A 53,776-nucleotide genomic window follows, 5' to 3' on the forward strand; every position below is an offset into this window, starting at 1 on the left:
CATTTCCTCCTCTCCTCAGCCAGTTTTCAACACAAAGAGAGGAAAGGGTGTGATCAAGGGGGGCTGGGGAGGAGGAGCGCAGGAGGGTGGGGTGTGGCACAGGTTGAAGGCCCTTGCCCCAGCTGTTGGGGAGGCCTGGTCTGCTCTGCGGTGGCACCCCACAACACCTGACCATTGCATTTCTGGGGGTGCAGGCCAGTGCCCAGTGGCTCGGCCCAGAGGAGGATGTGGGGTCCGTGCCAGCCAGGCCCACATTCCAGGGGCAGAAAAGCTTCAGTCTCCTGCTCTCCTGGGCCTCATCTGCAGGCTGCCCAGGGTGAGATTTTCTGTTTCTCCAAAGATGGCAGGGCAGATGGTGGGCACCATCTCATCCTCTGAGCAGAGCGTGTGCTGACGGGGGACTTTCCAGATCCGAAGCGGTAGCATGTCCCATCTCTTGCCTCCAAGCTTGTCTTCGGGCACCCAGAACCCAGTGTGGATGGGTGGGAGAACGAGGTGGCCTGGCCCGGCGTTCCCACCCCTCCTGGCCACACACTGTGCGTGGGAAGCAGGGACGCCCTCCCTCACCACAAAGGAACGTCAGGTCAAGTCTGCACTCTGCCTGCCCCACTCAGGCAGGGCCAAGTCCTTCCCACCCCACTTTCCCCTGGTCTCCGGAGGGCAGCACCCCTCACTCTTCCTCCGAGCCCCGCCCCTCCCAGGCCCCCTGGGAAGACCGCCTCCTTGAGAACTGGGACCCTGGGACCGAGGTCTCTTCAGCATGGAGGGCCGGCCCCTGGTCCCAGCCTGGACCCCTCCTGTCACCCGCAGCCCCTCCAGCCGTGAGCACCAGCCTCAAGCCTCTTACAAAGGAGGCCACGCTTGCCGGCTGTACAATTTAATCAGTGCAGAGTATTTACAGAAAGAAATGCCTGGGGGTGGACGCTGCCCCCCACCCCCATCCCTTGGCTGGCCCTCCGGTTCCGAGGACGGAGAGGGGAGCAAGCTCTGTGTTCCTGCCAGACCTGTGTTCCGGGCCAGCCCGTGAGACGCCTCTCCCTCTAGGGGCCCTCGGGGGTCCGGGTGGCAGGCCCGCTTGCTCAGGGCTACGGGGAAGCACAGGGGACAGAGCCGGCTGTACAGTACCATTTCCACGGCAGCCTTGCCTCCTGCTTACTTTGGGAAGGAAAAGAAGGAGGAAGTGTCCCTGCCTTTAGGGCTGAGCCAGGGAGAAGGGGAGTCTCCAGGCCACAGTGAGCTCCTTGGGGATCTACAGCCATGTCCCACAAGTCTGCATGAGGGGATGAGCTCCTGGCCTCTCTCTGCCAGTGTCCCTCCTCCCAGCGCCCTGGAGGACAGGGAGCTAGAGGGAGGAGCCGTCAAGTCTGGTACATGGGGGGCTGTGGGTCTCCATCAGCCCCCTGTCTCCTCAGGGCAGCTGGGACCTGGCAGTGGGTGCCTGAGGCTGATGGGGTTCTGAGACCCCTGAGGACTGTGGTATGGGTGAGGGAGAGAGGGAGGAGGCCCAGGGCAGGAACCCAGGTGGATCATAGCTCAGAGAGGAGCGGACAGGGGCTGGGAGCCGGCTGGAGGGAGGCCCCTGGGTGGAGGGGTCTTGGCAAACCCCCTTTGGTCCTTGGTAAGGCAGGCCCAGGGCTTCTTCTGCAGAGAGGGTAGGAGGTGGAGGCTCAAGTGGTAATGTGGGAACTGGGGACTGTGGGGCCCTTGGCGGGCCAGGGGAGGCGTCTTAGGCAAGAGAAGCCTGGGTCACGGGTTGAGAGGGGTGGGTGGGGAAGGAATCAAAACTCCACGTGACTCATGGCCAGTAGGCCCCTTGACCCTTCTGTCCTCTGTGGCCTGAGGCCGCCCCGGGTGAATGCTCTTCCTAAGGCAGAGATTCAGTTGGGTGGACACCAGTCGGGCCCCATCAGTCTCCAAAGCCAGCTCAGGCTGAGCAGGGCCCAGGGCTGGAAGGAGCCGCAGGAACCCTTTGGCCACCTTCCAGCGGGGCCTTTGGACCCCCTGCTCCTCTGGCCGTGGCTAAGGCAGGGCTAACTCCCTGTCCAGAGCAGAACTACATCTAGAAAGCTCTGACCCCTGTCCTAAGGGACCACTGCTTCTGGTCAGGAAAGTAGAAATGAAATACTCAATTAGTGTGAAAAAAAAAAGAAAGAAAGAAAGAAAGAAAGAAAGAAAGAAAGAAAGAAAGAAAGAAAGAAAGAAAGAAAAACAAAACCCGGGCATAAATAATCAATGGGGCAGGGCTGGCAGGGATGTCAGCGGGCCTGGAGGGGTCCCCACCCAGGGGCTGAGGGAGCCACAGGAGGCTCTGGCTGGGTGCCCCCAGGCACCGTCTGCCTCTGAGAAGCACAGGTGTCTGAGAAGCACAGGCCCCGCCAGCCCCAGCCCTTAGCACCGTGAGGCGCAGGAGCAGGAGGGCAGGAGGGGGGTGGTGTCAGACCCATTCCTGCAGAGAGCGCTTGCAGTAGAGGAGCATGCGGGGCGCACCCTTGCGCTGCATCTGCACCAGGGCATAGGTGAGACCCAGGATGCACAGGAGCAGTAGCAGAGGCGGCACCAGCACCATCACCATGTTCACCGTCCGCGTGACCTCTTCCAGCTGCACCACCACACGGCTGCCCCCATCCTTGTCGGTGTCCTCCCCGGAGTCCTGGTCTCGGCCCCCCGTGCCAGGCTCATGGCCCTCCTCGCCCTCCTCGCCGTCCCCGCCTGCCCCAGGCTCTGCACCCCCATCGGGGTTGAAGGGCGGACGGGCCACGTCGGGCCATCGGGGGCCTGGCTCCACCTGCTCTTGGCAGCCCATGAAGTCCCGCAGGATGGATTTGGGGTAGCCTGGCTCCATCCGCAGGCGCTCATTGTCAAATTTCCAGTACTTGGTGCCCTTGTAGAAGTACGTGTAGGCTGCAGGGGTGGCAGGGGGCAGGCAGGGAAGAGAGGTGTCAGGTCAGGCCCCACTCACCAGCCAGAGACCCTCAAGACAACCAGGGCACGTTGAAGGTGCCCCGGCTTTAAAATACCCACCTTCTCAGTCACTTGCCTGAGCCTTTTCAAACCTGCCCCCACCCCGCCCCCCGCTGTCCAACATACAGGAGCCATACCTGGCTCAGAGAGGGGCAGGGTTTGGGTCAAGGGCCTGACTATGCTTCTAGTGCTTCCTGGCTGGGTTGACACTGACTGGGGCGGGACACACAAGGGTCCTGGGCCCTGCTACCTTGTCCCAGGACTGGCTCCACCCCACACCAGAGAGGCTAGTGTCTTGCTCAAGGCCATGCAGCCAGCCTGTGGAGGACCTGGAGCAGAGCCCCGCACTGCCTTGGACGGCTCTGGGGCCTTGGGCACTCTGCCCACGGCCCATCAGCCCCAGGAAGGGCCAAGTCTGAACTAATGGGTGAGTCTAGACTCGGCTGAACGCAATGAGATCAGCGTGACTGGGGAGTGATGCCATCGTACAAGACACCATGTGATGTGCCTAGGCACTGGCAAAGCCAGCAGGGTCTCCCCTGAGCCCGAGACCCCAGAACCTGAGAACAGAGACTAATGGTTTCTCTTATGTTTGCCAGAGACCCCACCAGAGAAATAAAAGCCACAGCTCCCTTTTGTCAGTTATGGTGACAGAGGTCAAGCTTCCTTTTGAGGCGGGTAAACGGGGACCCTGGGAAGACCCTTGCCTTCCAGTGCTCTGAGCCAAGCTCACCCTGCTCAGGCTTCAGGGTCCCTGGGGGCTTCCCAGGGTGGGCTGGACTCTGTAGGGAGCAGGGCAGTTCCAGGGCCAGCTCTGGACACAGGCAGACATGGGTTGGACACTTGCTGGGGGACTTGGGCCCTTTACTCAAACTCTCTGATTTATTTGTCTGTGAAAAGGGGATGGAGACAGTGCAGCAAGGACCAGGAGAGTCATGCTCTGGCAGCCTCCAGCCCAGGGCTCTAACACAGCTGTGTCCCCCTTCCTGCCATCGCGATGCTGGGTGAATCCTGGGTGTGGAGGAGGGGGGATGTGGGTGCTGGGCAGCACGCAGGGGGTTGGCCTTGGTACCTGCATCGTTGCTCAGGAAGGCCCCTTTGGGGGAGGTAGGGATTCCTTGCCAGACACTGATGGGTTTGGGGTAGCCAGGGTCTCCACGCTGTGTCTCCTCATTGAAGCGCCAGTACCTGTGGCCAAAAGCACTGGGATGTGGTCCTCTCTGGGTAAGGGGCGCTCAACTGGGGCCTTCTCCCTTTGGGGAAGGGGGTGCTCACCTGTCCTCTTGGAAGAAGAAGGTGTGACCTGTGGGTTCCCACCAGATGGCCGTGTCGATGTGGTCATAGGGAATGCCCAGGCCATAGCTGGTCAGTGGCTGTGGGTAGCCAGGCTCCAGGTTTGCTTCTCGGAAGAGCCAATAGCGGTCTCCTGCAGGAGTGGGAGGTGGGTGAGGACACGAGGAATACTATCCTGGATCCACAGATCCATTCACATCCACGGCTGCAATCACCACACACACACACACACACACACACACACACACACACACACACACACACGCTCATACTTACACCCTTACACGCAGGACAGGCACTGACCCCCCCCCCCCCAAACACACCCAAGACAATACACAATGCAACTCACTTGCATGTCACACACACTCGCCACTCAGGGGCACCCACAACATACTTATTTACACGCGTACAAGTCACTCACTCACAGCTGTACACACACCACACATTCCCGCTATAAATGGCCTGTATTCCCATGTGAACGTCCGCCCCGCACCACACACAGTCCTTGTGCACAAACAGGAAAGGGGGCACCCTGCCTGGCCTCGGGGCCCAGGGGCTTTGCTTTGAGCGGGGGCTCAGGCCACAGGTCTGGGGACATGGCAGGTCTGCCAGGGCATCCTGCCCTTGAGACCCTCCCCAGGGAGGTGGGCCCCAAAGGGAGGGCTGGTAGGAAGGAGCCCCTCTGTCCTTGCAGACAGACCCCAGAAGGCTTGCCCGAGTGGGCTCAAGGGATCTGTTTGTATGAGGGGGCGCTGCCAGAGGCATGGAGGGAAAGGATGCAGAGCCCCATGCTGCAGAAGACAGACACTCACCTCCCCACTAGGGGGGTCTCCCCATCTCCCGGTTGCCGTCTACCTCCCCAACCCCTGCCCTGACTCATCTGCCCCCATGGGGGACAACAGGATGACACATGCAATGTAACCCTTTCCTCTTCCCTCAGGCCTGCTGGGTCAGAGGCCAGGGCAGGAAGGCTGCCCCGCCCTCCCACCTACCCCAGCTAACCTTTAAAAAAGACAAAACGTCCGTCTTGGCGCTCGTAGGCAGCACTGATGTCACTGGGCAGGCCACGCCAGAAGTGCCCGATGGGCATGGGATAGTTGTCCAGGACGCGGTTGTGCCGAACCCGCCAGAACCAGCGGCCCTGGGGAGGGCGTGTATGTCAGTGAGCAGACCAGGCCTCCTCCTCAGCCCACCCCTGCCCAGATCAGGGAGATCAGAGGGTCGCTTGGAAAGCCAGCGGGGCACCAGCGAGCCAGCCCTGGGCGGGATACAGGCCTGCACTTGCTAGTCACCCCGGCCCGAGCCCCGAGCTCTCCAGGCTGGTTTCTTCTTGGCCTAAGGTCTGATGGCACCCCAGAGGCTGCTCAGCGAGGCAGCAGGGGATGCTGGGGCAGGCAGAGGGGGATGTGGGGGTGCTCTCCTGCTCTGAGGCTGGGCCAAGGGACTTGGGGAGGCAGGGACAGGGGCCAGACCTTGAACACGAACATCTCCCCGCGCAGCATGGCTACTGTGTCAAAGTCCCCGTCGCAGATGTTGGGGCCATACTGGTCAGGTCGTTCCGTGGCTCGGGGCTGGGCTGGGGGGCCTGGCTTCGGGGGTCGCTCTGGCTTCCCACCTGGGGGTGGTGGCTGGGGGGGCCTGGGGGGCCGATGGTCTGGCCGGCTTGGCCGCCGGGGAGTTACGGTGGGGAGAGGCCGGGTGGGCTGTGGCTGGCCATCCGGGGTGCCTGTAGAGCGGGGTAGGGAGAGTGGGAAGTCAGCCCAGAACCAGGGGACCCTGGGGCCCCCAGTCCAGGAAGACATGTACCAAGTTGCTATCCATCCACAGTAGACCCCTGCCCAATACCGGCCATCACCCTCAGGACCTCCATCCTCCATACAGCTCCCACCTTGACCTCCCCACTCTGGACATGGGTCACTGTGCCCCTGAGGCTGCCCCTGTCTCCACTTCTCCTTGGGGACATTCCCCTCAGGGCACAAGCCTGCTTCAGGGGACCAGGAAGTCATGGACATGTGCAGAGGAAAGAACGTGGCTCTGTGACCTCTGCTGAGGGCCCACCTCATTGCCCAGTTGCAGGGATACAGAGGGGAGTATCTATCATGTACGCAGCAGGGCAGGTACCGTGTGCAGCAGTGCCAGCCCTAACAAGGGGCCCAGTGTGGCACCGAGCGCAGGCCCTGACCCACAGAACTGGAGACCTTACCACTGGAGGCCCTCTTGGGTGGGGCGTGGGTGGAGGGGGTGCCACCTGCCTCTGTGAAGTGATAAGGCAACAACGCTCACTGGAGAGCCTGGGACAGCCTTGGGTTGGGAGTAGGAGTGAGAAGGATGGGGTCTGGAACCCCAGGGGCATCCCTGTCTAATAAGAATATCACTGACCCTGAGGAGGAAAGGAGGTGTCAGTGAGGGGCCTCGGGGACCCCAGCCTGGAGCCACCATGAGGGCCCTGGGTGAGGGCCAGGCCCTGGAGTTGGCCCTGGGTGTGATTTCTAGCACCATCAGTTACTCGCTGAGTGATGCGGAGCCATCATTAATCCTCTCTGGGCCGGTTTCCTCATCTACAGAACAGGGTTAGTGGTGGTGCCTATGCCTGGTCGGGCTGGGAGTTGAGAGCCGGAGTGCAGAGCCCCCTGGCCGTGCCCACGCTGCCCCCTCACCGTAGAGCTGCTGGATGCCCCGGAGGTCGTCCTCGGGCAGCTGGAAGGTGTCGGTGTCCATCCACTGGTAGAAGGGCGCCATGATGGCACTGGGGTTGCTAGAGTGCTCCAGCCCTAGAGCGTGGCCCAGCTCGTGCACTGCCACCAGGAAGAGGCTGTTCCCTGCAGCGGGGGTGGGCAGCATGGTCAGCTCTGGCCCAGCCTGGGGCCTGTGGGCTGAGGCTATCAGAGAGCTGGCCCTTCTGCCCTTTTAGAAGAGGCTGAGCTGCTCTGACTCCAGGGCCTCGTGCTTCCCCACCTGGGGTATGGGTACGATAATTTCTCTTCTCTATAGCCCCTTGAAGATCATGGGACAACGGACTGGGATGGAGGGGCAGTGCTCAGAGAAATGCACAGGGGAAGCTCTCCCCAACCAACCCAGTACCTGCTCAACCAGCTCAGAGGGCAGTGCCCGGATCTGCCTCCCCTGCCCTGCCTTGCCCTGGCCAGGTGCTCTCACCATGCAGGTCCGTGCTGGAGAAGGTCCAGGGCTCATCTGCATCGAAGTGGGTATCCCCGCCCAGACCAGGGCCAGGGAAATAGGCGTGGGCCAGAAAGCCCCCCGTGCCGTCAAACGGTGAGCTGTCGCCGTGGAACCCAGAGGCAAAGAGTACCATGATGTCAGCTTCCTTCTGCCGCCGTAGCCGGATGTCCTCATAGGGCACCTCCTGGAAGACCAGGGGTGTGGCCTGCTCCCACACGCGGAAGGCCCTTCGCACTGCCTCTAGCGAGTGGTACCATCCCAGCTTCTCTGTGTAGTTCTGGATGCTGTGGGTGGGCAGGGAGACAAGGGATTGAACCCAGGGCCTACTGTGTTCCACTGTCCCCTGCTAGCACCCGCTGCAGGGGTGGGGGTGGGGTGAAGACACATGGTCATGAGAAACATATAGAAGATCTGAGCTGGCTCACGGACAGCGCCCATCAGTACAAACTGTTAGTTTACTCCGATGTCAATTTGAAAAACAGAACGTGTCAAACCCGGGAGTTCATTAGGATATCACCAAATAAGGCTGCACTGTCCCCAATTATCTTAAATAGGAAAATCATTAAGCAAACGAAACTATAGGTACTATGTAGCTGAGAGAAAGAACTAGATGGTTTGGATACAAATGGCTGAGGCTTGGGAAACATGGGCCAAGTGGTTCTAATTATTGGACTGTAGGGTCAGGCTGCCCTGAGTTTAAGACTGGGCTCTGGCATGATCTAGGTGACCTGGGGCAAGCGACTTAGTCTTTTCTGTATTTCAGTTTCTTGATCTGTAAAATGGGAAAAGGAGAGCAGTGCTCTCATCTTGGGGAGCTGTGGGGATGAAACGAATTAGCTCATGTAGGACATGTGCCCCGAGTCTGCACATGATAAAAGCAGGATGCGGCCTGTTATTACCCACATAAATCAGATTAAGCTTCTGTGTGCTGGACAGATCTCCTCCATTAAAAGCTGGTTGGGCCACGAATTCGCTCTTGGGGCCTGGGGTCTAAGTGGCCACAGGAGCTGCTCTTCCTCGGGAGACAGAGCTGTGGGTGGGGTGGTGGCTGGAGTGAAACAGGAAGGGGAGCCCTTGGGGACTGCCACAGGGCTCTGGGCTCAGGGGGTTTCTTGCCAAAGGAGGCGGATGCCTGACCCAGGGTTCTTGCAGGGACCTGTTGCCTGCCCATCTGCCAGAGGCCTGGATTCCAGCACCATGCCACCCTTAGGTGCGTGCCTCCCCTTAGGTGCCTGAAGTCCCCCTGCCAGGCAGTGCGGCGACCCCCAGCTGGGAAGCCAGCCCCAGGACTGCTGGTGGGTAGGGAGTGAGGAGGGAACGAACACTGAGCGGAAGCAGCTCCAAGGGTCCTGACCTTTGCCGGCGGAAGACTGCCTGGGGTGTGCGGCTGAACTTGTGTGCGTGGGAGTGGGCCGGACTGTCTGTGCTGGGCACCCTGGGGTGGGCTTCTGGGAAAGGAAGCCTTCCAGACAAGCCCACTGGGAAGCCTGAGGCCTCAGCCCGGGTGGGGAGAGGAGTGGGCAGTCTCCAAGTGATGCGACGGGAGGGCTGCTGCCCTGGACCGCTGCAGTCCCTACCTGAAAGTCAGGTGGTGGTTGTTCCACTTCCTCCCCGTGAGGGCATAGCGTTTCCGCCGCCGTCGCAGGTTGGCTTTCACGCGCACCCCGAACTGGTCCGGCACCCCGCAGCGGGGTCGCTTCATCCACCTGGGTCATGGGCACAGAGGGGTAAGTCCAGAGCCTCTCCTTCCTATGCCTGCCTGCTTTGGCTCTGCCTCTTCCAGGCAGCCCACCTTCTTCCACCCCTTTGCCTGTGGCCTCCAGCCACCCTTTCTATGGGTATGGTGGAGGTGGGAGGCTCTCCGTGCTTCAGTATCCTCAACAGAAACACGGGCCCATTGACCTCAGACTGGAAGACTGAGTGCCCAGTAGGGCTCCACCAAGCTAAGCCCCCTTTCACCAGTATCACCCGGGAATGGGAGTGTTACTCCTTGATATGTAATGCTCAGTGCACACTCAACGACGTGTCCCATCACCTCTGTCAGATTCAGCACAGAGCCCGGGCCAAGCAAGGATGAGGATGTCCCAGCTAAGGCATGCATGCTGCTCCTCCCCATTCCCCTGTCTGTGGCAGACATCACAAGCCCGCCCCCTGCTCCTTGCTGCTTGACCAGAGTCACCTCCCGGGGCTCAACATGAAGCTTCAGGCAGCCACTCCCAGCGTGGAATCAGAACTAGCATGGAAGACCTAACCCTTTGCCATTTCTTATCTAGGCCCCTCTAATCTGGAAACTCCACCTGCCAAACCCTTGTCAGAGCAGGTCAGAAGGAGGGCAGGTGCCATTGGGGTCGGGGGAGGGCCTGGTGGAGGGACTCACGCCTTGGTTTCTTCGTCAAGCACGCCCGTGACAGGAATCCCATAGAAGCGCTGCATCTCTGCAAGGGCTGAGGCCAGGATCTGAGCGGAGCGCATGGTGGACATGTGGCGGCTGGGCTGGGGCAGGTAGCCGTACAGCCTTAGCCAGTTCTGCAAAGGAGAAGCCACCACCCGGTCAGCATGTCTAGCACTGCTACTTCTAAACACACAGCCTGCACTGACCACTGCCCACCACCGCCACCACCGCCCGGTTGGGGCCGCTGCCACCTCCTACTGCAGTGACCATGTGAGCCTCTGTACTGTTCTCTTTGCTGCCACCTCCTACGGCCTGTTCTCACACAAGAGCAAGAATAAAAGGCCTTTACAAGTCAGGTCTGCTGAGTCTTCTGCTTAGAATCCTCCAAAGACTTCCCAGCTCAGAGGAAAAGCCAGGCCCTCAGTACCTGGCCGGGCCTTCGCTCTCAGACCTCACTGCTTCCGCCTGACCCTAGCTGGTCACATCTCTGCCTCAGGACCTTTGCACTTGCTGCTCCTGCTGCCCAGACACCTGTATGGTTCCCACCCCCATTTTCTTCAGGCTCTGCTTTCACCTCCCCTTAGTGGAGGGGCATTCTCTGACAACACAATGTTAAAAGAAGACCCCCATCTGTGTACCCTGCATCCCCTCTTCTCCTTCCCTGTACTTGTCACCATCTAACACATTACATGTTTCACTTAGGTATTTATTATTTGTCTTCCCCCATTAGGATGGGAACTGTCCATGAGGACAGTCCACAGTAGCTGTCCTTGTCATTGTACTGGCTGCTCCAGGGAGGGCCCCCTACTACTCCTGGCAGACTGCTGGGGACCCTGAGGGGCTCAGAACCTCTTGAGGCCTCACCAAGTAGGAAAGCCAACCCCTGGCAGTGCTCTCTGACAGATCCGACCCTCCCGAAAGAAGAGAAGATGGATTTGGGCAGCACACCCAGGTCCAAGAGGATGGGCCAGGAGGCCTAAAGTCCAGTCCCTGCTTTGCCACAGATGCTTTGTTCTCACCAGGCCTGAGTTTTCTCAAGGAAATCAATGGGGTTGTGGAGGTCATGAGATCTGAGGAAGACAGCCCTAGGAAAAGCAGCAGGCACACAATGGGGGTGCCGGTCCCCTTCCAGAGCTTGCTGGGCAAGTCTTCTCCATCTATTCATCTGTCCATTCATCCACCCACCCCTACTCCTGCCGAGAGTTTCTGTGGCACCCTGTGCCGGACACCATGCCAGCTGGAGGCTATGGAGGACCACGGGGGAGCTGTGCTGACCTCCAGGGGCTTACGGGCTCCCTGGAAAGACCAGGTGTTCCCACAGGGGGAGGGATTCACGCCTGCAAGTCTGTGAGCAGACATGACTGTCACAGCCGCAGCTGGAGGATGGATCCCTGATGAGCCAAACTGAATCGCAGTAAGAATTCATCCTGGCCATGAGCGCATGGTGACTGCCATGGGACGGACCATAGCAGTCCCTGGACACATGGAAGTGTCCTTTGTACCTCTCCTGGCCCACTCTGGGTCTCTGGGGGGCCCCAGAATGAGGACACCTGAGGCCTGCTCTCTTGGAGGCTCTGGGAGGTTAAGGCTGCACATCAAAGTCCCATAAGGCAGGATGATGGCCAGATATGGTGGCTGCTGTGGACCAACAGCCCTATGTCAGCTGGCCACGCCCATGTCTCCTGCCACCAGCAGCAGAGCCAACTCAAATACTTGCTCCCTCCCTGCCACCTGCCAGCCTACCCCCCGCCCCGCCCTGGCATGGCTGGGCTCAGCAGTGCCCACTGCCTCTGCTGGAGGCAATGGCTGTGGATCCAAAGAGGGGGGCACAAATGCCCAGCCACAGCCACCAGGCCTCCCAGGCCCTGAGAAACAGCCACAGAACAAGGAGGCAGAGACACAGAGTTGGGGACCAACTCTGGCCCAGGCACTTCAGGTGTGGCTGCATGCCGCCTGTGCGTTAGGCTGTTGGCAGACTACATTTTTTTTTATTTCCAGAAGACAAGACAGCCAAGTTTATATTTATTCAAAGGGACAGTGTTAAAAAAAAAAAATCAAACATCCTCTAATCAAGTGCTGCATTTAATGAAATCCATGTCAGACATAAAAGGAGACAGAAGACAACCACAGAGATGTGGCCACTTAGGGGGGAATCTGTGCCTTGGAGCACCTCCCCTCCCCTGGGACGCTGGGCACCCCCAGAAAGCAAGGGACGAGTGACGGCAGGTGAAGCAGCGGGGGAGCTGTGAGGGGTCCACAGGCCAGCTGGCCCAGCTCCGACTTCCAGGAGGCACTGGGGATGAGGCACCTGCAGACGTCAGAGCCCACCTACATGGGGCAGCTGGACCAGGACCTGCCTCCTCACGCGGGCTTCCTGGAGGAGGAGTGGGGGGGCCATACCGCGGCTTGGCCATGTGCTGGGCAGGGAAAGGTGCTCAATCAATGTATTATTAATGACAGAGGCCTGTCTGGTTGTCCCTGGAACGGCAGCCTTTTGCCTCTCCGGAGAGTGGAAGGGTCCAGGCTCCAGGCTCAGGCCAGAGCAGGGCAGGGCAGAGGGGGAGGCAGGAGTGCTCTGCCCCCCACCTCCCCGACCCTCCCACCCAGGAGTCCTACCCTCCCACACTGGCAGGGCCACAGGCCCCCTCCTTGTCCTCCCCCAGCGCGGGCAAGCTCTCCTGAAGCTCCATGCGCACGGAAGGGCAGGGTGGGAGTCCACCGGCCGAGCCCGCGGGTCCCCGAAGCGGCTTGGAGACACAGAACCATGATGCCAGGCCAGCTGACAGTGGGGGGAGCCTGCAGACGGACGAGGGCGCCTCTACAGCACCTATTTGCATAAGGTAAAAATATCTCAGGGAGAGCAATCACAGGCCACCAAGGGGCTGATTAGCAGCGTCTGCAGTGACAGGGGGAGGGCAGGGGCAGGCTCCGAGGCAGGCAGGCAGGCTCGGCAGGCCCTGGGGAGGGAGGGGAGCTGGGGCCATCCCGGTGAAGACCTCCAGACCCTGCAGAGCCGAGGGGCAGCTCAGGGGCAGCTCAGGGCCGACGGGAAGGTCTCGTGGGTGCCTGAGGACCCTCCTCCATGTAGACAAGCACCCCTGGGGGCTCAGGGAAGCCAAGAGCTTCCGTGTCAGCATCGGCCAGGCCTTGACCTGTCAGTCTCCTGGGGACCAGTGGCCCTGGGCACCGCCAGTGCGAGAAGGCGGCCAGGAAGCAAGGGCATGTGAGGGAGGGGGGCAGACACGTGGCCGGGGCGCAGGGCGGCAGAGCCCCAGACGCCAGGGTGAAGCTGCTGCTGGAGCCCGCCTGACTCTGGCAAGCCTGTGCTCAGGGCTGACTGCCAAGCGCCGATGGTCTACACCCGCCTTGGGGCTGTGTGGGCTTTCACGTTCCCCGTGTCTAGGGGGTCTCTCGCCGCCCTGCTGCCGGGCTGTGTTCAGGAGGGGAGAGCATGGCATACGGCTGCACAGGTGTGTGACAGCGGCTGCTCGCACCCCTCGGGTCCCAGCTTGCAGGCATGCTCTGCCGTTATGGGCCAAAAGGGGGTAGTGATTCCAAGGTCATGACCGACCTTGCTGGCTCAAAGTCGGGGAGGGGCTGTGTTCAAGGCCCTGCTGCTCCCACTGGTGACTGTAAAGTCTGTCCGTTACAGAAGTAGCCCCCTTTTCTTTCTTGTTACCTAGAGTCTCATAAGTGGGGTAAGCCAAGCAGGTGGGGAAACTGAGGGGCGGACAGGTCAGGAAGCAGCAAAGCAGGGGGACCTCCTCTGCGAGGGCCAATGTGCAGTTGAAGGCAGAGAAGGATCTAAAAAGAGAATTCTAGGGACCATGCAGAGAGACCCCACCACCCAAGTTCTTCCAGCCATTTCTTTCCCTAGCTCCAGACCTCACCCTCTTAAGTATGTATAGACGCTTCAGGTGAGTGGTAACCCCAGGTAAGGAAATGTGGGACCATCAGGAGTCTGAGGGGAGATTCCTGGCCCCCTGGCCCCTCGGTGAGGCCATAAAGGCTGCGAACCTGCTGTGGGCCAGGCAGTTTACTCTCACCATCCCACTCAATTCTCACAAGTAACCCCATCCCCATTATACAGAGAGTGAGGTTCAGAGAGGGTGAGTGGCCCACCCAGGGTCACACAACTGTCTGGCTAGAATTGGAGCCCATAAGCGGTGCTATTGGCCCAGGCTACTGTGAAGTAGCATCAGCTCCTCTTGGCCGGATGAGCAATACCCAGCACAGCACTGGGGGAGGGCATCTAATCATCCCCACACCCCACCTCCCTGGCTGGGTCTGGGCGCTGGGCCATGTCAGCAGGGCTGCCCCCTAGAATTGCTGAGACAATGCCAAGCCAGGCCCATAGGGAGGGTATGTCTGAGAAGGAGCCTCGGATCAATATTGTGCATTAAGCGGCTGTGGGGGGCCGGGGGTGGGGGAGCGCTCCTGCTGCCACCACAGCCAGCTCCTCCAGACTGATTGCTGGGGCCCCTCCCACCCGGCCTTATCGGACCCTGTGCGATAAGGACGCTCTCTGCAGGGCTCTGCCCTGCTTCTGTCACCCAAAGCTCTCTCTGCAGTCCAAGCAGACCCTGGCAGGGTTGCCAGTCAGGCATAAAAGGCATCTTGTCAGAGCTCCCAGTGACGGACCTGGACCTTCCATGGTGTGAGGTCCTCATGGTGTTCACCTCCCTTACTCTGTATCCTGGTCTGTGGGCTCTTGGGAACAGGCCAAGGTCTTGCTTGGCTCTGGATTCAGCCAGCACAGAGCCAGCGCTGAGATTTGTAGTCCTGGGAAGCCACAAACCCTGCAGATGCAAAGCATGCACCCTGGGGCCATTGGGGGTACCCTCTCCAGGGGATCAGAGCCAGGAGCCCATTCAGCAGCTAGATGACCCCACCCAGCCCTAGACTAATCCAGCCTTAGTCTAGAGAGGACCTCAGGGCCATCAAATCTAGCTACCTCACTGAAGATTCTACGGATCATGGCTGGGCCCAGGACTCTTCCAGCCTGTACCCCTGCAAAGATGGGGTGCCCACTGCCACCAAGGGAGCCCATTCTGTCTTTGGGCATCCATGACTGTTGGGAAGCTCCTCCTCAGGTGGAGCAGAAATCTGCCTCCCAGTGACACGTGCCCCTTGGTCTTGACTGTCCATCTAACAGGACTTTGAGTGATGCAGGCACGCTAATTAAGCTTCTCTGAGCCCCCTGTTCTTTCCTTGCAAAACAGAGTCAATATTAATTACCCCCTACCTGCCACAACGGGATGATAGCACAGATGACACAGACCCAAGGCCAGTGAAGAGAGGGGGCACCACGCCAAGCCCCTGTCCTTGGTGGATGCTTTTGCCTTTTGAGACAGCACGGTCCATATTTTAGCAGTTCCAGAACACACTTGCTTATTTGGGACTCAAGCTGCTCTCCCGCCCCACTACTTTAAGGCTGCAGTTGGGGAAGTTGCTCTGGGTGGTAGGCAGAGTAGAAGGGGTGGGGAGGTCCAGCCAGGGAAGCAGGAAGGAGGTAGTTGCCAGAGTTTCCTGGGTTTCTTCCCCCACCCCGCTCGCCCGCCCTCTTCCAGCCTGGGCCTGTAATCCTTAACCTGGAGGGAAAAACAGACCGGTCCTGGGGCCAGAGGGCGGGGTGAATGTGCCCCATTTGCTAGTAGTTTCAGGGCAGGATGGGAGCCAGGCCTTGGGCCTCACCTGGAAACTCTCCTGTAGTAGATACTAGTATCTATCAAGTGTAGATAGTGTGCTCAGGGTACAAAGCCTGGGTGGCTGGATAGGCTGTGGGGGAGGGCTAGGTGCCATTCTGGCCTCACCTCCACAACCTCCTTCCCACCTGGCTTCAGCTCAGGGGGCACCACACAGGATGACACCTTGCAGCCTGTAGCCCAGCACTCGTGCTCCAGGCCAGACCAGCTGGGTTCATTCCAGCTCTGCTACCCCTCTGGCTGTGGAGTTTGGGGCAACTTCTCTTACCCCTCCCCTAGTCTCAGTTTCCTCTCCTGTACAGCAGGGTAAGGACAGCCCCTACACTTGCAGAGTTAACACCGGGACTGAATGGGAAAATGCATACAAAACACCCACGGGCCGTGCCTAGGACATAACTACGGATGTTGAAGATGCTCAACAATGACACCTGATCCTCACTGGGCCCCACGTGAGGACCACTGGGCACACTGTTCAGCATTTTACACATAAATGTACTGGATCTCCCCAGTAACTCCATCTGGTAGATGCTATTACAATTCTCATTCTGTAGACAGGGAAACCGCGGCACACAGAGGTTTCATGACTTGCCCAACAGCAAATGCTATTTGCTACTCATTGTCACTGTGTTTGGCCACCATTTTGCAAGTGCTTCTTATGTACCCAGGGCCGTGCTCCTAAATGCTCCACATGAAGCTGGGCTCTCACCCCGCCAGGGTGGCAGTCGCTCCCGGAAAGACAAGGTAGTTCTCAGGGCTAATGGCCAGCCCTGGAAAGCTGATCCACACCCTGGCCTCCAGGCTCTGGCAGCTTGACCATCAGATGGCAGTGGGACGAGAAACATCTCTAAAGGCTGGATAACAACAGGCACCTCGGTCCTCATCTGTCTGTCCAGACATCAGAAATGAGTTGGGTCTTCTTGCTCATTTCCTGCTGTTCCCACAAGGGCAATGGGACGTGGTAAGAGGCATCCTTCTCTGTCTCTCTGATCCAAGCCCAGCATGCATATCTATGCCGTTCTTGTCTGGGGATGCAAAATCTGTGCCACCTCCCCCAAAGGGCCCGGTCCACAGCCTTTGGTTTCCAGGCTTCTCCAGAACTGGGGAGCACCCTCATGTGAGCCCTGATTTGGGGGGAGCTCATTCAGCTAGAAGGCACCTATGGTGTGCTGCAGGCTTACAGCGTTCTACCTGCAGGGCCCCTGGTCCTCACATTCATCGGTCCGGTCCTTCTAGGACCCTGTGTGGTAGAGGGGGTCCCAGCAGACAGTCCCTGACCCCTCTCCGCTTCTGCCGACTCAGGGACCGCACCTCCAGGTCCAAAAGCAAGCTGGCCATGGGGCTTGGCCCCTGTCTGAGTGGCCAGTGGTGTGGGCCATGTAAACCTTGTGATGATACGGAAGATGCCAGATGTCTCAGTCTGTTTAGACCGCAATAACAAAAATACCATAAGCTGGGTGACTTATAACATTCATTGCTCACAGTTCTAGAGGCCAGCAGTCCAAGATGAGGGCAGTGGCAGGGTTATGTCCCAGGGAGGTCTTTCTTCTGGTTGTGGACTGCCAACTGCCGACTGCTTGCTGTGCCCTCACATGGTAGGTGTGGCAAGGGAGCTTTCTCAGAGTTTCCTTCAAGAGGGCTCCATCCTCAAGACCTAGTCACCTCTCAAAGGCCTCCCTCCTAATACCATCACCTCAGGAGGCAGATTTCAACATATGAATTTGAAGGAGGACACACACATTCAGTGTAGAGCACCAACTACAACCCGAGGTGGGAGCAGTGGTGACCCCCAGCTGGCCTCAGGCAGAAGTCAAAATCCCAGCTGGGCAGCTGGGTGATGATGGCAGGGAGCATCTGGTCAAGGAACAGAAGGGGCCCTTCCATGGCCATTCTGAGTTGGCCTCAGAAAACATGGGCAGTGAGTGCTGGGAGTTTGCACAAAGTCTCCCATAGGGGATCCAGGAGTGTTCTGCTCCTTGGGGTGGGACAAAGGAAGGTAGCTGTGTTCAGGGGTCAGAATGGGCAGGTCGGGTGTTGAGACAAGCACCCGCTGGGCTATTCTCCACATGGAGGTGGCTGGCTGACTGGACGGCGGGGCAGCCCAGATGCGGGGACCTGGCAGGGGATGGACTGTGATGAGCATGGCCCAATCGGATGCCAGGTCCCTGGCTGAGCTCATCAGCCCAGTTCTCTCTGGGTTTTGAAACAGAGTATGGCGAGGAGTGGTTTGTTTAGTTGGAGAAGACACTGAAAAGCCAAGATGGGAGGGAAGAGAGAAGACTAAGTTTCTTCTGAAGGTTCCCGATGACAAGGCCCTCACGTTAACCCCTTTTCCCTGAGGGTGGGCACAGGGGACCTCTGAACTCTCTGCTCCGCATTTAAGAAACGATCCTAAAAGGACCAGCAAGAAAATAAAATAAAATAAAATAAAAAGTAAAAGGACCAGGAAGGTAGCGCAAGCAGAGATGGGAACACAAGCTGCCTGGGGGTTCGGCCTAACGGTCAGATCTGAAGGTCAAAATCACAATTCGAGGTGGCTTGCACCCCTCTTTTTGCTCATTCTGCTCAGCCACCCCCTAGAGGCAAGGAAGCTGTGCGGAAGTCTACCTCCGCGGACCCGGGTATGAGCACATTTTAGTGGTGGTGGCACCAGTGGCACCACACCTGTGAACCCTGCAGCTGAGTCACCTCCGTGGGGCGGGGCTGAGAACCTGAAGTCGTGTCTCACAGGAGGGTGCAGGTCTCACAGGAGGGTGCAGGTCGGCGAGAAGACCAGAGATTCTCTGGTGAAAACTGAGACACCTGAGCAGACGAGGTGTGGCAGCCGGAAACAGTGGGACAGAGACCCGAAGGCAGGGGCTAGACGCTCAGGGCAGGGAGTCCAGGAGCTGCCACTGGCAAGGCAGTCCGGCAGGGCGCGGGTCTGTGCAGGGGAGAGGGACTCCAGCCCAGAATGGCTGGAACCTGGGACTTGATATCGCAGGCAGCCAATGGGACAGGGCAGAGCAGCTCAGTGGTGACTCCCTCAAGGACGACTGCCTTCTCCAGGCTGGGCGTGCCAGGTGGCAGGTGGCAGCCGGCTCCTAGCATATGCCAGGTTTCCTGATTCTTTACTCTGGTGAAACTCCTGTGGTTTCTGTCCTGGGAGGGGGAGAGGGAAGAGAGAGGGGCTGGCCTTGACTCAGTTGCCAGGCTGCTCAGGGGAGGTCCCAGCCATGGCCTGACCTGAAAGTCTGGAGCTACAGAGGTTGTCTCGGGTGAGGGCCAGAGCCCTTCCTCTAAGGGAGGGAGGCTCTGGACACAGGGAATGGGCCAGGCCCAGGAGTCTCAGATGCTGGTCTCCAGATAGCATGGGCCTAGGGACAGTTCTCCCATGGGCCTCCTGGCAAATGGGCTGGTTACTGAAGCCATTTGACTTCTGGGGCCCAGATCTGGATAGACTTGACAGACTTCAAAGAACGGGCTGTACCCCAAAGCCAACTCTAGTTGCTGGGGCAGCCCACTTGTCTCTGGCCCCCTGTCTACCTTGGCTTCCAACATCAAGGCTTCCAACATCCTTCTACCTTCCAGAGTCTCTTCCAGCAATGAGTTAACCCAAGTTTTCCCCCAGGAGATGGACTGCAGGCCAGTCACAAATCTCTAGCCAGAGCCACCACAGGCTCAGATTTGACAGTGCAGGCCTGGGCTGTGGGTACTCCCTCAGCTAGGAGAGGAGGGGGGCGATGGAGGACCAGAAGCAAAGGAAAGAGAGGAAAGCCCCTCAAACCACGGTTCCCAGCGCCCCAACTCCTGGCCATCCAGGATGCCAATTCACAGGCAGGGCCACCCAATCCAGCTTGGTCTGTAGTTGCTTCCTTTACAGAGATGCCATTCTTAAACAGATTGTAATATTGTAATATGACTTGCAATCCTTTGGTCCTCCACTCCAGAGGGTAGCAGGTGGACTGGATAAGCACTCTCTACCCATTGCCTGGATGGGAGTCCCCACCGGCAGGAGCTCCCTATAAGCAAGCCCCTGCCTGACTGCTTGTGTGAAATGGGGGGCGGCTGGACTGGGCATGGGTTGGGCTCCCACTCCACCTCCTGCCAAGGCTCCCCACAGCTTTCCCTGGCCCGGCCAGGGAGGGAGGGCAGAGCAGGTGGGGAACTGGCTGGGAGGTGTAACTTGAGCCGGGAGGAATTCCCTGCCCTTCCTCCAAGCTTTTATTAAAGCAGGGCGGGGAAGGGCAGGCTTCCATCGGAAAAATCTCCCAGGCTGCCGGGGAGGTGGGGAAGCGCGGGGGTGGGGTGGGGGGTGGGGGGGATGGCTGGGAGGCAGCACCGGCCCGGCGGCCAGTAGAAGGCACTCAGGCCCACAGCCCGGGCTGCGGGAGGCTCCAGGCCGGCCCGAGGGTCCCGAGGCCCGGGCCCTCCACCCATCCCCTCGCTCCTGCCCAATCCACCCCTCTGCTGGTCCGGGGCAGGGAGTCGGGGCTTAGAAGTGTGGACTGAACGATCCCCTCTTGCTGGGGCGGAGCTGGCGCCCTCACTGTCGGTGCTGGGGGGAGGGCGCTGGGCGACCCCGAGGGGCCGGCGTGTGGTGCGGGGGATGCCCGCTGGAGCCCGCTGCACCAGGAGGCCGTGCCTGGTCACCGCGGGACCAAACGGAGGTCGGGCTCCGCGGGGACGTCAGTGGGCTCCTGATGAAAACACGATGGGAGTCCGCCCTCTCCCACGCAGGCGGCGGCGCAGGGGCGCTAGTGGCAGGAAGCGCCCGCGGACACGGGGTCTCTCTCGACCCCACCTGGCCCCGGGGCGGCTTCCGCTCAGGAGCCCAAGAAAGTCGCCGAGGCGCCCCCGCGACCCGAGACCGGTCTCGGAGGCTCGCGGCCCTGCCCCCCGGCGCGCGGCTCGCGGCTCTTGGCTCGCGGCTCGCTGTCACCCGGCCAGGGGCTGCGGGGCGGGCGCGCTGCGCCTCGGCTCGTGGCCCAGGGCAGCCCCCTCCCCATTCGCGGAGACCGTCACGGCGCGCCCCGGGGCTCTCGAGGAATCGGCCGCGCGGGGAGGGGCACGGAGGGGGCGAGGGCTGGGGGCGGCAGAAGCGGCTCAGCGCCGCGGAGGGCCCTGGGGTCCGCGGGCGCGAGTCCTCCGCCCTCCAGGGTCCGGGAGCCCACGTCGCCGGGCCCACGGATCGTCGCCGTCTTCCCCGCCCCCCGTCTCCGGGGCCCCGGCTCGTCTCCGCGCCTCCGCCCCCTCCGGGCCGCGGGCGTGGCCCCCCCACCCCGGGGGCTCCGGGCCGGGTCCTTACCTCGGCGTTGACTTCTGCGTCCTCCGCCGCCGCGCCGCGGCCCAGGCAGCCCAGAAGCGCCAGGAGCAGCGGCAGCAGCCGCGGCCGCGCCGCCGCCTCCCGGCCGCCGAGGACACTGCCCGCCCGGCCCGGCCGTCCGAGCGCGCTCCGGTCGCTGCCCATGCTCCCGGCGCCCGGTCCGGCCCGGCGCGCTCCACGCCCGGCTCCTCGCTGGCCGGCGCCGGGGCCCCGCACGCGGCTCGGAAACTTGCGACGCTGCCTGGCTCCGCGCCCGGCGGACCTCGGCAGACCTCGGGGTCCGGGCCCCGGAGCCGCTGGGGTCCCCTCGGCAGATTCCCACGCCCGGGGAGCAGCGGGCGGGGCAGGTCCGCGGGGGGGGGGGGCGGAGCCGCCCGCCGCGGGGTCCCGCAGCCTCCGCGCCGGGGCCCGGCTCCCCGGAGCGAGCGCGACTCCGGAGCCTTTGTCTGGCTCAGCGCTCCGGCCGCCCGGCCCCGCGGCGCCCCCTGCGCGCCCAGCTCCCTCCGTCCATGCCCGGGGCCGGGTGCTGCCCGGAGCGCGCGCCCCCCGCCCGGGGACTCTGCTCGCCCCGCGCCCGCCGGCCCGGGCCCCCGCGCAGTCCCGGGAGGAGGCGCAGGCGGCCGGCCGGAGCGAGTGGACGAGCCCGGGAGCCGGCGCCCGACGTCCCCGGCGAGTTGGGCGCAGCTCGGGGCGCTCCCAGCCCTCCTCCCCGCGCGCCGGGGCCGCCGCTCTTAAAGGGCCCGCGCTCTCTCCGCGCGCCCGCCCGGCGGGGGCGGGGCCGGGGCCGCAGCCGGAGGGCTTCTCCGCGGCAGGTGCGGGCGGCGGAGTCCAACTGGCGGCCCTTCGACTCTTCCCGGAAGGAGGCAGCCCTTCCCTGCCCGCTCCCGTCGCTCCCACCTTGCTTTTGGACAGCGGGTTTGACGTTGCCACCCCCTCCCCAGCGACCCCCTGGAGAGGAAGGGAGCCAGGAGGGAGGAAGGCTCTTCTTTCCCCACCTGGCGGGTGTGTAGGGAGGGATACTAAGGCAGCGGAGGGCAGGGAGGGGGGCCGAGGAACAGGGACCCCAGGGTCTGTCTTAGGGGGAAAAAAGGATAAACAGAAACCTCATGGTGTGTCTTTTCAAAAGCCTCAGGACGTCATGAGTCCTTGAGTGACCCTCCTCAGTTGCCCAGTGAGGTTGGGCACCTTGCAAGGGCGAGGGGACAGGTTTCAGAGGGAGACAGGTGCACTTTTAGCCGCTTACCTGCCGCCTCCATGTCCTTACCTGGAATGCGGGGCAAAGGGCAGCCCAGGGTTAGGTATGCTTCTGTTGTCTCTACACTTTTTGTTTTTTAAGATTTTATTTATTTATTCATGAGAGGCAGGGGCAGAGGGAGAAGCAGACTCGAGCCAGATGCCACACTCCATCCAAGGACCCTGGGATCAAGACTTGGCCCTAGGGGCAGCCACTTAACCGCTTAACCGACTGAGCCGTCCAGGAGCCCTGCTGTCTCCACGCTTCCGCTGTCGAAGCGGAGGACCCTGTTTTGTGTAAGTGAAATGTAACGGTGCGGTTCCACAAGGTGATGGGCCAGTGGGCAAAACTTCCACAGAGTGGAGCTGAAAGTGCTAGATGCTAGATTTAGTTCTGAGATCCAGCTTGAGCAGCTTGAGATCCGTCTGCATGGATGCCTCCGCACGGATGCCGAAGGCCCCGGTCTAAAGTCCACAGATACTGCGAATCCAGAGCAAGTGCAGTCCTGGCCCCACAGACTGGCCCCAAGGTCAGGAGGCGGAGGGTGGAGACAGACCTTCCCTCTCCTCTGCCACTTCCCAGCACTGGTGATGGGAACTTCCCTTACCTGAGGGCAGGTTTCTCTAGAGTGAGCCCTGGGGTGGCCCAGGCTGCCTCACCTCCCGGAAATGGGAGAGGTCAGGCTGAGCTTGCAAATGGCCTGTTGAGAGACCTGGCAGGTGCAGAAAAAGACCACCGAGAAAGAAAACAAAAGTTAAACTTGGCAATGATACATTTTGTTAAAAAAAAAAAAAAAAAAACTTGCAGTAGGGGAAGAGAGATTTCAGTATAAAATCGGACCCAATTCCAAATACAACCTAAAGAGGGGCAAAAGCCAAAAAGCAAGTGGAATGGGAGGTGAGGGGTGGTGAAGATGGGGGTGGAGGTTGGCTGCAGGAGGCCCAGGACGATTAGATATCACCTGGGGGGCAGAAGGGATGCTGAGCATGATAAGATCTCAGGGTGGGAAATTCTGGACAAACTGACTTAGCAGGATTCTTGCTAAACTGGATTCTAGAAGGAAGTACACAGAAGGGCCTCCTTGGGGAGAAGGTTCAGGGGATCCCAACTAAAGATTCAATCAAAGAATCTTTGTCAGTCTCCCCTCTTGCTCAAGGGAAGAAAAGAAATTCTTCTTTCCTCCGTTCAACATAAGTCCATTCCTTATGCGGTCACCATTTATTTGTTTAGAACCTTGGTGACGGTAGATAATTGCTTGTTGTGACCTTTAATGAAAGGAGTGCCTTGAAGATAAATAGAGGAACATTAGAGTTCAATAAAGAATCAATGTGCGTACCCAACTTGATAGACCTTCAGAGATCTATGAGACATCCCAGGACCTGTTGTCCTTCCATGGCAGCATGAGCTGGGATGGCAATGAAAAATTTCTTCATTCACCTCTCCAATGTTCCTGGTTATGGCAAAGATGTCTGGTGGACTGTTGGGGTTGAAAATGTAATGATTACCTCTGACTACTGTGCAAGTGCCCCCTTCTGTAACCAGGGTCGTATGGAGGGCACTGAAGTTACAGAGAATGGCTCGCTGGTTTTCTTGACTTTGGCCAGTCACTGATCAGGGATATTATCCAGAGACAAGGTGAATGGCTTCCTCAGTGAATTGATGATCCTGTTGTTGAATCTAACTTCTTGAACCAGGTGATAGATTCCTGGGGATGGTACTTAAATAGTGGCAAACAGGGATCCCTGGGTGGCGCAGCGGTTTGGCGCCTGCCTTTGGCCCAGGGCGTGATCCTGGAGACCCGGGATCGAATCCCACGTCGGGCTCCCGGTGCATGGAGCCTGCTTCTCCCTCTGCCTGTGTCTCTGCCTCCCTCTCTCTCTCTCTGTATGACTATCATAAATAAAAAAAAAAAAAAAAAAAAAAAATAGTGGCAAACATTTCCCAAAAAAGTAGCAAGGGCCTGGATGGAACACGGGCCTGGTTCTGTGGCTCTTTTTTTTTTCTACCCCACCTTCCAAGGAACTGAGATGTCCGTAGGGAGGATCCATGTTGTCCTGGATCCCTCTTGTTCTTATAGTGAGAGTGAAGTGACCCTGAGTGGGAGATGGTTGTTTTAGAAATAATTTAAGAACGCAGGAAGATGGCAGGAAATAGAGTAAGATGAAGAGATTGGGAAGATTGGTGAGGTAGCTAGAGCTGGCCCAGTTGGGAGGGAATAGCCAGGAAGCTTGGGTTACCCCAGACAAAGTCAGAATCCTCAGGAATTAGCCAGGAGTCATAGAAATAATCATCTGGTGGTTGAGGATAACCAAAGAATGCTAATTTTGAGGATGGGAAAAAGATGTGTCTGGAAGTGGTTTCTGTGTAGGACGCGCTAGGTCTGAGAAGCAAGGTAGGAATTTCCATTCACAGGAGGGATCTCCAGGGACCCCTGTAGTAGTGGCTGGGAGCTTTTATGTTGGATTTAGTGATGGCTACGTAGGTGTAACCATAAATGCTCATTCTCAGAAAAAGGCCTATGGTAATATCACAGTGGGAAAGACGTTACCCTTGTGAGGATAGATGGGAATAGGTGCAGGGTTTTCTGGTTCTGGGTAATCCCATGGCTTAAAACGGTGGAGAGGGAGCTACTTCCCTTCCTTGTTGCACCTTACCTGGTTTTCCCAGATTTATGTTTCTGGCAGTTGAGGCAAGGGGCAACCCCTTGGTCCAAATGAGAACCACAGTCCAGACCATTGTTTGTCTACTATATCCTGCATTTTGTGCTTTTCCATGAGTCGTATTGTATAAACCACACACAATAACTCAAGAGATTAACTTAAAGACTGTGGAGCAGCCGTCTTGGTGTTTCGAAGTCCATCTGAGTGGCTTAAATATCCAGCTTTCCCCATCCAGTTCTCTCTGAGTCTGAAGCTACCATTTGGGCCACATGGATTTCTTTTATCATTTCCTAAGGACTCGTCCTAAAATAGTGCACTATCTCTCAAGGGAAGGTGAATGATCCCACCAGAGATCTAGGCTCTCAAAGCAGGATGCAAGGGCACAGTCCCAAGGCTTGGAAGCTGCTTGGGTTTCTTGGGTTGTCAGGCAGGAGGCTGCTGATTTAGCGGACTGATCAGTCAAATCTATTTCCTTAGATCTCAGCTGAATCTTTTCGTGCTGCATTCCTCTGTTTTTACCATAATAATCTACTGGGATAATAACAGTGCCTCTAGAAGTTCTGCTGTTTGGGGTCCATTTTCGACTGGGGTACTGGCTGCTGTCAAGAGTCCTCTCTGTTTTATGAACCCAACTCACGTTCTGTATATATGTTAACCTTTATTCCTTCTGCTCTTATGCAAGCCCAAGTAAGAGCAATTAACTCAGCAACCAGGGCTGATTTGACATTTGGCAGGGCTGAATATTCTAGAGGTTTATGTTGATCAGTGATGGCATATCCAGCCAGAAAGGCTCCATCTTCCTTCCAGAGGTAGGAGCCATTGAAATGAAGAGTGAGGGATGCCTGGGTGGCTCAGCGGTTGAGCACGTACCTTCGGCCCAGAGTGAGATCCCAGAGTCCTGCATGGAGCCTGCTTCTCCCTCTGCCTGTGTCTCTGCCTCTCTCTCTCTCTCTCCCCCCCCCCCCTCTCTCTCTCTCTGTGTGTGTGTGTGTGTGTCTCATGAATAAATAAATAAAATAATAAAAAAAAGAAATGAAGAGTGAGGTCACTATGTATATGCAGGGTGGGGGATGGGGCTAGGGGTGGGGGTGGGGTTCTGATTAATCTGGCTGAGGACAGGATCATAGTCTAGTGTTAAGGACACAAGTGGGGCATCCCATTGGTGGGTGAGGGAAGCAAGGTGGCAGGGTTTTGAGAGTGACATATAGTGATGTGAGAGGGAGAGAGTAGTAAGATTTCATGAGAGGTAAGTCAAGATGCAGAAAAGTACTATGTTTTTTTTTTTAAGATTTTAGTTATTTATTCATGAGAGACAGAGAGGCAGAGACGCAGGCAGAGGGAGAAGCAGGCTCTCTTGTGGGGAGCCCAATGTGGCACTTGATCCCAGGACTCTGGGATCTTGCCCTGAGCCAAAGGCAGATGCTCAACCCCTGAGCCACCCAGGCACCCCCACCTCCACCACCATTAGTTCTTTTTAATGGCCAAAGTGGGAGTATTGCAGGGATTAGAAGTGGGGATTACAAGTTTTTTGTCTAATAAACCTTGGATTATTGAGTGGGGCCCTTCAAGTCCTTCTGGCTTTAAATGACACTGAGGGATCCTGGGAGGGGCATGGAAAGATCTATCTTTACCTTAGGGGGTTCTCTGTCTCTATGTGTCCATATTAGTGGAGGTTTCTTTGTCCATAAAGAAGAGGGAATCCTGTTAATAATTGATTTCTATATTCAGTGAGGAGGTGTCAGTTGAAGGGGACAGAGGACCCCCAGGGAAGTCAGACAGAGCCGGAAGGAGACTTACATGAAAGGAAGGAATCAGGGACTTGTAGAAGGAATCCTTCTAGGGCACGATGACCTTGTATCTCCCAACTCATGAGAAGCTTCCTTCCTACCAGGCTTCCAGGGTGGCAGAACTGACGAGGAAGTTGCGCTGAGCTTCAGGAGGTCCCCTGGAAATATTAAGGGGTTGGAGACAGAGGCAGATCAGGAGGTAAATTATCAAAACTCACCACTGGTAAGGTGACCTCAGGAAGGGGGCAGGAAACAAGGTGGTGCTAAGGGTAGAACGAGTTGCCCTGGTGTCAGTGAGAAGTGTGGTGGGATGCCCTCAAGGATGTGGGGTTATTTCCCCTTGTGAGTTTGGTGGTGCTTGAGGGCACTGGAAGCTTACTTCCCTGGAAAGAGAGTTTCTTTCTCCGGAAAGAGAGAGTCCTGGTGAGGAGGGGACTCAGGCTTTTCCCTTCCTCTTGAGGCCTGGCACTCCCAGACCCAACACCCTTCTTTCTTACAATTTCAGCAAGTGTCCCAATTGGTGGAAGATGGTGATTTTGGAATTTGCCATAGATTAAAACTTTCAGGACCTCCTAGATCTTTTAATCCCAAAGCCATAAGCTTGCCTTCTGTATTTCCAATGGTTTTGAAATACTATCCTTGTAATGCTGGGCTATTGTCTGGCGCTTAGACATGTCTGCGTTTTTGCCAGTTAATATTATTTAATATTATTTCTCTGGAATGGGTCATGAAGCTTTGGTCTGCAACTATTTCTAAAGCTTGTGGCCAGAGCTGAGGCTAATTTGGAAGGTCAGCTTCAGCCCCAAGTGCTCCTTCCTGCTGTCTCTATTTAATGGTGATCGTTAGGCACATTTCATCTTTGTTTGTAATTTTGAATACCTGACCAATGCATTTGGGCAAGAGAGACCTGAGGGATGGCTTCTAGTCATTTTTCTCTTACTTTCTTCATTTTCTAATGGGAGTTAGAGGTATCCTTGAAAGTCGTCAGATATGGTGGTCCTTTGGCCTTTCCAAATCGAAGGGAGGCATCCCCAAACCACAGGTAGAGAAGTTGATCTAAATCAGGGAATCTGGAGAGCATACTCCCAGAACCACCCTATAATATTCAACAAATCTTTTCCTTTTTTCTCAGGAGTCAGGAGAGTCCTTGATGGTGACATGTTGATTCTGAGACCAAGTTTTAAATGGCGTCTCTTCTGTCAACCTGGCTTGAGAATGGGTATGGGTCACATCATGGGCCTCATCTGCAAGAAGAGATGGGGGTCTGGTGTGTCTTACAGTTGCAGCCAGTTGAGGGGTTGGGGGTGGTGATGGTGAAGGATATTTTGGGAGAGAGGGATGATATGAAGAACTGCGAGGGGAACGTGAGGGGGTGCTATGAAGGGTTCTAGGGGTTTACTGAGAACAGATTCTCTGAAGACATTGTTCAAGAACTTCTATGTTTTTTTTTTTTTTAAGGTTTTATTTATTTATTCATGAGAGAGACAGAGAGACAGAGGCAGAGACACAGGCAGAGGGAGAAGCATCCGGGACTCCATCCGGATCTCCAAGATCACACCCTGGGCCAAAGGCGGGCGCCAAACCGCTGAGCCACCCAGGGATCCCAACTTCTATGGTTTGAATGAGGTTTGAATCATTTAGTTGCTTTTTGGTTTCTTCATATCAACTGAACAAAGCAGACCACAGTGCATCAGAAAATTTTGTTCTTGATTGCCCTAGGGCTCCCCTTAGGTAATGCACTAATTTGGGCAAATCCCAAGAGCCCCCAGAGGGCCCACTGTAAAGAGAGTTTTCAGTAAAGTTTTGCTAATGAGAAAGAAAGTGGACAGCATTTGGCCACAGAAGGATATAGCCAGCAGGAGTTTGAGGAGAGCTTTCGTTCAGTTGAAGAGCTTCCCTGTTCTAGACTACTGGTACCTTTACACTTACGAACTGAAATGCCTGGGATTCTAACCCAGCTTCTGTTCCTTACAGAGACTGGCATCTTCTAATCAGAAAAGCCTAGGACTCACCTGGCCTCTGTTTATCCAGGACTCTAACAGTTAAACAGCTGCTTGCTTGGGACTCTGACCCAGCATCTAGGGAATACTCAGAATCCTAAGAATCAAAATCTGTCCTCACTGTGTTTCAGGGGACATTTATCCGGAGCAGTGGATTCTGGAGTCGGATTATCATCAGATAACCCAAACCAGCAAACAGGCTGGTGGCAAAAGGTCTAGATGCATAGCACCAACCCTGGTTGTTATGTCTGTGAGTCTGAAGCTGGTTCCAGTTCAGATCTGGGTCACATTACCAACAACCATAAAGAGAAACAGGGTCGGACAGAAGTTAAAGCAGTGAAGATAGATTTTTACCAAAAAAAGCTATTGCAGTAGGAGAAGAGACTCCACTATAGACTTGGGCTCAATTCCCAAGACAACCAGAACAAGGGGGGATTTATAGTGAAGAAGCAAGTTGGGTGGGGGGGCATTGGCGGATGGAAAATCACTAAGAGCAGACATTAAGTCTGGGGTGGGCTCTGGCTAAGGCAGGCAGGAGCCTAGGGGGTATTGCCTAGGGGGTAGTGGGGATGGGGAGTTTGTTCAGATTATTAGGGGAGGGGATTTTTCGCTAAACTGATTTAGCAGGTTTCTTGCTAAAACTAGATTCTAGCAGAAAGTATGCAGAAGGGCCTTAGTTCTTCAGGGAAAAGGTTGGGACAATTTTATCCATTTCCACTACCTTTTCAGTGGGACCCCCTCATTTGAGAAATGGATTTCTATTTTTTTTTTTTAAATTGAAGTATCATTGACAACAGTGTTATATTAGCTTCAGGTGTATTACACTGATTCAACAATTCTATACATATACTGTGCTCGCTACGATAAGTGTGGTAAATTTCTAAATTTTTTACTCTGAAATGTATTGTGGTTGTCAGAAATGGACCACAGACTTTTCTTCGTTTAACTGAACACATTGCAATCTTTCCCAATATTTATCACCAATTTAAAAAGAAGGGTTTGAGGGGTACGTGGCTGACTCAGCCAGTAGATCATGGGACTCAGATTGTAAATTCAAGCCCCACATTGGGTGTAGAGATTACTTTCTAAAAAATCTTTTAAAAATAAAAATAAAAAGCAGAGTTTGAGTTTTAGTGATGTTTAGTAAAGAGAGGGACCCAGGAACTGTGAATAACTGAGTAATGCTCTTAGAGACCTGTGTTCAGTTTGGTCATTGTTTTCTCTCTGTTGGAGGTTCCTCTCCTGGGGTAAATCTCAGGATGCCTGACTGGCTCAATGGTTGGGTGCCTGCCTTCGGTTCAGGCGGTGATCCTGGAAACCTGGGATCGAGTCCCACATTGGGCTCCCTGCATGGAGCCTGCTCCTCTCTCTGCCTGTGTCTCTGCCTCTCTGTGTGTGTCTCTCATGAATAAATCAATAAAATCTTAAAAAAAAAAAAAAAAAAAGAGGCAGCATCCCTTGTGACCAGACCCTGAGGCTCCCAGTAGTTGGGTTCTGGGACCTGCAGTCACCTCTGGGCTCCCAGGTGGTTTGGTACACCCATCCATCACAGGGGTCTGTGGTCCTACAGGGTCTGGCCAGCACCTAAGACCTGAGGGGACTGGCAGGACAGACACCATGGGCCCTAGCCTTGGGTCACCCAGTGTTAAATGTCATCTGTGATTTGCTAATATCACTGCATCTAGAACCTCCCACCTGGCACTTTTTGTTTTTTTGGAGCCTTTCTGAATTAAAGTGCAGACACCTGGTTTCATGGCAGCTTCACTGAGACTCCGAGGTGTTGTGAGGTGGTGTACAAACGCCTAGAGATTAGAAACCAGACCTGGGAGGGGTGGGGAGGGATTATTGGGGGTGGGGCACTGCCCCAGCACTAATTTACTGGGCAATCCTGAGCAAGTTCTTTCCCCTCTTTTGGGCTGCCTCTTCATTTGTAAGAGGGTTCTGGCTCAGATAGTGGCTGAAGTCCCTCATAAAGGCAAGGCACTGTGGGTTGGAACCGGGCCCAGGGCCCCACCCCCATCCTTGGCTGCCACCCCCCTACCCCCACCCCCATGGGCCCCTCAGGCTCCGGGTACTAAGATAAGGAATAAACAAACAAGCCAAACATGTGAGATGAGCAGAGGGTGTTAGAGTATGTTGGCAAATTGAATTTAAATAAAATTTTGAAAAACAAACAAAACCCAAGGCAAAGTGATTTCCCTTTTCCTTGGAAACGAAGCTGGGGTGGTCTGGAGAGGCGTGTGGAGAGAGCCAAGAGTGCCAGGTGGAAATGGGCCAAGGAGGCCTCGGAAGATCACTTCCCTGCCCTGTAGGGAACATCTGAGGACACCCAGGCCAGATGTGTTGATTTTGCACTCTCTCCGGTGTGATAAAATCCCCATCAGGAGCATCTCTCTGTTCTGAGCCAGCCTGCCAAGGGGTGGACCCCAGCCTGTGCTGGTCTCGTCTTCTGTCTTCGGATCACATCTCCTCTTATGGAAGAGCCCCAGCTGCTCCTGCACTGTCAGCAGAGCGCTGGGAGCCGGCGGCTCGGGCTCCAGCTCCAGCTCCAGCGGCACACTCAGAGTCTGGGCTTCCGCCAAGGCACCCCCCCCCCCCCCCCCCCCTCCCCGCCTCCCTGCTGACCCTCCCCCACCAGCGACTCTCCCGCTTCCTTCCTCTGTCACCACCTGCCATTCCGCCTGAAGAGCCCCTTATTGATCTTGGCCCATCTCTTAAAGTTCTGTAATTCCACCCGGAGCCACAGCGTCCCCTGGGGCTGGCCCAGCCGGTCCTCCCGGGTTTGTTAATGGGGGTGCCCTCTCCTGTGGAGAGCCAGCGCCCAAGATGGGGGATTGGTGTCGGTGAGGAGGAAAATCAGCTGGTCTGAGGCTACAGAGCCTGCGTTGCTGGAGCCTGGCTTCCACGCCAAGCTGGAGCCTGCAGGAAATCGGGTGGCTTTCTTGTGCCTCCCAATCTGAGAAGCGCAAAGCTGGAGATGGGGAGTCTTCTCTGCACACCCTGCCTGTCCCCTCCTTGTAGGCATCCAGACACAGAGCCAGTGTCGGTAAGTGCTGGCTGCACAGCAAGTGTGCGGTGTTCCTAGCATGCCAGGAAGGAGGCCAGCCTTCGCCCTTTACACTGTGACCTCAAAACCCAGAACTGACTGCTCAGTGGGAGTTGAATCAGCACATCAGTGCGGTGGAGTTGGGGAAAGAGGCACAGAATGTGACTTCCTGCATCTTTGGGCAGCGATTGGGAGCTTACCTCAGAAGGGTGCAAGAGGCGGAGTGGGAGCCAGAGTGACAGGTCCCCTTTCCTCAGGTGAGGCTGGGGAGAGCAGGCCTGACTGGGAGCCCCAGTGCAGGATGGAGGTCAAGGTGGACAAGAGATAAGGCATTTAAGCTGTTCTTCTGTGTAAGTGGAATACTCATTCCTCCCTGGTTGACTTTTCAGGGGGTTGTTGGGAGAACAGAGGACATCGTCCTAGGAAGGGCTCCGACTGTGTGGTAGCAGGTCAGGTCTGAATGTCTTTGCTTACAATGATGAGGGGCGTGCACCGTTCCCCACCTCCCACCTGCACACCAGCCACAGTCCCCGCCCTGGGCTAGATGTGGTCTATGCCACTTCTCTGGTGTGCACCCTGGCAGGCCGGGTGACTGTCATTTTACTGAGGCACCACCGATGCCTCCTCTCACGGCCACCTTAGAAGCCATAATGGGGACTCCCAAGAGTGCCCCATGCTGTGAGGCACGCTGGAGATGGTGGGGACAGAGCAAATTCATCTTTTCACCTAGCTGGACAGAAGCAGTCCCAAGCAAAATGCAAAATTAAAACAAATTTTTATTTGAACATAACTGAAAACTGGCACATAAAAATCTTTCTCGATCACCAGAGATGCAAATGACAACTGAGAGGACTGGTCTGGCTCTGGTGAAGGCCTGGTGGAAAATAAAAGCCCTGGGCAGCTCCCCTTCCTCTAAGCCCCCCCTCAGAATGCCCGCAGCCCACGGCAGGAGGCAGTGGAAAGAGAACTGGGGGAAGGCGCCTCTCTGCCTCTTTGGGAAAGCCGATGAGAAGTGAGAAGCTGGAGGTCACAGAGCGTTGGAGGCCTGGCTTAGAGCCACCAGCCAGGCCAAAACGAAACATCTGCTCCCAGCTCCCCAGGCACCTGGCTGGGGGCGAGTGGAAGGCAGGGGTGGGGAAAACTGATGCAGAAGCACAAATGAGGACTCTGCACCTTGGCTCTGAGATGGCCTCTGTTGGCCATGGAGGTGGGCGTGGTACCAAAAATAAATAAAGCGACCCGCTTCAGGAAGGGAGGGTGACAGACCCATTAAAGCACACGGTGTCCAGCGTGAGTGAGCAAAGAGCCAGGGCAGGATGGTTTTAAGAACCCCGTGGAGGCCAATGGCATCCAAATGCAAACAGCTGATGGGGGAGGGGGTAGGGTGTGAGAGAGGGGCTGTTTGTTGGAGGGCTACCTTGGGGATTCTGGCTGAGTCTGGGTGGGCTCACCGGGTGACCCTCACTTTATTCCGTGCCAGGCAGGACCACAGACCTGGAACTAGGAAGCCCAGGCTGCCCTCTACTGGTGATTCCTGACAATGACCACACAGCCAGGTGGGACCTGCAGCCCCAAACCACCGCCTGGTGAGAACCGGCACCCAGAGACCTCCGTCGGGGCTGTGCTCCAGATCAGGCCTCCAATGGGAGGCTGGGCGCCTCCCCAGGGACTAGAGCTGGCTCCTCCATCTCTGCCTGGCTTGGGACGAGGGTCTTTGCTGCTCACATCAAAGGCATCGAGAAGAACTTGTTTCCAGACTTGCAGCGGACCTGCTCGGCATGGGCGCGCAGCACCATCTCGGAGTCTTCAAACTCATCCACGATATTCTTCCACCGGGAACCAAGAAAGGAGAGTCATATTAAGGCAAATCAGGGACCCAGAGGGCACTGCAAATAAGACCAGCCTACTAAAATCCTTCAGGGGTTCGGCACTTGTGGAGGGAGGCTGAGGGCTTGGCAGGCCCCAGGCTCTTGCTTGGGCATCTCTTGTCTCATCAGCTCTGCAATCTTGTGAGGTTGGTCCTATCATCCCAACTTTGCAGAGGCGGAAATGGACGCTCAGACCCAATAAAACTGGAATGGGGACCGGGTCCACGGGAGCCCCAAACCAGGGCTCTTTGCCCCCACTGCATGATTAGGCCAAGAGCAGAAGCAGCTGCTTGCTGATGGCCCAGGGGCTCTATCCTGTCTGGACACACTGTTTGGCTTGCAACATGTTTAAGAAAATACACATTAAAAGAAAAAAAAGAAAAAAAAAAGAAAAATACACATTAGTGCCAACATTTGAAAATAGATTGCACATAAAAATCTGGACTTTTGGCCTCCTTTGAAAAAACAGAAGTGCTAGCGACACTAGGTCCACATTCCCCACTCCCTCCTCTCCCAGAGGTGGAGGATCAGCTCCTCTGAAGGAACTGATGGGAAAGGAAATGTATCGCTCACTTATCAAAATAGGAAGGCTACCTGGGGCGGATGCCTGGCCCGTTTTACTCATTTCTAACACCTGCCAGGCCCCTGTGGGCACCAGCGCCTTTGACCCTTGCACGAAGGACTAGGGCTTCAGGAGGGGCCTACAGCACTCTCCCAGATCAGTGTCATAGAGCAGCGCTTCTCAAAATTTAGCATGCACACAAATCCCTAGAGATCTTGTTTAAATGCAGTTCTGATTTCTTAGGTCCAGGTTGGGGCCAAAGAGGTCTGGATTGTTAACAGGCTCCCCCCGGGGGCCGTGGCCATGGGGCTGCCCTTTCAGTAGCAAGGTGAGGTGAGGGGGTCTCCTCCCATAGGTTCTGGATTGCACACGTAATCATCAGGGCCTGCCAGCAACCCTCCGCTCCCCAGCATGCAGCCCGTCACTCCTGGTGTGCCATGTGGCACTCTCTGTGCTCCTGCACTGGGAATCCACCTGTAGTTCCTGCAGGCACTGCCCTTCGAGCTGGAGACGCGCATCATCCACACACCAGGCCAGACTGATGTGGAATGAAGGGGCCTGTGGAGAAACAGCAGGGAGGCAGCCAGTCACTTGGATACCTTGGCAGGTTCAGCCAGGATGGTAGGTCCTGACAGTTGTCACAGTATCCCTGCTGGAGGCCTGGTCCTCAGTGTTGATCAGTGTTGATTCCCAAGCACTTTCTACAGATAGATAAACTAGCTCTGGGTTGGCCCCGGCTCTGGACTGAATTGTGTCTGTAACCTGCTCCCCCCGCTGCCAGATGTGCTTGCTGAAGCCTCAATCCCCAGTGCAATGGTATTTGGAGATGGGGTCTCTGGGAGATAATTAGGTTTAGATGAGCTTATCCAAGGGGGGGCCCTTGTAATGGGATTCATGCCTTTATGAGAGACCACAGAAAGCTGGTTTCCTTCTTCCACCGTGTGAGGACACAGTGAGAAGACAGCTGCCCATGAGTCAGGAAACGAGTCTGCACCAGAAACTGACCATGATGGCACCTTGCTCTTGGGCTTCTAGGATCCAGAATTGTGAGCAAATAAACCCCTGTTGTCTAAACCACTCCATCTATGGTGTTTTGTTACAATGGATTCAGCTAAGACTGTCTGGCTTCCAGAAGCCTTCCTGTACACAGTCATTAAATCTGGGACCTGGATGAGAATGCAGGCTCCAGCTCTATTTTCTGATCTAGAACAATTCAATAGATGACATACTTTCTAAGATGAAACGAACAAAACCTAAAATGTCTAAAATTATGAGCAGTAATCTCCACTGAAATTCATATTCATATGCCTCAGCTTGTTTTTTTTTTTTTAAGATTTTATTTATTCATTTATGAGACAGAGAGAGAGAGAGAGAGAGAGAGAAGCAGAGACATAGACAGAGGGAGAAGCAGGCTCCATGCAGGAAGCCCCATGTGGGACTTGATCCCAGGACTTGGGGATCACGCCCTGAGCCAAAGGCAGATGCTCAACCACTGAGCAACCCAGGTGTACCTCAGCTTGTTTTTTGTTTTTTTTTTTAAGATTCTATTTATTTATTCATGAGAGACACAGAGAGAGAGAGAGAGAGAGAGAGAGAGGCAGAGACACGGGCAGAGGGAGAAGCAGGCTCCATGCAGGGAGCCCGATGCGGGACTCGATCTCGGGACTCCAGGATCATGCCCTGGGCCAAAGGCAGGCACCAAACCGTTGAGCCACCCAGGGATCCCCCCTCAGCTTGCTTTTAAAAAGAATGTATCAAGCAAAACCAGGAGCCTTTCAAGGACCCAATATTCAGTCTGGAGTTTCAAATACCGCCAGAGGGCATGGCGTGAGGTGCAGGAAGGTATGTGGAGTTTTTACTAAAAAAAGATTGGGAGAACCACTACTTCTTAAAAAGTATGTGAACACGGATCCACATGGAGCAGAACGGGTAAATCTTATGTATACTGAAGATATAACAAAAGATTCCTATGAAGTGTCGGATTTTTCAATGGGCAGCACCTGACTACATCTTGGACTCCTCTCCTCCCCTCTCTCATGGAGGTGGGTGTCCTCAGAAGGCTGGCATTAGGGACACTTTGTGTGAGCAAGTTCTGGAGGGCTCTTAGGTTTGCTCTAAAAAGGCCTCCTTCGAGGATGCTTTTATTCCACTTTGAGATAGGCCAGTGGAGAGCAAGAGGCTGTTACCTGGTAGAAAGTGGTGAGGTCAAATTCCTCCATGACTCTGTCTACCTCCGAAACGAGGTCCAGGAACTGGGTGTGCCCTGAGGTGACCTCGAGCCCAATAAAGGTCCTGTGGAAGGCAGAAGTGGAGACAACATGGCATGAGATGCAGCCCCTGAGGATGTAAATCATCCAGGCTAGGGGTGGAGGAAGTGACCGGGAGCAGTCAGGTTGGGGCCTTGGGTTCTCGCCCTCTCTCCTGGTTGCCTGGCCTGTCCGCCCTCTGAGCCAGCTCTTTCCTCTGTCCATAAACCTTCCTTCCTCGGTTCTAACCACACATCTCTTCTCCTCCCAGGGGCTCAGACCTTCGACGAACTCCTTTACCTGCCCCTGCCACGTGTCTACAACACTCAAGCTTTTGTGGCCCCGCTCTCCAGCATGGCATTGCTCCAGAGTCTGGACCCTTTCTTGGGGACATGGCTCTCGGGTGCCAGCTACCCTCCCCTCAGCTGTCACACATACTCTCTCATCTTTATTTTTAAAGATTTTATTTATTTATTCATGAGAGACACACAGAGAGAGGCAGAGACATAGGCAGAGGGAGAAGCAGGCTCCATGCAGGAAGCCTGATATGGGGCTCAATCCCAGGATCCTGGAATCACAGCCCTGAGCCGAAGGTAGACACTCAACTACTGAGCCACCCAGGTGCCCCTCTACTTATTTTTCTTAATGAAAGGTTCCAATTTGGGAACAGCTGCTTTTATAGTCAGAGCACAAACAGAAAAGCACAAACAGAAAAAACTGGGGCAGACAAGGCTGGAAGCAAAACACCCTTTCAGTCTTTACTTCAAAGAATCTTCTGGAAGCAACTAGGGGCAGACAAGGAGACCCACCTGGTTTTCTCTTGATTGGTATAAATCTTTACCCGGTTGGCAGTAAAGAAGAATCTGGAATTTAGAAAAGTAGAGACCATGTTTCAGGAATAATAATAATAATTTTAATTCCAAAAAACATTTATATTAAAAAGGAGTACTTGTAAACAGTTAACTTATTTCACACTTCATTTTTTTACCCTGTTATATAGGTGATATAACTGAATCCTAAATATTAGGGCTGAACAAGGCCTTACCATAATCACCCAGTTGAAGTAACACAGAGCTTCACTGAGAGCCAGCAAAAGTTTTATTAATGGCAGTTCATCCCAATGAACATTTTGAGACTATTTCAATTTTACTGATGGGAACTGAGAAACTTACCAAGTAGATGATAGCAGATGAACATTTCCCACGTACCAGGCGCTGAGCTGAGGGCTTTGTGGGGATGAGCTAAGGGAATCCTCACACAACTCTGTGATGCAGGCACTCTAACTGTGCCCATTTTACAGACACAGAAGCTGAGGTTAGGTGAAGTAGGATTTGGTGATCTACAATCTTAACTTCAGTCTGATTCCAAAGCCCTTGCTGTCACCTGTGATGCTATAATGAAGGTGGGGTGTGAAGATGGGGCAGAAATACCTGCCCACCCTCATACCCACCCATCTCTCAGATCAGTTACACAGGGCACGAGTTCAGCCAGGGAAGTGCCTTCATTCTGCCCAGTTCCGGCTATGTTCTCTGAGACACTAGGAGATCTCAGAGGGACTCACTGGCTTCATGCCCTTAGTGGATCAACTTGGCAAATACCATTGCAGGGAATGATCATTTACGGCCTCTGGGCCAGGTTTCCATGTGATGGGACACAACACCCTAGCACGCTGGGTAAAATCTCACAACTTGTCCAGGGCTTAGAGTCCGCCAGCTTTTGGCTTCCCCATCAGCCCTCAGCCTCCAAATGTATTCCTTTTGGGGAAAATATAAGGGACGACAGAACCAGCAGGAGCGTGGTTAAGTGCAGCATTTCCAAAGAGTTCTGCAGGGACCTGACAAACGTCCTGAAGTGGACATTAGAGGTTTGTCCCCAACCATGAGGGTTCATTTTATGGGTCAATTTGATTGGGCTAAAGGATGCCCCAAGGGCTGGTAAAACATTATCTCTGGGTGTCTGTGAGGACGGTTCTGGAAAAGATTAGCATTTGAATTGGTGAATAGAATAAAGCAAATGGCCCTCCCCAGTGTGGAAGGGCATCATTCCATTCACTGAGGGCCTGGACAGAATAAAAATGGCAGAGGGAGGACAAAGTGGCGCTCCCACTCTCTGCTTGAGCAGAGACACTCACTTTCTCCTGCCCTTGGACACTAGACATCGCCTTTCTCAGGCTTTTAGGCTCTATGACTTATACCATAGAGTCATCTCCCTCTCCCCCAGCACCTCCCACCCCCCACCAGAATCTCAGGCTTTTGGACTCAGACTGAATGATACCATGGGCTTTCCTGGTTCCCCAGCTTGCAGATGGCAGATTGCGGGATTTCTTGACTTTTGTAACTGCGTGAGCCAATTCCTATAATAAATCTCTGTGTATTTCTAGCGCTGTCTCCATCTCTACCCTATTGGTTCTGTTTCTCTGGAGAACCCTCCACAGATTTTCATACCAAAAGTGGTTCTAAACCAGGATTTTAAGGTTGAATTTTCTGAATTGGTTCTGAGGCTTCTGGTATTGGCTAACTTGATTGGATTCAAAGACACGGCTGACTTCTTTCTAGAAGTAAAGAGAGTGCTGGTAGTCTACATGGGAACTGATTATAGAGACGTGTAAAAAATCCGCACTGCATAATCCCAGTCAACCATTTATTATAGAAGGAGCCAAATGACCCTCTGTATGAAACTTTCAAACAATTTGGGGGAGACTGTGGGATATAATGACATTGACTGGTTGCTCCTCCTGTCTCACTGGACAAAGTGGGAAAAGAAAAAGGTGAGCTGGGGACTTGAAATCCCAACTGAAGCAGCATAAAAGGACCTAGGAGCCTCTAGGTGTGCTCTGAGGGGAGGGCCTCCGTCCCCGTAGCCTCAGGGCTGGAACTGCTGAGAGCAAAGGTGGAACCACATCCTGTGATTGGCTGAACTATGACACAAGTTGGACTCCTAGCCCTGTAGGGTGTTACAGTTCCAATAAAGACACTGCCTGGGAAAGACTGGGATCCTGCAAGTTGGAATGCAGAGACATGGGAAACCCTGCGGAAGCTGAAACACCAAGCCCCTAAATTCTTCCAAACTTTCTTCCTCCCCCCCAACAGTGGCCTCCCACCTCAGTGGCCTCCCCCAATAGTGGCCCCCCCTAGAGTTGCCCCCCAAACAGTGCTGTGGGCCTTTCGGCCTCCATCAGAGTGTATTCATCTGGCACCACCAGAGGACCAGGTAACTACCCCCCTGAGGCAGTTACCCTACAGGAGGCTGGCCAGTCTCCTCAGGATCCACCGCCATCACCCCTCCTTGCTTCTAGGCCTGTAACGAAAGTCCTGGCAGACCCCTAAAGGGCAACAAAGCATGACTCGTGAGGAGATGTGCCATGCCCCAAATACTTGAGTTTTCGAAGCTACGGGAGCAGAAATCCAGGGGCTGTGTGTGGTAATGGATATTAAAGGTGTGGGTTAGTGGTTCAAGTGTCGTAAAGACAGATCAGGCTGGATTTCATGATGCGGGCTCACGAAGCAGAGACCAGGCATGAAGGCTGCACTCAGGGAGTGAGAAAGGGGATCTAACAGTTTGCTGGGACAGTTACCTGAAACGTGGACCGAGAGGCAGCTCCAGAGACGAACAACCCCCCCAACCCTGAACTGAGAAGCTAGTGTAGTTACCATGGTAGGCAGCGCACCAGAGCAGCGATTGGGAGAGTCTGACTCAGCAGACCTAGGCACTGGCTAATTGTCGTGGTGTCCCTAGAAGTGAAATAAATGGGAAGCCTACTAAATTCTTACTTCATCTGTACAAGCAGAAAAGTTCTACACAGGTGATCAACGTCTAACTCGAATAAAAAAAAAAAAATTACGGACCCTCAATTTCCAGACTTGAGCCAGTTTATGGACCTAAAACTCCTCGAATGAAGGGGAAGTTGGGTCCCTTTGAAGAAGGACCCTGGTACACTGTTAAAAATTTATACTATTCATCTTTTTCCTAGCCTTCTCGAAAGGGACCTATGGCCTTGTGGAGTAATTATGCATGAGAGAAAAGGAAATAATTAGACCTTTTGGGAACAACTGGCCCCTGGCTCTGAACTAATTCTGGGAGACCAAAACATCACTGTTGCCCTCCAGTCGGAGTAGGGTCTCATGGAAGCCAGATGGCCAATGGAGTTTCAGCTCAGCTCTGTCTTGGTGGGTCCCAAACCCCCCTGTGGTTACTCCTCCAGTTCTGAATGCATAATTAAAAGACACACTCAGTAGCTGGCAGAGTCCCCACCTGACCTGTGGGCCAGGGTGATTATGGTTAGGAGAGCCAAGTGGAAGCCACCAGAACTGCCTCTACCTAGGAAAGTAGTAATTCAAAAGCAATACTCCATCCCTGGACGAACTGCAGAGATCGCTGTCACCACTAAGGACTTGAAAGATGAAGGGGGCAGGGGCAGGATTCCCACATCCCCATTCGATTCTATCTGGCCTGAGCAGAAGACAGACGATCTTGGAGAATGACAGTGAGTTAGAACAAGCTTAACCAAGTGGTGACTCCACTTGCAGCTGGTGTTCCAGATGTGGTTTTATTGCTCAAGCATATCAACACACTCCCCGGTTCCTGGTATGTGGCTATCAGCCTAGCAAATGCATTTTTCTCCAGCCCTGTCCATGAGGCCCAGGGTCAGTGTGCTTTCAGCAGCTGATGCCAGCATACACCCCTTCACTGTCCTGCCTCTTGGGTATATCATCTCCAGCCCTATGCCATAATTGATCTTGCAGGTTCCATAACCCTGTGCTTACTTACACAAGACACTACATGGGACCATTAGATAATCTGTTGATAGAACCTGAATGAGTGAGAAGTAGCAACTACTCCAGACTTCAGAGAATCCAAAAACACCAAACAATACTCCATCTCCCAGGAATCCTGTATTGGACGGTTGCTCTCCTATTTTGTGCTGGTGGAGCGCTATCTAATGGGCTTGGCCAATCAGAACACAGCATTCCTTCAGGTGCAGCAACAGAATCACGTGCGCTGTCCACTCTTGGTCACAGGCTCAGACAGACAAATCTGAAGAGGCCACCTAGTCCGGCTTTATCCAGGCCACGGGGCAGGAAACACCATGCACTAGCAGGGGAGCATCGGGGGAGCCTACTCTGATCTAGATGCTATTCTCTGGTCCCAAATGGAGCAAGAAGATAAGCTTCATCTGTGCTCCCCAGGGACCATTATCTCTAGGAACGGCCCTGGGACACAGTGTCCAGAGGTTCCAGCGAGAGACTTGTCTGGTCAAAGAACCACTGCATGCAGAGAAGCCCAGAGCCATGGCCTCCTGCCAGAGGTTTCACTCACTCACAGTCTTTGCAGCCCAGATGCCTGCAGTGTATGACAAATCATTTGGGCCTAAAAAATGTGGCCCCAGACAGAGCTAACATTCCACATTTATCCAGAGAACAGAGCTGGAAGGAGGGTAACTGAAGCATTCTCACATAGAAGGGGAGAGGGTTTTGTTAACTCAACTGACAAAAGCAGAGCATGTTAGCCAAGGTAAACCAATCAAAGTTGTCCCCACAACTTTTGCTGAAGCTGTTAGAAGATGATTGTCTCCCCAGGCTGGCAGCCTCGAGTTGCTGGTGGCCTTCTTTGCCATTGTGAGAATGAAGCTCGCACCAAGAAGGGCAGGGGTAAGAGATGGTGAGAGTGTCAGGTACCATCTGACATCTGGTCACCCCAATCCACTCACTCATGAAGCTAGTGTTACTTCTGAACTTTTTAGTTATACCTATCAATTCCCCCTCAGTTTAAGCCACTCTGGTTTGGATTTCTGGTGTCTGTGACTAAGAGAGTCCTGATTAATATATATATTGCTCAGTAAATTTGGTAGTGGAGATTCAAAACAAAACAAAACAAAACAAAACAATACACAGGAGGGGAGAGGGAGGGGCTGAATGAGGTGGAGAGATAAGCATTAGCCCTGATTCTCTGGTTGACTAAATTGGAGCAAATCCCTTCCTCCCCTGGCCCTTAGAAAGGGCTGAACCAAATGGGCAGGCAGTTCCCTACCTGGGCAGAGTGAGTCTATAGAATTCCTGGGCCTGAGGCTTCCTGGGCTGTGGGGGTAGGGCTTGCACCAGAAGACTTCTGTTCTTTTACACATCCACACTTCTAGGCTTTTGGGTAACACCTCATTTCAAGAAGGAGCTCTGCAAATAAAACCACCCCCTGGATGGCTTTTTAGGTTCCTTCTTCTGAAACCAACACTCTGGATCCCTCTCTCCTCCTGATCAATCATTCAAAAAATACCCATGTGATGCCTACAGTCAGCAAAGTAACTGGAGAAGACGTGTAGGGTATTCGGAGAGAAGGTGCATGCCTGGGCCTGCAGGCCCTTGGCTCCCAAGGGGGAAATGGACATGGGAAGGACTGGATATGAATGAAGTGAGCACAGGGGTATAGACAGCACAGCATAGGATGATTCCTGGGACTAAGGAATTCTGGGGGAGATGCCAAATCAGAGAGCTACAATGAAGGAGAAGGGCTTTGACCTGGCCAAGTACAGGAGAAAGGTACTCTGGTAGGAAGAAGAGATGTTAAAAGTTGAGGAAGGAAGTCTTAGGCTGGCAAACAAAATCAGAGGCTGGGTCCAATTCTGATCCTCCAAGTGCCACGCCAAGGCCTGCACGACCTCATTTCACTCTTGGAGTAAAGCTACCACTCCCCCCCCCCCCCCCCGAAAACACACGTTTACCGGTACACTGCAGAGATGGCCCTGGAAGTCACAGTTCAAAGGCCCCTTTGCCCAACGAACCCCAAGCTCCAAGCTGTCCTGACCAAGGCAACCGGCCTGGGAAGTGTGGCACCAAAGGCAAGTAGAAGGCGGAGTGTGAGGGAGGACCAGGGCTGTTGCAAGATCAAAGATTGTGATGTTGGTGAGCGGGGGGCCATTGGCTCCAGGGCAAAGGCCACTGGACAGACCCAGAGAAGGGATGAAGATTTGGATGACTCAGGGAGTGGGGTGTGGAGGAGGGCGCCAAAGCAGCTCCCTGATCTGCCCATAGGTAAGGACGCAAGGCTTCCAGAGCTTATGTTGCATGTCCAAAGTTGCACAAAACGAGGTAAAGAGCAGGCGGCTCCAAGAGATGTTCACTGTTCTAAGCTTTAGGTCTGGTCTGCTGGCTGGGGTGGTACACCCACACCTACACCCCCACAGTAGCTTAGGACAGGAAGAGGAGCCATGCAGAGGAGATGAGAGGCAGAGGAAGCACTGGGCACTCACCGCTGGAAGGAGGCCATGCGGTCTTTCAGAGCCTGCACGAAGGGGAGGATCCAGTGATGCCGAAGAACCACACTCTGGGACAAGCTGAGGTGGAATGCTTCCATCTGGACCAGCCGGGGTACGTATGTCTGTGCGTGGGGCAGCAACACATCAAGCAGGTCCAGGAACTCCTCCCTGGTGTCATCTGGAGAGAAGAGTGGATAGTGGGCCATGCTCTTAGCCAAGGTGGTGTGGCTGAATGAAGTATCCCAGAAGGCAGAGAAAGGATTTGTTACTCTGGGTTTTTTGGGGAAAATTACTTTGACAGCAGCCTAGCTGTATGTATCTTAGTACAATTTTATGATTATAGAAGTAATACACATATGCTCATTGTAGACAATTTAAAAAAAAAGGAAATAATAAAAGGAGAAAGCAGGGCCCCCGAGATCCTGTCACCTACAGCAGCAGTCTCCAAACTGTTGTGATCACCTGGGCCATTAGTCAAACAAACCTGCACGCACACCTCCATTAAACCAGTATTTATTTATAAATTACAAACATTCACGTTACAAAATTATACCCATTGCAAAATGCACACTCCTGAGAATGAAACTTTTATTTGTTTACTTATTTAAAGTTTATTTATTTTATTTAAAGTTTATTTATGTTTGTAAAAGTTTATTTATTTTTTAATAATCTCCATACCCAATGTGGGACTCGAACTCATAACCCCGAGATCGAGTTGCACGCTCTTATGACTGAGCCAGCCAGGTGTCCCAAGAACAGAAACTTTAAAAAGATTCAGATAAAGAAGTTCTAATACTTTTCTTCCAGATGGATCATCTTAACCTCTTCCCCCGGGGGCATACACCCCACTTTCAGGATCACTGCTCTAGAGATCAAAACTGTCAGAAGTGGACACCTGTCTCGCCAACCCCATCTCAGTGCAGGTACTAGTATATACATTTTATTTACTGAAAATATGAGACTGTACCATTCGAACTGTTCTTCCACCAGCTTTCTTCATGTAACACTACATTCTGGATAATCTTCCTCTCAGGGCAGAGGGCAAGCTCATGATCACAGCTCCACAGTAATCCGTAACTTACAGTCTCCTCTTAGACATTTAGAATCTCCTGATAAACGTTTAGAATGCTCCCGACTTTTCAGAGAAAAAGAACTACAATGGCCACCACTGTATGCTCATATATGCTGCTGCTGCTTCTTTTTTTTTTTAACCAGACGTAGGACTGGAGCTGCGTGGTTAACAGTCTGCTCACACGCACCGTGAGTCACTTTTTCCAAATGCCCTGATGAACAGGCAGTAGAGAGAATCACTCTCCTTCTGTGGATGGGGAAATGGGGGTTCTAAGAGTTGACCAGATCTAACATAAAGTACTAAGAGCCATCACCTGCTCTGTGCATTGTGCTTAGAGCTTGACATAAATGATCTGATTTAATCTTCACAAAAGTTCTAAGACATACAGATTTCTATAATCTCCATCTTAGAGGTAAGCAAAGTGAGGCTCTGGGAAGTCCAGTAACTTAATAAAGGGTGCTCAGAGTAGTGGGTGGCGAGGTCTGACCCTTAAGCTTCGACATTTTTTTGCCTGCCACTCACTCATGAGGGCTGGGGGCAGGGGGCGGGGGGCGGGAGGGGGACCTGGCCTCAGCATATCTAGCACATCTTAGAAAAAAACCTATTAGCCATTCTCGCACTCCAGGATGGCCTTGACATTCTACTCTAGATCCTTCCCTAGTCACCCTCCTCATGAGTTGGAAAACACTATACCAAGGGTTAATAAAAAATATTTCAGGCAACGAATTTGAAACTGAAAACAAGTTTACAGAAAAATTCCCTAATTCCCTCTCTCTGTTAAGTCCATCTCTCTCCTACCCTCAACATCAGGGGTTTCTGGCTTCTTCCTCCTGATTGAGGCATCTATCAAGAGGCATCCCATCAGTCTCAGGCACTCGCCTTTTACATAGTACTCACAGGGCACATAGACGTGGGTGGCCCAGTTGCCCCGCTCATGGGGGAAGGTGCGGACCCGGCCTCCATGCTTTTCAGGGTCATCCACAGGCTCCTCCTCTGTGTCCAGGAACATGTGCAGCACGCTGTCCGGGACTGGCAACCTCTGGCTGGGAAGTGGGCTCTGGGCACTGCAAGAGAGAAAAAGAGAACGTGCAAATTTATCCTCCTAGCATCCTCTACCTTTGCACCTACAACAAAAGTCATAACCCTTTATCCAGGTGCCATAGGTACCTTCTAGATAACCACAAATCTCTTTCAGTGGTACTGTCTCACTGGGGTCTCCCAACAATCCCCCAGGAGGCCGACTTTAGCTGGGGGCGTGGTTCCCACAGGAAACAACTGGGCAGGCAGCAGTGTGTGGTTCAGAGGTCACATTCCCTAAGTGGACAAGCCTGAACTGGAGTAGAAGTGCTTTGGGGTCTTGAGCAAGTCACGTATACTCCGTGGGCCTCAGGGTCCTCGTCTGTAAAGTGTACTTGACAGAGCTATTGTGAGATGGCCCGGGTACTGCTGCTTGAAGGCACTCCTCAAAGCACCAGGCGTGGCACCGGACAACTGAAGCTCCACGCAGTCCGACTTCCACGGCTTGGTTCACTGCCAGGTGTGCCAGCCCCAAGCCTGGCGCGGGGCGGGCGCTCCATGAGTATTTACTGGATGAATGAAAACACTCTCCAAGGGAGGAAACAGACCCAGAGCGGTGCCGTGGTGCTCGCCAGGAGATCCAGGCGGCCAGCGCTGGGGGCTGGACCCAAACCCACGTTTCCCGCCTCCTAGCCTTGGCCTAGCCAGGTGGGAGCACCTGGGGCCGTGTCCGGGGCTGTCCTCCGGATCCTCCTTCCCTGGCGGGCCGCCCCGCACCATCATCGCCCCTTTCCCCCCAGACCCTCGGGTCCCGTCGGGGCGTCGCGCAAACCAGCAAGCTCCCCAGGAAGACCTCCTCGCTCCTTACCGCCCGCAGCCTCCAGCACCCGGCTGCGCCTGGGCCCCGGCCCCCGCCCCGGCCCCGGCCTCATCCTCCGAGCCGCTGCTGCTGTAGCCCACCAGGGGCGCCGCGCTCATGGGGCCTCCTCCAGGACGACGCGCAGCGACCGCGAGCGCCCGCACCCGGAATTCCGCCGCGCCGGAAGTGCCCTCCGGGGGCGGGGCCCGGGCTAGCCCCGCCCCTGGGCGGGGCCTGGAGGGCGGGGCCCGCGGGACCCCGGCGGGACTCCCGCCCAGGCCGCGTCGTCTGCCGGCTCGCGGCGCCTCGACGGCTCCCTGCAGCCTCCCCGAAGCCCCCCGCCTTCCCCCAGCCTCTGTGCGCCCATTTCACAGATCGCCCCGGGCCCTGACCTCTGTGCGCTGCTCTGTCAGCCATCGGCGACCAGACCCCCCTGGGTCAGCGGCCGGCGCCCTAGGCCCCGCGGAGACCCCTGCCCTCGAGGCCCGGGCGGGATCGGCGGCCCGGGAGTCCCCTCCTCAAGCCGGCCCAGGTCCGAGCTCCAGGGCCCGCGCTCCTAAGAGCAAGCCGAGCAATCAGAGGCGAGTCCGTTCCGGGCGCTCCGGGGCTCTGGGAGGCCCGCCTCGCAAGCTCGGGCGTCGGCCGCGGGTCGGGCCGCGGGACCCCTCCCTAAGGCCGAGCAGGTGGGTCGGAGCCGGGCGCCCTCCCGGGTCCGCCGGCGCGTGCGGGCAGGGCCCCTGGAGAGCCACTCCGCGCGCCCGGCTGTCCGACCCGGCCCGGCCGCGGGGTCCCCGGCAGGGGGCGGCCTCGCTCCGCGCCGCCCGCTCCTCCCGCAGCCGCCGCCGCCCCGGCCGCCGCTCCTCCCCCGGCCCCGCCTCCCCGGCCCCCGCGCCGCCCGCCCGTCCGCCGGTCTCCGCAAGGCCGTCGGTCCGTCCGCCCGCCCTCCCGGCGCTCCTCCGCCCTGGCCCCGCTAGCCCGGCCGCGCACGTCGCCTCCTCGGTTCCGGCCGCCGCTCGCCCGTGCCCCGCCCCCGGGCCGGCCGCCGCCGCTACTCGAGGCCGGGGATTGGCAGTGCGCGTAGGCCGCGCCGCCGCCGCCGGAGCCGGAATAAAGGGGCGGCCGAGAACGCAGCCGGTCGCACTCGCCCCGCGCCTGACCCCGCGGGCGGCCTGGAGCAGGTGAGCGGCGGGGCGCCCCGGGCTGCGGCGGGGGCCACTCCCGCGCCCGCCGCACCCCTTCCCCAGCCGGCCCGCCAGCCTCCACCACCACCTCCCCCGCTCCGGCCCGACCCGGCGGCCTCCTGAGCTCTGGGCGGCCCAGGCCAGCCCGGGCGGGTAGCGACTAACCGGGCCCAGCCTGCGGCCCTGGGGCCTTCGTCGGGCCCAGTCGCCCGCGGGGCCGGCCCGAGCGCCGGAGAGGCCTGGCCATCACCGGGGAGGGCTGACAGCAGGCAGCCCCGCTGGGCCGCTGGCAGTGCCGGCGGGCGGTGATCGCCTTTCATTCGGTTTCCCCGGGGAGGAGGCAGGGCTGGAGGCAGGGCTGGCGTGCGGCGCAGGTGGGGGCCTCCCTTCGCCTCCCTTACCCTAGTCTCTCATTGCGGAATGGTCAGAGAGGTCTCCAGGCCGCACCTTCCTGGAGAGGGCAGGGGTGGGCGGCTGAGCTGGGCACCAGGATCTAGGACCCTGGTTCTGGTCTGGCAGCCATTCATGCCGCGGGGAGGGGAAAAATCACCTGGGTTGGCGCACCGGGACCTAGACTGTGCTCAAAGGAGCCCCTCTTCCTTCTTTCCTGGGGAGGCTTCCTACCTGCTTGCTCAAGCAACCTGCTGCATCTGCCCGGGGCAGCGGCGCCTTTCCTCCTTTCCTTCCTGGAGGATGCTGTGGACGACAGTTTTTTACCCGAGTCTTCGGTTTCTTTGGCAGAACAGTTAGAGGCAGGGCTGGCCTGTGAAGGCATCCCCTTTCCCCCCCCCCTCTTTCCCTCAGGAGAAAACTTAGAAACTTTTCAGTGTTTGAGGCAGAGGAGCTGGAAACCTGAAAGTGGGTTGCATGTAATTCTAAAAGTTCCTCCCTCTCGCTGTCATTACCTTATGCTGCCACAAAGTGGTGAGTTAGAGATCTGCCTGGGCTGGGTGTTCTTTACCTTCCATCGATTACCCAAAATGTTGTAGAGTTTTGGAGCAAGGGAACAAGGGCATCTCTGGAAAGGTTGTCTTTTCCAGGTTGTCCTGGGAGCAGGAGGAATGCTCTGTGGTTAGCATGCTACTTGCCACATTGCCAAGGCAAACTCCTAATTGCCTACTTTTCCCTGCAGGGAATCTTCCTTGGCACGGTCAGATTCAGAAGATTTAGGAGTTTTGGCTGCTCTGGGAGTTAACGAGAGTGGGGATATTCTGCTGTGGAGACCTCCAGCCTGGGTGGGTCTCTGGACCTATCATCCAACCCCCATCATACATTGGCTTGGGTCTCTGCAAGGCCATCCTAACTATTGTGTGGAGTGAGAAACAGGCACATAATCAGGATAGAGGGCCTGGGGATAGTTGAGAGGGATGTTGGTCACCCTTGACAAAGTAAGTTTTTTGAGATGGTCCTCATTTCCTGTAGTTGTTTTAAATATTGGCTGCCTGAGGCCTTTTGCTGTTTGGGCCCTCAGGTCTGGGAGGCCTGATTCTCTGGCCCAGCAGGCTCTTACCCTGAGCAGCGATGTGCTGGGTTGAGATTCAGGCAGCCAGGGGAGAGGAGCTGGAAGGCCTTGGGGAATCCTCCACCAATGCCTCTCTGCTTTTATCTAATAACGTATTGGGCTTCCAAGTAAGAATTTATTTGCAAAAAAAGTCATGGTGCTGAAATTGGTTTGGACGCCACGGCCTTCTTTCTTCCTTTGGAGCATGAGCAGAATTTATGACTTCTTTGTATTATGGGCAGACCATCGCAGACCCTTATCTGTGAGATAGTTAACTAAAGAGAGCTGGCGGTAGGCTGGGAAGCTGGGAGGCTCCCTTTGCTGGAGGGGCTGAGCCACCAGCAGACTTCTTTGCTCGGGTATGAGGAGAGCTGGTCTTCCAGAGGAGAGCTGGTCTTCCAGCCCTAAACCCCCCTCTCTTCCCTGATGTGGCAGTGGTGTGGGCCAAATGGAGAGGCCCAGGGACCAGCTGCATATCCCTGCCTCAAGCTCATGATTTTTCTCTTCTTTCCAGAACCAATCATCCCGGAAGGCAGAGCCCGTCTGGCATTGCTGGCACCTTGCCTCGGAGAGCTCTCCCATCCTGTAGGCAGAGCCTCGTAGTCTGTGTTGGTTAATGATTTGGGCCGTCTGACCCGTCACTCTTCTGTGCCTTGTCTGAGGTTCTGGTCCATACCTGATCCTGGGCAGCTTCTCTGTGGGTTGGATCACCTTAAGTGGGAAACTGAAGCCATTACTCTCCAAACACTGTTTCATCTTCCCAAGCATGTCCGAAAGCTGGCAGCAGCCGCCACAGACACAGCCACAGCAGCCACAGCCACCACAGCCTCAGCACCACGCAGAGCCACCTCCGGCCCTGGCTGAGCACACACTGCCCCCAGGCTCAGCGGAGAACCCCCTGGGCTGTGCCGTCTATGGCATCCTCCTGCAGCCAGACCCTGGCCTACAGCCCCCTCAGCATGCGCCCCTGCAGGCCGCAGGTGAGCCAGGCCCCAAGTGCGGTGTGTGTGGTCACGACCTGGCACACCTGTCCAGCCCGCATGAGCACCAGTGCCTGGCGGGCCACGACCGCTCATTTCAGTGCACGCAGTGTCTCAAGATCTTCCATCAGGCTACTGACCTGCTGGAACACCAGTGTGTGCAGGCGGAACAGAAGCCTTTTGTCTGTGGTGTCTGCAAGATGGGCTTCTCGCTGCTCACCTCGCTGGCGCAGCACCACAGCGCGCACAGCGGCACGAGTGGCCTCGTGAAGTGTTCCATCTGTGAGAAGACCTACAAACCCGCTGAGGCGGCTGAGCCAGCCGCCACTGCTGCCACCTCCCTGCCCCCAGCGCCCCCGCCGGCTGCCGTTGCTCCTGCCACCGAGCAGGCTGACAAGCCCTACAGCTGCCCCATCTGCCAGAAGCCCTTCAAGCACCTGTCGGAGCTATCGCGGCATGAGCGGATCCACACTGGGGAGAAACCATACAAGTGCACATTGTGCGACAAGAGCTTCAGCCAGTCGTCGCACCTGGTGCACCACAAGCGCACGCACAGCTCTGAGCGGCCCTACAAGTGTGCGGTCTGCGAGAAGACCTTCAAGCACCGCTCTCACCTGGTGCGCCACATGTACGCACACTCGGGTGAGCACCACCTGTTCCGCTGCAATGTGTGCGAGCTGCACTTTAAGGAGTCCTCGGAGCTGCTGCAGCACCCCTGCACGCCAAGCGGGGAGCGGCCCTTCCGCTGTGGCGAGTGCCAAAAGGCCTTCAAGCGGCCATCGGACCTGCGGCAGCACGAGCGCACACACAGTGCGGAGCGGCCCTTCAAGTGTGACCTGTGCCCCATGGGCTTCAAGCAGCAGTACGCGCTCATGCGGCACCGGCGCACACACAAGACGGAGGAGCCCTTTAAGTGCGGCCTGTGTGAGAAAGGCTTCGGGCAGCCTAGCCACCTGCTCTACCACCAGCACGTGCACACCCTCGAGACGCTCTTCAAGTGCCCTGTGTGCCACAAGGGCTTCGACCAGTCGGCTGAGCTGCTTCGGCACAAGTGCCTGCCAGGCGCGGCTGAGCGGCCCTTCAAGTGCCCCGTGTGCAACAAGGCCTATAAGCGGGCGTCGGCCCTGCAGAAGCACCAGCTGGCACACTGCTCGGCGGCCGAGAAGCCTCTGCGCTGCACCCTGTGCGAGCGCCGCTTCTTCTCGTCCTCAGAGTTCGTGCAGCACCGCTGCGACCCGGCGCGCGAGAAGCCGCTCAAGTGCCCGGACTGCGAGAAGCGCTTCAAGTACGCGTCCGACCTGCAGCGGCACCGGCGCGTGCACACGGGCGAGAAGCCCTACAAGTGCCCCAACTGCGACAAGGCCTTCAAGCAGCGGGAGCACCTCAACAAGCATCAGGGTGTGCACGCCCGGGAGCAGCAATTCAAGTGCGTGTGGTGTGGTGAGCGCTTCCTGGACGTGGCCCTGCTGCAGGAGCATAGCGCCCAGCACAGTGCGGCCGCAGCTGCTGCAGAGGGCGCCTACCAGGTGGCTGCCTGCCTGCCCTGAGGGTGGCCCTGAGTGCGCCAGCGCTAGGCTCCCCACCCCCACCCCCCATGGTCCCCGCTCCCGGGTCCACCCATTGAACCCTCCCCCTTCTTCCCACCCCTGTCCTCCCCAGCTCGGTGGTCTGAGGCCCTGGGCCTGAAGACAGTGGGTGTTGGGCTGGGCAGTTGCAGGGTGTGGGTGCCTGGCATTCCTGGTTTTGGGCGGGAGGTGGTGGTTGGGTAGCTAGATTGCTGTGGCTGAACCTGATCCCAAAAACCTCTTTCCCTTTGTGGGATTCCTTTTCTTGAGAGCCATCAGCCTCCCTTGTCTCTGGGGGCAGGAAACCAGGCTGGAAGTCAAGTGGCCTCTCTTTACCCCACGGAGGAATGGGTGCTGGCCCAACCTTCCCAAATTCTTTAGCCTAACTAGGAACCAGATAGGTTAGGAAAGAAGACGATGGCCTGGGACAAGGGCTGGGTCCTATAGGTGGGCTGGATATAGGGCATCCTCCTTCAGGTTGCCATTTGATGAAGGCCAGCTTTGTGATGCAGTCCTGGGGACCACAAGGGCGGACGGTGAGCCACAGGCCTCTCTGCTCCAGCTAGGGGCAATTTGGCCTCCCGGGTTCCCACAGTGAGACATACAGGAGAGCTGCACAACTGTGAGCTGGGGCTGCTTGGAGAGAATCGGCCCAGCCAGAAGGGAGGAGGCAGAGAAATTCTCCCGTGACACACTCAGCCAGGGACAGTGCCATCCACAGCGAAAGGACGAAAGGCAGCTTTTGTAACATTGCTGTTCAGAAAGTACCCCTCCTACCTTTGCAGCATGGTTCCAAGCTCTGGGGAATGTGTTCTCAGCCAGACAGAACCACTGTAGAAGAGATTGTTAGATGTTAGACCACCTTGGTGCCTGGGAGGAAGCAGGGCCAAGCCCACAATCTTACCAGTGGATGCACACAAGTGTCTTCCCCCTTGAATGTGTGAACCAAAGTGTCCAGGCCTGACCTCAAAAGCTTGCCCAGCTCTATTTCTGGGCCAAGACCAGGCCTGGGCACCCAGGGTGGGGAGGTGAATGAAAGGACTCTGAACTATAGTATTCTCCCTAGACCATGGTCTGGCTGCTGGCCTGGACCCCAGGGGTCTTGCACTGCCAAGATGCCCTGGATGACATCCAGTGACTTCCAAGGCTGGAGATTCTCTCTGGGGTCCTTCTGGGGTCCTTCTAGGTCTCTGCCTGCCCACTGGGACTCATGGAGTTGAGAGTGTCTGGGGCGATAGGGAGCAGGCCAGGGAAGAGGGCTGTGAAGAGAATCCATAGGTGCCTGGAGTTGAGGGAACTCGACTGGCCAGTGGGGGGGGGGGGGGGGCATCCCTTGGGAAGCCCAGAGGACCTTTATTATTAAAATGATTCTTTTGAACCCAGCTGTGGCCCTGCCCTGCTCTCTTCCAGCCCTCCTTGGGCGTGGGTCTTGAAAGAAGACTTCAATCAGTGCTCGCACCAAGGGCCCGGAGGAGCAACGAGGCCTGTCTTGTCTGGCTCTCGCCTTGAGAAGGCTGAACAGCCCACATCCGCCTCCTCTATGGGACTGGACTCCCTTCCTGTGCCTGCAGAGAGGGGCTGGGCCTTCCCCTTGGTGCTGGCTCTCAGTTCACAATGCCTCAAAAGACACGGAACCCAGGCCGACAACAGGCCCCAACTGCTAATTTTTCCCTTTCCTTTTGCTTTCTAAAAGCAGTTGTTATACTGTTCATAACATTGTATAGTTTAATTTCATGTCATTTTGGATCTTATATAAAAATGTGAAAATTTGGATTTTTAAAAAGAATGACTCCATTTTAGATAGCCCCTTTTGATGTTAATATATAGTGAGTCCAATGTATGCTTTAGAAGTAAAGACATTGACCATCACAGACCAAAGCACTGCTTGTTCTGGTCATTCTTCCACTGGGGAATGATGGGGCATGGAGAAAGAGAGAAGTGCAGGCTAGGGTGGCAGGCTTGGGATTGGGACATAAGGCTGGGTTTGAATCCTGAGTTTCGAATGTTCTGGTCATATTGCTTTGGGTAAGTCACTCAACCTCTTGGGATTCAGTTGCCTCAATTGCCTTGCTTGGTTGCCGTGATAATTGATGGCATCATGTTTGGAGGCCCCGGTGGG

The 53,776-nt window shown here is 55.8% G+C and overlaps 3 protein-coding genes and 1 long non-coding RNA gene across 6 annotated transcripts; 2 read left to right on the plus strand and 2 right to left on the minus strand.

Annotated features, from left to right (window-relative positions):
* Nucleotides 1-861: 861 nt before the first annotated feature.
* Nucleotides 862-20,987, minus strand: MMP15 (matrix metallopeptidase 15). The gene is made up of 10 exons (XM_041767716.1): nt 20,816-20,987; nt 9,812-9,960; nt 9,012-9,140; nt 7,411-7,718; nt 6,912-7,073; nt 5,727-5,980; nt 5,257-5,395; nt 4,237-4,387; nt 4,034-4,149; nt 862-2,901 (listed from the first exon to the last, which is right to left on the minus strand). The coding sequence occupies exons 1-10, from the start codon at nt 20,975-20,977 to the stop codon at nt 2,435-2,437; spliced, it is 2,037 nt and encodes a 678-aa protein (XP_041623650.1). The 5' UTR covers nt 20,978-20,987; the 3' UTR covers nt 862-2,434.
* Nucleotides 20,988-21,692: 705 nt separating this feature from the next.
* On the plus strand, nt 21,693-27,793 carry LOC121496592. The gene is made up of 3 exons (XR_005989279.1): nt 21,693-22,363; nt 26,619-26,713; nt 27,647-27,793. It is a non-coding gene; the product is annotated as an uncharacterized LOC121496592 (long non-coding RNA).
* Nucleotides 27,794-32,318: 4,525 nt separating this feature from the next.
* USB1 (U6 snRNA biogenesis phosphodiesterase 1) lies at nt 32,319-46,964 on the minus strand. Of its 2 annotated transcripts, none has more exons than XM_041767321.1 (7): nt 46,823-46,964; nt 45,452-45,618; nt 43,477-43,660; nt 37,046-37,099; nt 36,177-36,282; nt 34,465-34,548; nt 32,319-33,386 (listed from the first exon to the last, which is right to left on the minus strand). In XM_041767321.1, exons 2-7 carry the CDS (start codon nt 45,561-45,563, stop codon nt 33,282-33,284), a joined length of 645 nt encoding a protein of 214 aa, XP_041623255.1. In that variant the 5' UTR covers nt 45,564-45,618; nt 46,823-46,964; the 3' UTR covers nt 32,319-33,281. The 2 variants fall into 2 exon arrangements, with proteins under 2 accessions (XP_041623255.1, XP_041623254.1); XM_041767320.1 differs by lacking the exon at nt 46,823-46,964 and adding an exon at nt 46,440-46,627.
* Nucleotides 46,965-47,346: 382 nt separating this feature from the next.
* Nucleotides 47,347-53,529, plus strand: ZNF319 (zinc finger protein 319). Of its 2 annotated transcripts, XM_041767319.1 has the most exons (3): nt 47,347-47,608; nt 48,744-48,846; nt 49,627-53,529. In XM_041767319.1, exon 3 carries the CDS (start codon nt 49,879-49,881, stop codon nt 51,637-51,639), a length of 1,761 nt encoding a protein of 586 aa, XP_041623253.1. In that variant the 5' UTR covers nt 47,347-47,608; nt 48,744-48,846; nt 49,627-49,878; the 3' UTR covers nt 51,640-53,529. The 2 variants fall into 2 exon arrangements, with proteins under 2 accessions (XP_041623253.1, XP_041623252.1); XM_041767318.1 differs by lacking the exon at nt 48,744-48,846.
* The last annotated feature ends 247 nt before the right edge of the window (nt 53,530-53,776 follow it).

The sequence above is a fragment of the Vulpes lagopus genome, chromosome 8 (genome assembly GCF_018345385.1).
Source record: "Vulpes lagopus strain Blue_001 chromosome 8, ASM1834538v1, whole genome shotgun sequence".
In the NCBI taxonomy this organism is placed as follows: domain Eukaryota; kingdom Metazoa; phylum Chordata; class Mammalia; order Carnivora; family Canidae; genus Vulpes; species Vulpes lagopus.

Coding starts and splice junctions, on each gene's coding strand:
- ZNF319 (XM_041767319.1), top strand. CDS start 49,879: ATGTCCGAAAGCTGGCAGCAGCCGCCACAGACACAGCCACAGCAGCCA.
- MMP15 (XM_041767716.1), bottom strand. CDS start 20,977: ATGGGCAGCGACCGGAGCGCGCTCGGACGGCCGGGCCGGGCGGGCAGT. Junction 9,961..20,815: donor ACGCAGAAGTCAACGCCGAG/GTAAGGACCCGG, acceptor TCTCCTTTGCAG/AACTGGCTAAGGCTGTACGG. Junction 5,396..5,726: donor GGGAGATGTTCGTGTTCAAG/GTCTGGCCCCTG, acceptor CGCCCTCCCCAG/GGCCGCTGGTTCTGGCGGGT.
- USB1 (XM_041767320.1), bottom strand. CDS start 46,549: ATGAGCGCGGCGCCCCTGGTGGGCTACAGCAGCAGCGGCTCGGAGGAT. Junction 45,619..46,439: donor GGTGCTGGAGGCTGCGGGCG/GTAAGGAGCGAG, acceptor TCTCTCTTGCAG/TGCCCAGAGCCCACTTCCCA. Junction 34,549..36,176: donor ACCTCACCACTTTCTACCAG/GTAACAGCCTCT, acceptor GTTTCTCCACAG/GCCCCTTCATTCCACATCAG.